General features: G+C 43.3%; 3 protein-coding genes across 4 annotated transcripts in view; 1 reads left to right on the forward strand and 2 right to left on the reverse strand.

The window, feature by feature from the left end:
• Positions 1 to 2,311: 2,311 nt before the first annotated feature.
• On the reverse strand, positions 2,312 to 26,160 carry MOGAT1 (monoacylglycerol O-acyltransferase 1). The gene is made up of 6 exons (XM_048955615.1): positions 25,968 to 26,160; positions 15,959 to 16,137; positions 15,588 to 15,789; positions 11,928 to 12,102; positions 8,286 to 8,485; positions 2,312 to 5,632 (listed from the first exon to the last, which is right to left on the reverse strand). Exons 1-6 carry the CDS (start codon positions 26,059 to 26,061, stop codon positions 5,478 to 5,480), a joined length of 1,005 nt encoding a protein of 334 aa, XP_048811572.1. The 5' UTR covers positions 26,062 to 26,160; the 3' UTR covers positions 2,312 to 5,477.
• A 55-nt stretch (positions 26,161 to 26,215) lies between these two features.
• FARSB (phenylalanyl-tRNA synthetase subunit beta) lies at positions 26,216 to 58,912 on the forward strand. The gene is made up of 17 exons (XM_048955612.1): positions 26,216 to 26,757; positions 27,102 to 27,157; positions 28,297 to 28,451; positions 29,023 to 29,095; positions 29,558 to 29,673; positions 29,930 to 30,080; positions 31,611 to 31,719; positions 32,968 to 33,038; positions 34,299 to 34,360; positions 34,447 to 34,498; positions 35,905 to 35,966; positions 36,399 to 36,606; positions 37,029 to 37,109; positions 39,271 to 39,363; positions 41,204 to 41,321; positions 46,269 to 46,421; positions 58,637 to 58,912. Exons 1-17 carry the CDS (start codon positions 26,700 to 26,702, stop codon positions 58,786 to 58,788), a joined length of 1,770 nt encoding a protein of 589 aa, XP_048811569.1. The 5' UTR covers positions 26,216 to 26,699; the 3' UTR covers positions 58,789 to 58,912.
• A 1,720-nt stretch (positions 58,913 to 60,632) lies between these two features.
• The window catches only part of SGPP2 (sphingosine-1-phosphate phosphatase 2), a 22,791-nt gene continuing 11,901 nt past the window's right edge, over positions 60,633 to 71,522 (reverse strand). For both annotated transcript variants that reach the window (XM_048955613.1, XM_048955614.1), the window contains exons 3-5: positions 67,985 to 68,164; positions 66,247 to 66,336; positions 60,633 to 62,375 (exon numbers count right to left, since the gene is read on the reverse strand). In XM_048955613.1, the coding sequence (XP_048811570.1) occupies positions 61,836 to 62,375; positions 66,247 to 66,336; positions 67,985 to 68,164 (810 nt within the window). In that variant the 3' untranslated portion in view covers positions 60,633 to 61,835. The remainder of the gene's footprint in view (positions 62,376 to 66,246; positions 66,337 to 67,984; positions 68,165 to 71,522) is intronic.

Genomic DNA, 71,522 nt, shown 5'->3' on the forward strand with positions numbered 1-71,522 from the left:
TTTACGTAGCACCTGCTTATTCCTCAAAAGATGCAAACACAACGTGCCCGGGTACACAATTTCATGAACTAATGCCATGTCATGCCTCAGGATTTCCAATAAAGCTTTTCCTGCTCTGGAGGGGGAGTTATCCTGGCTCCAGGTGGTTATGGATGGGAACAACGTTCTTCACATGACACCACCGTAACAGCACCCACTTCCCCAACCCAAGTATTACAGGATAGATAAGCAAATATTTTCCACCTAAGCAGATCTGTATGGTCAGACGACAGCCTCTTCCATCACTGGTTCACGGCTGATAAAACTTCGTTTCACGGAGTCGAGAACAGCAGCACTTAACGCTACACCACAGGGCTTTTACCACTGGCTGTGAGTCCGGGCACAGGACAGCAAACTGCCTCAAAGCACTCCCGGCTCTCGCAGGCGCTCGAGGCGAGCCCTTCCCTCTCGTTAACCCGACCTGTGCAGGACGCTGCCGTCAGTCACCCCGCACGCAGCCCAGCGGAGCCCGGCCCCGCGCCGCCCCGCGCCGCCTCTCCCGCAGCTGCCCCTCTGCGGCACTATGGCGCCCCCTGGCGGCCGCAGGCGCAGCGCTCAGCCCCAGCCCCGCTGCTTCTTGAAAAGAGAAAGGAGCAGCGGCACGCGGAGGAGGCTGCGGAAAAGCTGTGCGGACGGCGGAGGCTCCTGCCTCTCTCCTCCGCCCCTCCCGCATGAGCCTGTCCCTGCAGGTGCCGTAAAAACTCCTTAGGAACCAACAGCCCCTCACACAGCTGGGAGAGAGTGCAGGCCCTGCCGGACAGAGCGACCACACAGAGGTAGTGAGAACTCCTTAATGACCAGCATGCTTTCTTGATCCCATCCCTTCCTCTTGCACAGCCAAAGGTCTCTTCACAAGCTTTCTCTATTTGTGATGCTTACTGTTATAGCATGGAAAGCAGCCATAAGGCATATGATTCAGTTCCTCACCTTTTTTACTTATATTTTGAGGTGGGTGTACTTCTCCAGCACACCAATACTTTAAGTGAACTTCCCCTTTTTATCTGATCCTCCTTTTCTGCAGCTGTAGAACCGATAAAGCCCCTGCAGTGCGGGCAGTGCTCAGCAGCATCAACGCAGAACTGATGCAACAGCTGGAAACAGCAGCTGACGGGCTGCCTGCAGCCTCCCATCTGCCAGAGCGCCACAGAGCCACCTGCTTTGGGACAAAGTGACATCACTTACCTGCTGCAAGCAGCTGCCATCAGGATTTGTGTTTCTGAAGCAATCCAAGGTGTATGAAGATTCAGTTGTTCTCCATGCCTCAGTTTTTCCCATTTCTTGCTTTCAGGTATCACTCAGTTCTTTTTATTAGCTTCAACAAAACTGAGATGTTGAGGATAAACCATAATCAACTTCCTACTGAGACACACGCAGAGGCATAATGAGACTGCTTCAAAGCAAGCCAAGGCTACCACATTTTATCCATTTTAATGCTCAGGGATAATGACTTCGTGGAGGGCTGTTAGGGTAGTATGGTTAGGTCGTAGTTGGACTTGATGATCTTTAAGATCTTTTCCAACCTAAGCGATTGTATGATTCTATGCCTCTATGCATACAGAGATGCAAGGTGGGATCCTTCCATAAACCACTAAAGCAGTAATAAAACACCATCAGCCCTTCCCCAGGCTTAGGAAATCATACTTACCAGGACAGTTACTGCCATAAACACTGCCAGAGTTCTTTATATGAAAGCTATGCTGCATCACCACTTTAAGGTGGCTGGTTCTTCTTTTCCTGATAGAAGAACACAATACCTTTTTACACAGTACTTACTTACCCCAAGCAGCCACTTAGTTCCTGTTTCCAGAGTTAAGCAGACTGTAGGGTTCATTCTTCGTTCTGGGGTGCAGATACTTAGAGCTTAACTCCTCAAGTTTGACCTAGAATTCAAGCTCACACTTAAGCTCAAGTTGAATTCAGCTCAGAAGCTCTGACATCACTCACTTCAGGGGTCACCCACCTCGATGCCTTCTGCCCCCTGCATCCCCTTGACTGTCTGTTCCTGGCTGCAAACAGCTGCTGCTCAGCCTTCCCAGCACCAACCGCTCCTTCCACAGAGCCTTCTGGAGCACCCAGCAGACCGCAGCAAGTAATCCTTCACTGCCCTGCTCTGAACACAACTACAGCCACCACCTTACAGCTGCTCTCATGCACCCTCATGAGTTCAGCCAGGCCCTTGAGGTTCAGTGGATGGATTACAAACCCCTTAGTGAGAAATATTTGAACTCCAGTCCACACAAAAGCTCTTTGGTACAAACCTTTATTATCTCACACCACCTTGCCACATCTATCACTGAAACTGGTGGTCATGTTTTTCTGGTGCCGTCAAAAGCTACAACGTGTAGAATACGTTCCATAGTTCACAGAGTAAAAATTCTTAAGGACCGATATGTGAAGGCTTTCTGTAAATGGAATTTGGAAGAGACATTCACTGACAAACAACAGGCAGGCACTGCTGGCTGGAGAACACTGGAGAGGCACTACTGCACGGTATAAACACGGAGCATCCGCCTCTGCAATAGATGGCCAGCTGCCCTGGGAGTAGCTGTCTCATTACAGGCACAAAGGGAAACATTGCAATGCAGGTCTGGACATCCCAGCAAAAGTTTGAGCACCACATAAGTCTTCATATCAAGGTTTGTAAAGACCATCACAGGCAATATGCAGCATTTGTCAAGCAACAATGTGTACTGGTTTGAAGACTATCTTACTTTTTCCTTCAATCTTCCTGTGCTATAAGGCAAAGAAAACACGAGAAGTCACAGTAACACAGCCCCTACTTGTTCTAACTATGCTGGTTATCAGAGACCACAAGTCATTTTCTCATAGAATTGACTGTAGGGTACCCTCTAGACCAGATATTGCCCCAAAACCTGGGTCTTTATATTCCCTAGCAGAAATTCACTGGCTGAGTGCTGGTCACCTCTGACTATTCCTTATGATTTGGGGCTAATTTGATCAATAACAATCTGAACATTTCCCATCCTCAACCCAGTGCTTATGCTTTCAAATTTTCATCCAGAGCTTCGATATCATTAGGTACTAGGAGAAGAGCAGGCTGAAAATGAGAGGAAATGTCTTATTAGAGCAGATGATCTATTAGAGAACAGTCTGACACAGACTCCAAATTCTTCCTGCATGACTATGTCAGCACTCCTCATCAGGGCAGGCAGCAAAAAAACAAATCTGAAGGAAATTTCACTTAGCTGGTATGCAAAAGTAGGTCAGCGACAGTGCAGTGCTCATTGCTTGCTACAGCCTTCAGGATGCTAGAGGCTTCTTCCCGGCTCTCAAAGCTGCCATGTTTGATTTCCCCAGTCACATGCCCTTCCAAGAGCTGGAACAGTCCTGAGCTTAAGCTCATGTTAAACATTCACACTCATAGTGCTTCGTCTTGTCAAGCTGTGCTTGTAAACTCCATTTCTGTGGGATGATAAGTCCACACCCATGGTTTTGTATGCACAGTCATTCAGAGATCTTAACCTGGGGAGAGATGGACCGAGCAGGAGGAAGTTACATGCCTACACCACAGTGATCATCAGGCAGCAAAAGGGTTGTGTAGACGTGTGCAAGAGCACGTGGCACCAAGAAAGCTGAGTACATAGAGATGGGCTGTGGACACAACAGCAGCCTGCCAGGAAAAGAGGGAGCTTCTTCAGGCAGCACAGCTTGCAGCTCTCATCCTGGCTCCCAGAAGGGCATCCACAATCCTAGCAGGATTTGCTGGCTGAGCACTGGTCACCTCTGAGTGACGGGCACACCAGAAGGCACAGCTCTCCTAAGGACACCAGTCTGCTGGAGGCCTTCCACACCATGTTAGCCCAACAGAAATCTGCTTCATCTAGCAAGTATCTGCACAGCTTTGGTTCATTAAGAACCCACTCCTCAGGAGTCAAAGTATTTCACCCTTCCCCTAAAGACCTTTTTGCTAAGATCTCTTCTTTCCAAGGCTTTAACTCTCCCCAAAATCCCCACTGCATTTCTCCTGAGGAGACTCCAATGTGCTCAGCATCTCCCGGGCAGCCAGCACTGCTACCTGCACCCTGTGCTGGGCTTCCCTGGCTGCAGACAGCCCATGCAGCCCAACGTGCCCGTGTGTGTCCTGTCAAAGCACCTAACCCACACAAAGCTCAGGCACCAAAGCTGCCCAGGGCAAACCAAACATTTGTCAATAAAAGCAGGTCCGCTAAGTCCACACACAGATGGAAAGCATTTACAAATAGAAGAATTTCATTAAAAAGTTTAATAAAATACTGTAATTCTCTTCACACATCATCATCTCAGTGACCCAGGCACTTTAACTGAAAAGGAGTTTGGCTAAGATTTTTTTTCCCCTTCAATGCACATCCACATTTCAGAAAAACCTCTCAAATCTAGGCAGCTGTTTGTACACAAAGCATCCTCTCAACCCACCGCACCTCAGAGCCGTGCTCCCACTGCCCTGGGGCAATTACAGCTCTATCACCCAGAAACAGCTCCCCACGTACCTCCCCACATCTGTCAGTGGGGAAGAAAGAGGCATAAATCAAGTACTCTTTTCTTGGTGAAGTGTCAGAACTAGACTTGAACAAATGCCACTTTTCCTTCCTTCCGTGGCAGTGCTTGGCATACAGCTTCTGATTTGCACAAGACGTGGAATTCACACGATTCCCACACTACTTTCATTGCATACTTCTCCTGTCCTGCCATCTCCTGTGAGATCAGAACCAGTGAACAAAGCTGCTTCATCTCACAAACCGATGATCCAAAGTACAGCTTGCCTAAAAAGGCCACCTTATTCAGTGCTTCCCACCACCAGCATATACACACAATAACTCAACACTCTGTCCTTCCTTCCAGCAGAGTTTGGCCTGCTCCATCAGTCGGACAAACCGCTTTTGCTGACTGTCCTATTCAAGGCAGAAAACTCTTAATTATTCATGAATTCACACATAAATGGCTTGTAGTAGCCATCTACTGAAAACATACAAATTCTTCCATGGAAGAGCAGCAGACTCTCGATGTTCAGAGGAAAACTTGCTTTCATATTTGAGTGTTGGTAGGACTCCCAGCTTCCAACGACAGACCTCAGGGCTATTTACTTTTCCTGCTCTTGATGTCATGCTGGGACAACGTCCTCTGCTCAAGCTATGGTAAAGTTCTTGGCAGTAAGAACATCAGTGTTGAGTCTCTCACTGGCATTTTTAGTACCGATGAACCCCAAATGGCAACTTGAAACAGCACTTGCTTCAAGGCTCACACCCTAAGGATGGTTGGTTGTGTTTTTTTCCATAAGATAAAGATCAATAAACTATTTAATCCCTTCTTAAAATTGTTCCTTACACAAGGCTAATTACAGATTGCAAAATACAGATTGCAAGAAAAACCTCTTTCAGCATATATATGTATATATATATTTTTTTTTTTCCATGAGATTTGGAATTATAAATTGTAATTTACTACTCAAAGATAAGAGTTTTGTGCTCAGGGATTCCGTATTTTCTTTTGTGTTCTTCAAATAATTTTCTGAGTTCCTGCAGATACAGTGCATGTAGCTGTTCAACCTCTTCATTGGTGGGATTTGGGTTCCTTTTTACAACGATGGGGCTTCCCACTGTAAAACAAACACAAGAGCAGGATTAGCTTCATTGACATCTCTTTTCAAGAGAAACCACTCTCCCTCCTGTAATAATGACTGTCCCAGCTCACAGCAGAGCCACAACACAGTTGTCTTGCTCTTGGGCCTCATCCTGCCTCTCACAAACCTAATCCCTGGCTCTTTTTCTCCCCAGTGTTGCTCAAAGTCAGATAAAAAGAATTAAAACTCTGCATCGTTTCAGTTTGGCATGAGAGGAGCAAATGAGGAGCTCAGCTCTAACTCAGAGCAGCTGATGCCTAACGTACATCCCGGGGGCTGCACACCGCCTTGCCACTGGGGCAGTGCTCCACAGAGACAGCTTAAAACATCACTGAAAAATGTCTATCTTCCCACTGTCTTCTGTTCTGAATACTACAGGTACCCAATGTGAGGGGCGTGCCTCAGCAATGAGTTCCATCGCACAAACACACAACGCTGAAGGGAAACAGGAGTGAAGGAAAGACAAGGCTGAAGGAAAGACAGACATCCTCCAATCTACACAAAATGGGTATCACTGCACCTGTGCCAGAAATCTCGTTGGTTACCTCAGCCCAGCGAGTGGCAGCACTTACAAACCCCAGAGCCTGTGAGGTGGCTGTGAGCCACACGCTGCCCACAGGTATCATTCCAGACTGAACACCCTCCACATGTGAGGCACTGCATGAAACCTGCCACTGTGTTTTTTCAGCTGGGGCAAGATCTGGAAGGAGCATGAAGTAATCCCAGAGGGCTGTCTCCTCCACAAAATACTGCAGTTTAAACGCAGTTAGCTAACAGAAGCTTCCCATGATCTCAGTGTTGTGCTGTTCAATCACTACAGTTTTAGAAGGCTGCTCTTCTTTCATTGGAAATGAATAGAGGAATAGAGCATAATAGACCTGATAAAGATTACAGAGGATCTAATCAACTCTCTGCTAGAAAAACAGAGAGATAAGAGCACCCCCAGCAGTTTTCAGAAATGCACCTGAAAATCCCTTTCAACACATATTGCTGATTCAAATTGGATTGTGTTGACTACAGGGAAGTGCAGCCAGAGCCTCAGAGGATCTGACTCTGTGTGCTCCTCCTGCAGCTTTGGCTGCCAATTGCTCAGATTTAAGATGGCCAGGGGTGAGAAGCCAGCCCTGGGCTCAGCAATACCTTGAGCAAGGGAAATCACTATCCATCAAACACAGGACAGGAAGCACAGTGTCTGAGCCAGCTCCAGGAGGAAGAGGCTCACTGCTACCTGCCGGTGTTCTCTACATGGCTGCCAGTGGGGTGAAGCTCAGTGCAGCCCTGCAGCTGTCAGGAGGTGAGCTGACACTTCCAAGCCTGCGTGGAGGCGTAGCGTGAGCTGCCCAGAATGCAGCTTTAAAACAGAAACAGCAAAAGCAAAGGCTTTCAGGAGATGACACAGGATCTGCTGCAAGACTCTGGTCTTGCTGATCTGTAGCATTATGGTGCTTCAGCCACAGGCCGCCTCTGCCCTGGCAGGAGCTATTACAATAATGAAGATTTGCTTTTAAGTAAAAAAACGTTGTAAAATTCAGAACAGGTAGAAATACTGCCCAATGAAGAACTGCAGAAAATGCATAATTTTCATTCCAGTGCTTTGAAAACTTCATGGCTTTAAATCAAGTGACATTTTCAGCCTGCTTATCCACATTGTGGGCTTTAAAAAATTAAATGTTTTCCAAATTATTTTATTAGATGCACTGATTAAACATAGAAAGAGCTACTTCTTAAATGTATGGATCTGATTCATACTAAAATCAAATCCTCCTTCCACTAAGGGAAGGCCTTCTTAGACGTCCCTTACGGAAATGCCAAACAAGCTCTGTTTAGTTTTCTGTAGAAACACAATTGATTAGTTCAGAATCGAGCTGAAAAAGATTTATCCATAGTATGTAAGAAACCAACTCTTGCTTTGCACAACCCCTAGCATAACCTTTCTTTTTTTTCTACCATTTAAAAAAGACATTCAGTCCTACACTCCAGTGAGAGGAGATGATAAGGATGGAAGCTTTGGGGAAAAAAGTTCTCTTCCAAACTGCCTGTCAACATGGCATGCATGTTCTTAATTAAATGTGAATGGATCTTCCCATGGGAGGAAGAAAACAACTAAACCAGGCAGTGGGGGAGGAAGGAAACACCCCGGTGAGCTGCAGGGCCAACCAAGCAGCAGCCTGCTGAAGGCGTGCTCTCCCTTCTCTCCCCAGCAAGCACCACATTGGAACCACCCAGCTCCTTCCAACAGCACTGCCACGCTGCAGTGCCTGCACTGCTTCTCTGCAGGTAAAAAATGAAGGTGCTGAGCCTCTTACAAAGTAACATCAGCATCCAGAACGCACAGCAGTTCTGGTATGGGCTGGACAACCCCCTCTGTTTCCTTGAGGACTGCTGAGACAACAAGCCTGGGAACAACTGTGAATAAAGAATGACTTTTGGCCTGGGACAGAAAGGGGGAGAAAGGATTTCCCCCTTTGAAAAATATATGGAGAGGTATATTTTAAATCTCACATGCCTGTCTTAGGTGCACAGTAACCAGATGCTTCAGTTAGATTTATCCATTCACACAGATACCAATAGAACACTTTAGCATTTTTAAACAATTGCAAACGCATTAGAAAAGGCAGAAGGAACTCACCAACAGTATGAATCGGTTGCCTGAAAGGTATTAAGCCAAAACTGTACTGAAATATTCCTCGGGCATGAAACAGCGGCAGAGCAAAGCCCATGATCTTTTGCAACCTCTCCTGTACAGTTCTGAGCAGTGAACCTCTGGGGTTTGCAACTTGCTTGTAGAGCTCGTTTTCACCAAAGGAAAACACTGGGACCAAATGAGCTCTGTAAAGCAAAGAACAGTGAGAACCCCACACCAGCCTGCACTCGCACTGTGGTTCATACCAGCAGCATGGAAACTTTCCCAATAATCAGCACAGAACTTCTGCAGCTCCAGAACTCATCAGTAGCAGCATTCAGCTCTTGTGATACACAGCTGCTTTTTGGCTGCGTACAGGTTTTGTTTCCAAAAAAGAAGTCATTCACATACAAGTAGCATTGAGCATTTGGGCAGTATTTAGCTGTTTGCTACCCATTATAACCTTTGATTAATCACAGTAATAAAAATGGATAATTGTATGTACTGTAATTATGATCTTATCCACCGCTACTCCAGAAAGTCCACTCTTGTTCCAGTGTGTTTTCATCTTTGGCAGGCGAAGAAGCCCCACTGCTAACCTCACGGTGCTCCCAGCTGGGCGATGCCAGAAGCAGATCTGAGCCCCTCTGGCTGCTGGCTGGAATAATGCATGCACTTGAGTTCAGCGTAGAAAACATGACAAAAAACAGACATCCGTACAAACAAAAGTCTGATGCCAAACTCCCTCACTGTCCAACTCCCAGACTTCTTGGAAGGCCATTCTTCAGCTATGACTTTATCAGGGGTCAGATCATACCCACAGAAATTCTACTAACTCACTCTGGCTCCTTCACAGCTGAATGAATTTTCATTCAGTTCATGAACTGCATTGGAAGGAAAGGCACCGAGCAGTTCCTGGATGAACTGCCCTGGGCACTTGCCTCCAAGAGGCAAAGGTACCTCCATACTTTCAGTCTCAACAGCAGCATAAGCAAGATTAGAGCTTAGTTTGATGATGAAATCGCATTCTACACAGCTTAAGCTTTTAAAAAATGACCAGGGTGATCCTATGCAACCTCTGAAGGATGTTTTATTTGCTTTACCTAAGTCTTAATTTCACCCATTCCACTCAGCTTGCACTGTCTGTTGAAAACACAGTAAAATAGCAGCGTTGCTATAATACTGCCACAGTGATTTCCCACAGAGCTCTGAACTCCCAAAGTCCTCAGTGGTACTGAGGGCAGAGCTGGCTGTAAAGAACTGTGGACAACCAAAACTTCCTGTATGGACAAAACACTGCTTTGGGAGCTTCTGAAGCCTGAGAGTTCCCAAATACTGTAACTCTCACTCCCTATTCCAACTGGTGTCTGCTCAAAGGTTAGTTTCTCCAATGCAGTGCATCACCCAGCTGCTTGTAAAGCAAGTATTAGCACAGTACGTACCAGGCTTTCCATGTAAATACTCCATTTTTTTACTACAACACTGAGACAAACAGGAAAATCTTGTGGAGCAATAGCAACCTAAGACTGAGATTTGTTCTAATCTGCATGGTGAAGGCTGTTGCAAGACACTATGTAGGAGGCTGTGACAGAGAAATAAGTAATTTCTGATTGTGAAACTAAGGATAAGTTGAGTTGACTGATTCATCATTTGTTTCACATTTTTAGGATTTCTTCACTTCATATCAGATACCTGTATTACTTCGGACCACAGTGTCATTTCCAGCAGCATAGACAACTTCATCTTACATACCCAGAGCACGTTTGACAAGTTCCCAGCTGAGGAACCAGTGCTTCTCTATACCAGCAGCACAAGAGCCAGGCCAGGGAGCATAAAACTCCTGGGCCCTGCATCACCCTTCCTCATCCTGTATGATGCTGCACCCCTCCCTTGCCTTTCCACTTCCACTTGAGTTGGAAGCTCATTTCAGATTTTAGTAACTGTTAGAAACAAATGTTACAAGGGATATGTAACATATGGATATGTTTTGGATGGTATCTATATGCATATGTTACAAAAGGATAAGTAACTACTGGATGCAGAGCCTTTGGCACAAGATCTCAGGACTTCAAAAGCTCAACGTCCTGTCATCACAGAGTCCATCCGCACAGAAGTTGTATCAGGATTCCCACACTTCTCCTAGCAGCTGCTTCCCTTGAACATGCTCAGACTTTGACTAACTTGTAGCCCAGCAGTTAGGATGGTCATGTGTGAGGTGTGGGAAAGCCATTCAGGCAGAGACAGAGCGTTATTGCCCTCTCAGAGCGCTCTAGACACTAATCCTCTTCCTTAAAGAGGATAACAATTATGTGAAACACCAAACTTCATAAGGCAAAAAGTGGCCCTTGCTGTGTTTTGTAAGTGCCCTGACCTTGTCATCACATGTGAGGATGCTCTTGAAATCACAAGCATGAAAGGCACAGGAGTATCTAGTTTCTCAATCCAAATCAGCTTAGATGAGAGATAAATACCAGCCTCTGTGAACTGACAGATCAGATGTATCTGGACATGCTCAAAAAAGCACTTAAATATTCTTCTAAAATTTGTGGTAAAAAGTAAAAACTACTGATGGTGTTTTGGACCCCATTGGAATTATCAGTCATTGAGCAGGGATTAGTGCCTAAACAAGTCCTCACTCCAAATCCCAATTTACACACAGAAGCGTTGTATCTGGGTACGAATTACATTAAATTACCTTACCAGAGAACAGATCCTTTATGAGAATTCTAGTGACATTTACACATAAAAAACTCCTGTAACTATTCTGTGTCAGAATATTTCTAGGAAAAAAAAAAAAAAAAAAAAAAAAATTGACCTCAGCATCCTATGTGAAAACAGATGCTCTCTCAGAGCCCACCTTTCTTCCAGTTAATGGCTTAAGAAGAGTGCTACAGATCTGTCGAGGATTAATATTGGTTTCTCATTGCTTTGCATGTCATATATAACTCTGAGTGTCTGACAGCTTAGCAGAACAAAAAGCTCCACTTTTCCTAGTACACAAGATTCTGCACCTGTCCAGCATTAATACAACCTGTACTGTGTACAACATGCTAAAGGTATTAACACCAGCTCTGTTCAGTCATACATTCATGGATGTTTGATAGTAAAAAACAAGCTAGCTTCTCTTGAGATTCACTTCAAATATTCCCAGAAACTTACTTTTGTAAACAACAATCTTTCAAAGAAATTATTCAGAATGGAGGTGAAAAGAAATCTTCCTGGACTATGCTTTACAGTGATTTAATGAAACAGGGCCTAGCGCTCTTATTTACTTATTGGCTTCAAACGATAAGAAAACTCTGTTGTAATATAACTTCAATATACAGAAGAGAAAACAGAATGGCTGCAGTCAGCAATAAAATCTGAGGTTTACTAACACTGTTTCACAATTCTTAATTTTTGCTACTGCAATATAAAGCAACTGAAACAGATCACCAAGATATGCTAATAAGTCCACCTACTGCTCACCAATTATGAAAGGCAAAAGGATTTTTCAACACTCACAGACTGGATGGAGGTGCACAGACTGGCTCTTATGTCAGATATCTGCATGTACATAAACAGTTCTTTCAAATTCTAATTGCGGGCTTACTGTACATAGTATGTATTTAAGACTCTGCATTCAAAGTGCACTTGGTGGATACATACCCATGTTTCAAGGCCATTTTAATGAAGCCCTTTCTCTTGAGAATGTTCAAAGTCAAACTCCCAGGATGTGCATTCAGAGATTCCTCTGCTCCTCCAATCACAATGATGGATGCATGGCCGCCTCCCGCGTTATTCAGCACGTATGAGACGCTCTCCTTGGAGGCAGAAACCATTCCTTCAGGAGCAAACATTTTGAGAGTGATTCACTATAGCTTCATGTGCAAGTTCTGTGGAATTCATGAAGTTTTTAAATAGTGTCTAAATGATGTTTCTCAGCATTTACAGCACGTGACAAGAGTTTAAAGGTTTGGGTTCAACCTCCTCACTCTACAAAAGATTTGGTCCTAGACCTAAGTCCTTTAATTTCACACTTAGGACTTACATGATTTGCCTGCCACAGAAATCTGAGATCTTCAGGGAAGAGTATGCCCTTCTGCCTGCTCAACACAACTCACATTCCATGTCAGCTGAATTGCAGCAGATAAAGCCACAAAGCACAGAGTGCTTAACAGAATGATTGGTGAACTTGTTAACTTAAACACAGATCTGTGGTGCCAAGCTGATTCCCTTCTCTTCAGAGCTCTTAGCAGCAGCTTCACTGAAGGCAGTGGCACAGCAGCGTTAGAAGAAGCAGGAAAGGCTCAGCTGTTTCAGCTTATGATGACTACATCAGCTTATTCCCTAGTAACCAGGACCTGCCACTCAAATTTATTGAGGCTAATCCCTTCTTGCTAGAGTAGTAGTACTTTCCTGGTGCTGCTGCCATACTGATACTTCTACTCAGAGGCGCACTGACACATGAGCCCGTAGCATTGACTCAGACCTTGCTCTGAACTTGGTACACTGAGATATCCCCTTTCTAACAGAAATATCCAACCCCTCTGGAGTTCCTTTGTACCATAAATTCTTACTGAAAAGGCTCATAGTGGTACCACTCACCCAGAAGCCATGTTTAGCCATATTGTGTTGAATTAATATACTCAGTTTCTAGAATAAACAGTACTAGATAAAAATCTATGCTTTCTTTTTTTTTTGTCCACTTTGTGTTTTTTGGTTGCTTGCTGTTTGTTTAATTTGTTTTTGAGGTGCTGTTTTGGGTTTGTTGTTTTGTTTGTTTTGGTCTGGTTGTTTTCCGTGCTGTTTTTACAGGGCTTCCATCAAAGCCTGCTCTTTTGAATGCTGAGTGAAGGCTTCTTCTTTCTATCTCCCACTGAGACCTAACAACACAAATTATGAAATCTCACAACAAAAAACAACAATTGTGATCTAACTTTCAGAGTTGGCTACCAAGAGAAATAGCTTGCTACTGGAGCAAATTAAGAGCACTCTGTAAAAACAGCTATTTGCCACGTACAACTTTACAGTCACTGCTACTCTGAAAAAGACAGCTGGCCTGAGCCCTGAAAGTCATTAGGGAGATGCTCTTTCACCAATCAACATGCATTTTCTCAAAGAGGAAGCAATGTCTTTCCCTGGGACAAACTCCTCTCCCTTTTGAAGTGAAGGCAGGGCACTGCTCCCACCACACAGCAGTTCAGCTCAGAGAAAAAAAGGCTGGGAAAGAAAATAGTATGTTACAAGTATGGCTTTTAGTAACATGAAGATTTTGTAAGTGTTTCATAATTTGACTGATAACCTGTATTATACTGAAGGGTCCCCTTTGGTTTATCAGCTACAGACCAGTGAAGAAGAAGCTAAGATGCTGACCATAATGTAAAAACATGCTACTCAAGATATTTCTCATCCAGCAGGTAAATATTTATTTCTGTAGGTCAAGATGGCAACAACACATAAACTGACTTTCAGGCTAGGCAAAGTTTAAATTTGTCATCTTTCATCACTATCAGTCTGTCAAGTTTGCAAGCCTGAAAAAAATCCTCTAAAATATATCTATATATTTTTTTGCATGGCGAGGCATCCAGTGGTAAGCTGAAGTAGATGTAGATTTGCAATTCCAGGATCAGTCTGAACATCCTAGGCATGTTTCCCATATGGAGCAAATGAATAGCTTGTCTGAAATCAGTACCTATGTTACAGTCAGGTCTAAGAGCTAGTTCTATCTCCCAAACCTCCTCTTGCCCACTGCACTGTACTTTCTCAAATGCTGCAGTTCAATGAATTTAAGTGAAATAGCTCCTCTATTAAACCACTGGGGGAAACACTGCTCAGTGACAGAACTGTAGTCCTGATTTCATTACACCTTTTTCTATTTACCAATCTCTATTGCATGCTATTTTTGTCTTTTATTATTGCACTACTAATGACCAGTATGACTCCCTTATGACAAATGCGATACAGAACAGTGAAAAAAAACCTGTCTGTATTTACAGTTTATATCTCTGTTAAAATCACACAGATTTGAAGTGTGGGACCTTAGTCAGAAGTAGGTAATTGACTTTTGACTAAATCTGTTTGTACTGAGTAGGACTTTAAGCTTTACAGGTGAGAGATTATCCTCAATGTTTTTCAAGCATCATTGCACAATGACTGAATTACATTATACCTTCATATGCTGTTCTCCTCTTGTAAATAAATGCTGCTTAGCACCGCTGTCTCTCAGTTAGAGGAGAGACCAGCAATTTTTTTTTCATTAAACAAAAATGGCTCAGTGATATGAGTGGCAAAAGAAAAAACCAGAGTCCTACAGTCATGAAACCCCCCAGTGAATCGATTAGGAGCTCTGTAGGAACCTTTTAGTCATACAAACTCCCAGCTTCCCAACCAGCAAAGTTTCCTTGGTGTCAAGGTTGTTTCTGTGCAAGAAGCACAGTCTCAGGCTAAAGTCTGAACCAGAAGTTCAAAAAGCTCCTTTAATTCAATTCCCCACTTTGAGAACCACTTACTAAATCATTCATTCTCACAACACATTTAGGATAAGGCGAAGGAACAGTGATTGCTCAAAAGCCACCAAACAAGTGCCAGAGTTCAGCAAGGGTGGGAGGGCTGAGCTAGGGCAGGTTCTGAGGTTTGGAACAGCAGGGTGGGGAAGGGAAAGCGAAGCTCTCAAAACACCTCTGACCAAAGGCTACAGAGAGAGCGTGGGCTGCTGGAGGCTCCTTTCCCCTTGCCTGGCAGGCAGGCGACAGACAGATGACATGCCCATTCAGTCCCTGGCTGCATTAGCTCCAGCTCCCCTTCCTACCTTCTTGCCACATCTAGAAAACAAAAATCAGTTTTGCAGTGACACTCTCATGATCAGCAATTACTTGACCTATAACTGCTTATTTGTTCTAGCTATGATAATGTTTTAAAAGGTAGAGATATAGTGTTTGACCTTAAGATTTCAGATTTAATAACTAGCATTAACACCCAACAGTTCTCTTAGAAGAGCAATTACTTTGAACCTGTTCCTGCTGTAAAGCTCTTATTTTTTTTGCAATGTATCAGCTACATTGCATCTGCTCAGACTTCCACTAGGATCGATTTTAAATAAATAATGACATAATCAGACAATTTAGCAAAATTAACAAACTTCCCAAAAATTTCAAAATTATTTTGCAACCAGAATTCAGTTCATCATACAACAGCTCCAGATAAGCACCAGCTCTGATTATTCTGAAGTGAAATTGCTTACAGCTTACAGGTACAGGACCATATTGTACATTTGAAACAGAAGGTGCAAAAATGCAGCGAGAGCTAAGACAGTCTGCTTTTACCTACCAGCACTCATTACATATTCTCTGAAGAAGGGACAGCCAAACCAGATGGGCATAATATGAAGATATGGAGTAAGTCCGGGAAATAAATTTTTGAAACTTGGACCAGTGCAAAAGTTTCCAAAGGCTCCAGCTACCAGCACCCCATGAGGGTGAAAGCCAAGTAAGTAGTTGTGCTTTGGATCCAAATCTGAAGTTTTTATTAGCTGAAAAAGAGACAGTGGAAGACACTTTAATCCTTGTATCACAGCTATTCTGAAAAACAACAAAAGCACGGAGACTGCATATTGACATACTGACATTAGTCCATGCCAACAGCCATTCAAGCTGTCTGTTTTAAAACATTTACAATTCGGTGAGAAACCTTTTACCCACCTGAATGGGGAAGTATTCCCTGAAGTAATTCCAAACAGTCCAGTTCCTGACCCACTGCGACCGCCTGCCCCCAGCGCATGGCGTCCCCCAGTCGAGGTACAGCCACAGCAGGTACAGAACACCAAGGAACCAGAAGTTGCCCAGAATCAAGAGCACGAATAATCCACAGCAAAACTGCCCTGCAGGAGATGAAGGAAAATAAAACAAAAATCACGTCACTATTACTAATCACTGCAGGACTGGTTGGTTGGTTTTTTTTCTGTTTGTTTGTAGACCTTGAATTCCCACTGTTATTGTGGGTGCTACTCAGAATATACACACACTGAAGTTAGCTTGTTCATACTGCGTGAATAAAATAAAAAAAGATGCAATATTCCAGTGAACCAGAAGTTGGCAGAAGAGGTGCAAAATGGAAAAGGGCTGCAGCAAGACCTCGTATTAATGGCAATGGTGTTGGGCAATTCTTTTCTCTTTCTGCTTCTTCATTTCTCTACCTATATAGTGTGGATGGTACTTCTCCCTATGAAAGGTGCCCTGCTGCTGACCAAGGAGAAGCACTAGACAAAACCAGAACAGCAAAGGTTCCATTTCAGCCTCTGAACATGTCACTGCAAAGAGAAACTCAGCATTTCTATGGGGGCCCAGTAGCAGTTTTACACCCTGCTACTTTCAGACCAAGGTAAATAAGAACTGTGGCATCCTACAACATAAATACACACAAAATACCTTATACACAATTCAAAAAACTTAAAAAAGGGAAAAAAAGATTAAACAGATGATGTTATTGTGGGGCTCAAACCTGAAATTCAGGAAAACTCCCTATGGAAATATTACCTTTGTAGGACATGCAGAATTCTGTGCTCTTTCAGCAAAGCAAACAGATGTGGGCAGCCAGCAAAAGCCAGGGCAGCAGCATGTGCTGCTGTCTGCCTGCAGTACACCTTACATCAGCTGCTTACTCTGGCTTCTTGCAAGCAAAATGCAACAGTTGCATGGATAAGAGTAATTCAGCAGATGCTAAATTCCAGGTGGCCCAGGCTTTGGTGCTGTCTGTTCATATGACAGCAAGAAAATCAGGACCTTGTTCTCGCTGGAAGACTTAATAGGCAGAGCTGCATCAAACAGGCATTATTCAGTGGTGCCTTAGAAAGCAGCCTTTTAAGAAGCATGTTGTATATCTCACAGCTGACAGTCTTTCATGAAGGCAATACCCTGTTGCTTCCCAAAAGAAGCTGTACCAGTGAAACACCCTGGGCTAGGTAAAGAGAGCAGAATAAAAACACTGAAGAAGTGCAGCAGCCAATAATTTGACTAACACAGTGAAAACACTGGCAGCACTTATAACTGTAAAATAAGCAAACGAATCAACTGTAAAAAAAACCACTTGTTTCAGTTAAGATGAGCTTCATTAAAGATTTTCCCTAGCAGAGTTTACCTGGGAGCTGAAAGCTAACAGCAGATTCCCTACATCAGGGAAGCGCAGGTTTCGAGGTGTTGAAATCAGAGCCTAATTTGGCATGTAGGCAGTCCTGCATTTCCTCCAACCTGAATACTTATTTTTTCTTGAATTTCTCCCAACTCACTCCTTATTGCCCCCCCTTTCACACCTCTCTGTGCCTTCAGTGTAGAAATGGATATGTTGTTAGGGGGTAACTGAGTACTACTGCAGAATGCAAAAACAGGCAAAGCTGCTGGTTAGATTGTGCAGGAAAGAGATGAATATTCTTTGAAGAAGAAATTGTGAAATAATAGGAATTTCCATAAATGATAACCTGGACAGGATACAAAGGGTCACAGGCTATATTTGAGTAAGTTCTTTAATTGCCATCAATTAATGAATTTCAAGTTCTCATGAGGAAGCTGGTATTTATATTCTGTAGCCTTCCTTTCAGAAGCACTTTTGGCTCAGTGCAGAATCACGTGGCTTTTAAGTACCAGTTACCTAGCCAAACAGTTGAAAGGGGCCTTGGATCAAAGCAAAGCATCCTTGCTGTGAAAGCTAATTAAATCAGCAGTGTGAAGTACTAGATAGCACTATTTAATACCATGCAGACATACAGTGGAGACCAGCAAGCTCACTACTTTGCTTTAGCCAGAACAGAACTGGAGCCAAGGTTACTGCAGAAAGTACAGGGAGTTGAGTACCCTGCCTACACTTCCTAGAGCTCAGCATCTCATAGCACAAAGCCCATTTATTATAGCATTCACAAGGAAACATGCAAAGCAAATTCCTTCTACCATGCCTCCTTATTATTTCAGTGCATTAACTCACGGCAAGATGAGTTAAACACTGATGACTCAAAACCAATGAGCCTGTAAACACAAAACCTGTATTTTCACCTTTGGAAAAGTCAGTGAGCACATTTAAACTCACAAATTCCAGGGAAAAGGTAAATGACATGGAATTTGTCACTTGCTGTATTGTTGCCCCCTCCAATGTACTTTCAGCATACACTGTAAGTAATTTTTGAATGAATTTGAACTAAAGCTTTGAAAATATTTCAGTGGTGTTTTGAAGCAGTGGGTGGAAAAAGGAGAACAACATGGATTAGAAGACAAATCAATACTACGAGATTCCCAACATCTGGTTTGCCAGCCAAACCTGGGCTAGTGACTTCAAGTTTCTTTTCCTCTGTTTTTCAAATTATAACATGGGGATACCATCCTGCTGCATGATGAAAAAATCTATACACAGTGTTAGTTGGTAGTACCAGCAGCCATCTTGCCCAATGATGCTTGAACACCTGATGTTTCACTTGTTAAATACACCCTGAGATTGCAGCAGCAAGCACCAAATCCATAAAACGGTTAAATAGCATAGAGATAGGAAGTAGGAAACCAACATACTGGGTTGGTAAACACAGGTGATCCCACCTGGAAGCTCCAAATCCATCTGCAATCACTAAAGAGCTGAAAACATTTGAGTAGTATCTGCTGTGAGGGCCCCCAAATCTAAGATCAGCAACAGGAAGAAAAGCCTCCCATCGCTCCCAGAGCAACAACAGCTCATGTCCAGCCAGTGTAGGCTCTCCAGAGCACTGCACTAATCAGTACCATCAGCTTGCCTTCCAAACAGGGCCACTCACATCAAGCTCTCTGGGCTGCAGGAAGGCTCAGACAGCCCAAATTCTGCCACGGGTCCCGCTGTAACTGCAGCACTTAGCAGCAAAGCTAAGGAGGCTGTCAGAGTTGGGCAATTTGAACCTCACCCCCTCAGTGGATGCAGTAACAGGGACATCTCTATGCCACTGGGATTATGGCGAATAAATACGCTAGTAGAGATGTGATTTTTAATACTTATAATCTGCTGGGCTTGGAGTATGCATGCCTACCAATAGATAACACAAGTCTGCACAGAAAGCAAGCTAAAAATTTCATTTCTTACTTCTGTGGCCAGAGGAAAAATAAAGATAGCATCTTCTTTAACAACTGCATTGACATACCTACCACAGAACAGGCCTTTCCTTACCCTTACTCTTCAGAGCAGCAACACTTCTGAGCTATGTGTGAGGAACAGAACACTGGGGGGAATGCAGAAGGAGAACGGTACAGCAATCTTTTAGTCTCTAACAAACACTTTCTTCTTCTCTATTATCACTCAAGATAACACTCATAAGTTGATATTGTCATTGCAAACAATTTCTCCCTGCTTACTGGATGCTTTTGCTAGGGAAAAGAAAAAAAACAACTAAAAAACAACTTAGCTTCTGGAAGCACTTTCTAAGTTACCTTTAACTAGTAAAGAAAGGGATAGAAAGCACGGGAACTTGCTGCCACTTTCTACGCGTGGCAGATAGGGACTCCCAAACAAAACTTATATCCGCAACAAAAAGAAGGTGGCAGCTAATTTAAACTAACTGCACTGGAATGCAGTTGAAATCCACTTAGGTTTTGTAGCCATCTTCAGGACAGAGATGATGAGGAGGTCAGCACTGTTGAATAGATCACTGACCCTTCTTGGTGTATTGGTCACAGTCCAGAGCCACAGCCACAGCGTATTTGAGCATTCCTACCCAGGGAGTTGTATTTCAACATTACCCTGATAACAAATACAAATCCTCAGATGCCAAGGTTTGGAAGGTTGGTTTAAAAGCTTGTTTATTCTGCAATTTGGTTCTATTTTCAAGCAAGCGTATCTTCCATTGGCAAATACTGATAAACTAGAGATACAGAGCATTAGGCACTATTAGCTGCTAGACAGAGCGGTCTGGATACAGTAAATCCCCGAGTTACTAATTACCAAATCCTGAGACAGCATGCCAAAGAACATGTAAGTCCACAAACTTCCTACACCTTTATTCCTCCTTAGGCAATCAGTGTTAGTTAAGCTCACATATAGGTTGCCACACTAGATGGCCACTGGCCTGACACAGCACAGCCTTTTTCTGTTCTTACATACACACAGACACGGCTAAATTCCCTCCCTAAGATGTAGGTAACAGAGCTAGCATTCCTAGAAATACTAGTCAGTCAGGCATCAGCAAATACCCTGTTATTCTGTGATCATACATCAGTCCCTGCCCGAGGGTCAGCAATACACATCCGGGATAGATGAGTACAGAGAGGGGCATGAAAACAAGCACGCTATCAGCCAGCTAGCCAGGAAGGCTCACAGCTTTCAGAACAACTTGTCTGTTAAAGAGAGAGAAGAGCAAAGCTTTGAAGAAGAATGAGATAGTGGTTTTGCTAGCCAGCCAGCTGATGAATCAGTTCAACATAGGGTAACACAGGGTAACAGAACATCAAGAAATGTTTGGGGAAAAGGTTATTTTGTTTTCTGTATGAGCACATCACAGCACGCACCTGCTTTCTCACTGCTGAAGCCACTTGTTATTCCAGTAGCAATATCTCACTCTGTGGCAACTGTTTCATCACTTTTATTATTTTGGGGAAGCCAGAACCAGAACTCAAACCGTCTCTGGCCAAATTCAGCTGAGGGTGTTTCACCCTACACATGCACAGAAGTTCAATTGCTAGAAGACAAGGTGCACATCAGTATACACAGATTCTTTTGGCATATTATTTTGTGGCTTCATGCATATTGTAGTTTTTATTATGTATTATTTAGTATTATTATTTCGCAAATAAACACAGGAGTGCACATGTAACACTCTCTTCCCGGCTCCCCAGTAAAGGCAAGCCAAGTCCCACCACTGCTGGGCCTAGAAAGTAAACCATAAAAGAGGTAGCATGTGTGCCTCGGCTCAAAACTAAATACCTTGTCCAAGGATTGAACACATTTTATCTCCCTGCTTCACTGCTTACTGTTACTTGATTTATGCATATCAGAGAGGAAGATGACACTGCACTCACAAAGTAGCACATGAACCAAATATAACAAAATTGAATTATTTTGCCTTGAAACAAACACTTGGATCCATCATCTCCTACTGATATGAGCTGAAGCTCATTCACAGATAAGCAGTATTGTGGCACACAGCTCACCTCTGTAACTCATTTAGGGACTCAGTTATTATGTGAGGAACAGAAAATCCACACTAGTTCTTAGTGGGAGAAGATCAGACATACAGCTAACTGTAGCAGAATGCATTCAGTTAAAATTCTTAAGAAAAAGACTGCCAAGCTTAAAAACAAAGATCACAGAATCATAGAATACCCTGACTGGGAAAGGATCCTCAAGGATCCTCAAGTCCAACTCCACGGCTCCACTCAAGACCACCCAAACCCAATGCCTGAAAGCAGTGTCCCAATGCTCCTTGAACTCTGGCAGCTCGGGGCTGTGCCCAGTGCCCTGGGATCTGCTCTGTGCCCACTGCCCTGTGCTGCAGAACCTCTCCCTGACCCCAGCTGCCCCTCCCAACACAGCTCCATGCCGTTCCCTCAGGCCTGTTGCTGTCACACAGCACAGCTCAGTGCTGTCCCTCCGCTCGTTATGAGGAGCAGCAGCCACTATGAGGGCTGCCCTCAGCTCCTCTGCTCAGGGATGATCAAACCCAGGGCCCTCAGCTGCTCCTCACACCTCTTGCCCTCCAGACACTTCTCCATCTTTGCAGTCCTTCTTTGGATGCTCTCTGATACTTTTATGCCCTTATACTGCAATGCCCAAACCTGCCCCCAGCACCCATGGTGTGGCCACACAGTGCAGAGCAGAGTGGGACAACCCCTTCCCTCGCCCGGCCTGATGCACCCCAGGGTACAGATGGCTTTTTGGACTGCCACAGTACACTGCTGGCCTACATTCAACTTGCTGTCAACCAGAAACCCCAGATCCCTTTCTGCAGGACTGCTCATCCAGGACTGCACAATCCCAGGTGCAAAATCCAGCACTTGCTCTTGCTAAATTTCATGTGGTTGGCAATTACCCAGCAATCTGATTTGTCAAGATCTTTCTGCAAGGCCCTCCACCCTCAAGGGAGTCAACAGCTCCTTCCAGTTAGCATCGTCTGCAAACTTACTGTAACTTCAAGCCCTGTATCCAAGCGGTTGATGGAAACATTAAATAGAATAGGCCCTAACATGGAGCCCTGTGGAAGCCCACACCAGTAACACCCCTTGTGTTCATTGCCTGTCACAATTTATTTTGAGAATGGGATGCAACATGGGAGCAATGCAAGCTCTCTGCTCTTGCCCCTAGTCAGCCCAACAGCACTAGCAAGCTTGCAGATCTCATTTCTGCAGGTGATGTTCTGCTTGGGATTTGGCTGGAAAACAGCACAGGCAGCCCAGAAGCAGCCATCAGCACGCAGAACCATGCACTGCATAAGCCTGGAGTCACACCTGCCCTGAGACTGCCAGCCCTCGGCCAGGCCAATGAACAGTAATTACAGGCATAGAACTACATTCACCAAAATCATATCTATTTTTTTTTTTCCTTCCCAAAAATAGATAAATGATTTGACATTAAGCTTCAGCCTGAAACTTTTCTGGATATGACAACAGCAGACTTTGATGCTTTGGTTTCCTAGACTCCAAGGTGACACTTTTCTTTTAAAAGCAACAAGCCCATTTAGAACACTTTTCTCTTTCATGGAACTTGACCTAAACTACTGCAGCCTGCTGCACTTAGAGTGCATGAGAAAGTAGCACAGAGCAGGAAACTGTTAGACTAGCTCCTAGATACAGCTCATAGTATTTCAGAGCTCATTTTTGCTTCTGGAGTCATGGATAACCAACAGAATAACCAGGGTTACAATAAAAACTTGGGTTTTTTTCTGTTTGAGGGCAAATTTTGGCAGCTTACATTACAGAACAGGAAAGTACAGGAACTTACACTCTGCATTTTAAGGAGGTTCCTTTTGTTTAATGAACTGCTGTGTACATCTATACAGCTTTTTCGAGGCAGAGGCATGTTTACTCTGCCTATGCTCTAAAGCAGAAGAATACACTTGCAGTACAGACCTAGCCCAGGCTGGTAAGCAAAGCAAAGAAGCAGAACTTACCTGTCCTTTGCTGACTGATTAGCTCTTTCTACAAGTGGTGATAAGCAATTGCAAACTGAAGATTCACAGTGTGAGGTAACTATTGCACACATGTACTTCAGCCCAAACTGCCCACAGCCTTTAATCTTAGCAAAGGGGCATTTTCAACCATGATATGAAAACCATGCAGCAATGCAACAGTGGAATCCTGGAGAGCCAGAAGCAAAGACCATCACAAAGCACTTTTTACAAAACATGTAGGTACTCTTTAAGAGTCCTAGTGAGGAAGACAGAAATCAGTGCTGTATTTCCAGAGTCTTATATCCAGGCCACACCACGGATTCAGTGTTACAACAGACTCAAGTTCCCCTTACAGCACCAAATCACATTTTCATGTCCTGTTTCCCAGATTTAAATGATGTCTTCACCTGGTTCAACTTCTGTCTTTCCAGGCACTAATCTTTAAAGTTCTCCAACTTTGTCTTTTCATTCTACTGAGCCATTTTGTTCAGCTTAGGCTGAATATGCACATCCTAAATGAACAACAGTTGGAAAAAAAGCCAACACCCTATTTATTCACCGTATAATATCTATAATAGAAGCTATTAGTTTCCATCTCATGTTACCTGAAGGTTTTTATGCGAGAAAGATTGAATTTACAGGAAAGCCTTGCCTGGTATAAACTAGTTGGAGCCACACTAAAAAAAAAGCCAAATAACAAACCAAAAAACTCCCATGATAATAATATCCACTCAAAGACCAGCCCCACAACCTTCCCTGTGATCAATTCACACAGTATTCCACTCATGCCTGAGTATTCTCTGCATGACCAGAAAGCATCACTTTTGAATTCAAGAATTTAAGAACTCTTTCCACACCTGGTAGCTCAGTGAGTGCAAAAAGGATAAAGGACAGCTAAACACAACCACTATCCAGAATGTTAAGAACAAATCTATTGCTTTGGTTCTTATTTAGGATTCAATCAAATGACCTTTTTCTGGATCTTAGTGAAATTTTTTAACCCTCCCATTCTGACTGACACGTGACTGAAATGGTGCACCTATAAGATGACAGGGTCACTTCAGAAAGCTTGAACAATAAGTGAAAGTGCAGGCAGATTATTATCAGCATCACTTCAGCCTCTTTTTGAGCATTAATAAACTGTTTCAAGGCCAGGCTAGATGTGTCTCTGAGCAGCCTGGTCTGGTGGTTGGTAGCCCTGAACATAACAGGGGGGGTTGAAACTAAATGATCATGGTGGTCCTTCTCAACCCAGGCCATTCTATGATATGATATAATAGTTAACTCATTATATTCAACATAAGCAACTATAAGACCCCTTCCTTGCCAGCTTCCCTTCACACTTGTTCCCAGGTAGTGCCAGCTGCAGAAGACAGCTGCTTGTTTCTTCTACTTAACCTAGCAAGAGGGGATTTCTGCTGCTCATTCACTCCAACCAAGCACGAAATGACAGGATTTTCTGTATTCCTCAAGGAAGTAGCAGCACTGCCACCACATATGATGGGACAAGAAATTGTTTTCTCTCACTGCTACTTGGTGTCCACTGTTCTATTTAAACTGGAATAATGAGAGATGCTAAAATTTAATTCAGTAATACAGACTCAAAAGCACAGACTATTAGCAATGTAGCCACAGACATAAACAGACGGACATTATATGTCCAACCACATATAATTTAGAGGTAAAATAAACTAGACAAATGCTAAGGGTAAGTCTGTGAAGATGTTCCATATCCTCCATGCTTCCCTCATGTACATAAGTGATTTGGGCACAGTCAAATAACCCTACAACAGCCTGAAACACATCACACCTACATCTGAATGACAGTATATTTCAAAGATGTACAAGAAGCTCACACATTCCCTTTCTCCATCCAAATCCTGAAGCACAGATGATGGCAAAGCATTCCAGGGTTACACGCAATCGGTCGCACCATACTTTGGGTCAGGTCTGCCCCATGAGTACTCACACAGAGCCCTGCTAATCTACACGAGCTGGGGATCTGGTCACAGAGGATTACAGATCAACTTACCTGATGAAGTGACTCATTTTATCAAATTGCAGATAACTACCCATCAGATTTGCTTGCTGCGATTAGATTTTCAGTGATAAGAGCCTACCTATTAGGAAAGCTCTCTACAAAACAATTGGAAGAACAAGTTCACTAGGTAAAATTGTCAGTAAACAAATATATTCTTCATTAGTTTTACTGAAGTGGTTGTGTTACTGGCTGGCAGTTCACTCAAGCCGTCAATCTTTATTAATCACCTACTTAAATGAGAAGTTCATTGAATTACAGCACATTAAGCTATTTGACAGCAGCATCAGTAAAGTCTTTAGGTGATATTCCCTACCAACTTGGCGTTAGCTGTCAGAAACCTGGCAGGCAGCTCAATGAGGATGCCATCCCTAGCATTTTAAGAACCTGTTCTTAAAAGAATCCATAGAAAGGAAGGGACCAGGCAGAAGAAAAGCCAAGCGGAGCCGTCAGAGAAGAGAAGCGCCCATCGCAGAGGTACCCAGCCCGCACACAGGTGGCCGCGGGCAAGAAAACCCCGGTTCGGCCCTTCTCGTTTCGGGAAGGACAGGAAAGAAGACGGGGCTGTTACCCAGCAGGAGGAAGGAGAAGATCCACTGCAGCACCGCGACGGTCTGGATCCTCCTCTTCAGGGGGACGTTGACGGGAGCGAAGCGGACCTTCATGCTGAGCCGCGCGGGCGCCGAGCGGGAGCAGGGGAGGCACGCAGCGCCCGGCCCGCACCTGCCGCCTCCTGCCTGCGCCCCGCCCGCCGCCAGCGCTGCCCACGGCCGGCACGGCTCCGGCGGGCGGGGCCGAGCGGCGGGGCGGAGCTCGGGGCCGGGCGGCGCGTCCCGCGGGGCCTCTGGGCGCTCCAGGCTCGGCGATCGCCGCAGCCTCATCTTCCCGCGCGGAAAGCCCACGCCCGCGCCTCATCCGCACGCACGGCCCCGGCGCCCGTCGGTCTGCGCCGGGCCCCGCGGCAGTTCCGCCCCGCGAGTCGCGTGCGGTAGGGGTGGAGATGAGCAGCTCCGCGCTCGCGAGGCAGACCGAGAACGCCGAGCTGCCGCGGCGCTCGCTTTTAACTCCATTTTTAATCGAAGCGGCGCAGACGCGGCACGCGCCCCCCTTAAAGAATGACCAAACCCTGTCGGCCCACGGCACCCGCCACCCCCGGCTCAGCGGCGGAAGAGGCGCGGGGCCCTGAGCCCCGCTGCGGCTGCCCGCCGCTCCGCCTGTTCTCTCGGTCAGGCGTTGTCAGGGGCGCCCTGTGCGGCGGGGGCCTCGCGGTGCGTAGCGCAGGCGCGCCGTGCCGGGCGCAGCCATGCCGACTGTCAGCGTGAAGCGAGACCTGCTCTTCGAGGCGCTGGGCAGGAGCTACAGTGAGTGCGGCGGGCTCGGGCCGCGGCGGGGCTGCGCTGCCAGTGCGGACGGCTCGGGCGTTCGACTGTGCTGCGTCGGCAGAGCCGGCGTGCCGCTACCGCCGTCCCGCCGCAGCCGCAGTGAACGCGGCGCGGCCGGAAGCGCGCCGGCCGCTGAGGAACGTGCTGCTCGCGTGCGAACGTGAACAAAATGCTCTGTGCTTCTTGTTGTCCTTTCTCAAAATGACCGTTTGAAAATGCCCAAAACAAACACAAAGTTTAATCGAATCTCAGTTGTGCTTATAATGAAAAATTCACTTTTTTTTTTTTTTTTTTTTTTTTTTTTTTTTTTTTTTCCTTCACAGCCGATGAAGAATTTAACGACCTTTGCTTTGAGTTCGGTTTGGAGCTTGATGAAGTTGTGAGTAGCGCTGTGGTCTGTTGCTCCGTGGGTAGATGCAGCAGCACAGCCTTTGTGTCTGTACAGATCCGTGGCACACGGCTGGCAGGGAGTTCCTCAGGGCAGCATGGAGCCCGTGCCTTCTGGAGGGCACCATATGTATCCAGAGCGTGGGGCTGTTCTCAAAAAGGGACACGGGCAGGGCTTCAGCATGCCCTTCTACACTTGCAGTCCTCCAGCAGTACAGAAGCAGGCTTGTCAATCTGAAGCATCCTCATATCTCTCTGCACAGTACTGTCCAGAGAACATAACATACCCTGTGTTCTTGTTACAACATACCACTGTCATCAGCTGTGACACACACAGGTGGTTTGAATCCAAAAAGAACATAAAAAAAATTACCATCTTAGGAACAAGAGACCCTGAGGTGGCACACTGCTATGGTTTATGGGGTTTGGCTCTGTCCCTCCCGTTCTTAAGGCTCTGGCCAATTTAGATAGCAGCATAAGGATGGCCATAGGCCATCTATTAGATACACTTTGAGAGATACTTTTGGCCATATTTTGTACACATTTTTGTGTGCAGCGCCACAAGTTCATGTTTGTCCCGGACATTCAGTAACCTGAGTTGCAATTCATGTATTTTTTTTAATCCAGGCTCTATAGTTGCGAAAGTTTGCTGACTCAACAGTCTGTATCCACATAAGTCTTGAGAAGTACAGCACATTTTGTCCTTGCTTATTAATTGTTCTTTCAATTAGGCTTATCAAAAGATATCCAAGCATCATATGTTGTTCTGAATTTCACAATAGACCTGATGCTACAAATCTTTGCTGATCTGTAGCAGGAAATAAGGTCTAGTGTTCTCTGCTGGGATCTGCCTGCCTGGAGACTTGTGTTTCTATCTCTGTTTTCAAAATTCAAATTCTGATAGTGAAGTTTTCTCTTGATATACTGGATTACAATCTTTATATCTGAGAAAAATGTTGATTTTTACAGTACTTTTGGTATTTGGCATGCTTATTTGCTATACAAATCCAAATTATGTTTTTAAATCTCTTACTATTGTTCCCTATTATCTCACTGTCATAGTGCTGTGAATGTTAAGATATTTCAGATTAAAAAAAAAAAAACAAACAGCCATATTTTGCTTGATTTCAGACATCCGAAAAAGACATTATAAGTAAGGAGAAAGGTGAAGGAAAGGCAGAGGGTGCATCTGAGACTGTTCTCTATAAAATCGATGTTCCTGCCAACCGCTATGATCTTCTTTGCCTCGAAGGGCTGGTCCGAGGACTGCAGGTCTTTAAAGAAAGGTAACAGAGTGAGGCAGCTGTGTGTGTGGTAATTTCTTTAAATGAGAGTCCATTTCTGGTGAACAGCTTTGACACATGATTGGGTTTTGAGGACAGTCTGATGTGTAAATCAGGTATATTTGTTAGTGTCCGTATGTTTCGTGATTGTTCCTCTGCAGAGGAGGACCTGTTAAATACTCTTATAAAACTAGAACAGTGTTCCATTTTGAATCTGTTCTAGAAGTTTTTCAACTGCTATTCCATTTGAGACTTATCCTCTGTGAAGAACTCCTGCAGTAGTACTTCTCTGTGCTCCTGTTACAAATACCAACATAAATAATTTCATTTCTGTTATGACTTTATCTTCCTGAGAGCTTTCTTTCTATTTTAGTTACGTGTTTACCATTCAATAGAAAATTTGAGGTTTACACATCATAAATATAATCTACATACCTGAATTCCAATGTCCAAAACAAGGACAGTTGCCAAGAAAATATTCTACATGCAGTCACTCTTGCACTTCTAGAAAGCTTTCTGAATTTTGCACATATTCTGTCCGTTAGTTACATATTTATTACTATCTTTATTCTAGGATAAATCTCCCTAGGTATGAAAAGATAATACCAGCTAAAGGTGAAGGTCAGAAGCTGATTATCACTGAAGAGGTAAAAGTGTTTACTGCCCCACTGTATATTTATTGAAAGTTTCTGAACCACAAAGATGTATCAGTAGCAATTTTATGACTGCAGCGAGACCAGAAATCTTACTTGCAGAACAAGATCTAAAGAAACTTTAATGCCTCTACTCAGTATGATTTATTTTTAGGGACTACAAAGGAAAGGAACAACAAGCAAATTATTCTGGGTGAACCTAATTGCAGATCAGCTCAAAGCTTCAGACATTTGTATTGCATTTACTTTCTGGACTGTGCCAGACTTTAAGTTTTTTGTTTGATTTTGTTTCCCCTTGAATTCTACCACATTTCCAGAATTTTTCCTTTTGATTGCTACTCCACTGAAAAGAAAAACAGAAAGGGAAAAAAAAAAAAAAAAAAAAAAAAAAAAAAAAATCAGTTCTTGTGTCTTTTGTATTCAAAATTTATAATCTGTTGCTGTTGCAAATTGCAGACTGTCAAAATCCGTCCTCATGCTGTAGCTGCAGTCCTTCGTAACATAACTTTCACCAAAGAACGTTACGACAGTTTCATTGACCTCCAAGAGAAGCTGCACCAAAATATTTGCAGGTTAGTGCTTAAATTTCAAATACCACGTAGTACATGAGCATGATTTGATTTTATATTAAGATTTCACTGCCCTGTTGTGGAAATGCATTATATATTAGGTTCATACTAAAGAAAATACATCATAGCCACTCCTTCTTGCTCCTTCTCATTTCTTTGTCCATTTCTATCTGCTCTCAGATACAGAGTATCATAAGTTGCTGTCTCAAAGGAACTCCAAAAGTTACTAGTGAAATCATTATTTTGTCTTTCTTTCTAGGAGAAGAGCATTAGTAGCAATAGGTACCCATGACTTGGACGCCATTTCTGGTCCATTCACTTATACAGCTAAAGCACCTTCTGAAATTAAATTCAAGCCCTTGAACCAATCACAGGAGTACACAGCTTCACAAATTATGGATCTGTATAGGGTAAGTGGGATTTTTCAGCGTTACTGTGCTAAGTAAAGGAAAAATGTTTCCAAAATTAACATCTAATAGCCTTGCATGTAAGGGTTGCTCTTACAAGTAGAGCACAGCCAAGCCATCTTCTGTAGCTTCAGCCAGTGCACGTGATAAGTGCATGGTAATACTTAATTTGTGTTGCTCATGAAAGATACATCACAGTGCTCAGAGCCTAAATGTAACTCTTAAAATAGCAGTCTTGATGTTAAACTCCACTGATTCATCAACACAAAGGTTACTTTTCATAATATTATAAAAGGGTTACGTTCTTGCCTACACTGGTAAGATACTCTTTGTACAAAGCTGAAAAGAAAGTAGGTGTAAATAATACCAAACTTTAAAATGTTGTTTCAATTGGGCCAGCTTGATGGCTATGTTGAATTACTTACCCAGCTACATATTAGGCAACTATAGCTGTGTGAAAGACGCACTTAAAGTTTGGCATCATCTTGCCCAGCATTCTCTTGAGATCAGGAAAACATTAAGAAAAGATCCTAGATTTTAGGATCTTTTATAATTTAGGTCTAATTTTATAATAATTACTGTATTTGGAAATACACTTATTTCCAAATTAGTTAGTATTTGAAAATGATACTATTACAATTAAAATATACAATACTATTAGGGCATGCATACAGAGTAAAAAGAAATTTACAACAGTATCTGACTAAAGGCTAGTGAAAACTAGGAGAAAAAGAGGTCAGAGAGAATAAAAGTGAACTATGTTTTTGGTAGAATACACATCCATATCATTGGAACAGATGCAAGCTTTGAATCAAGCATAAGTGTGTCAGGGTTTAGCACTCTACAATTGAAAGTACCTAAATGAAATTTTTTATCGCTTCTAAGGAGAATGCTGATAAACTAAGGATGGGTACCCATGGATTTGGCAAGGGAAGGACTGTTGCAATGAGCAAAGACTTAGTTTAGGTAGCATGCCTTAAGCATCTTTGAGACAATCCTTAAAGAAATAGTTTCTAATGTTTCTGAAGGAAAAATTTCAGCTCTCTCATTTAAAAGTTTTCCCACTTCTGAGAGTGAGCAGCTTTTGCTAGAGGTACTGTAATGCTGTAAAGGGATGATAATAGCAGGGTGGCAGAGACCTTGGCTATAGCAAATGAGAACAAGCCCAGGTGAAGGACAGGAGCTGCTTACCTTTGGAAGGCCTCAGGTAGGCAGAGATCTCTGGCAAGAGATACTTTCACCTCCACTGCCAACCCTTAAATAAGATCTGGAAAAGGGTGCATCCTGGCTGCACCCCTTCTGGTCACTCATGAACATTGCACACACCTGAGCTCCCCTGGGTTGGCCCTGCCTTCCCACCAGGTGCTCAATCACTGCTTCAGGCCATGTCAGCATTTCCACTACAGGTATCTAGCTGTAAGCCCAATCATACCTTCTTTAAAAATTCCATTTAATACCTCACCTGAGGACTGTGGTAGGATGGAAATTCAAAAGTGAGCTAATGTTAAGTGTGGTATTACTCTGTTTCCCCAGACTGACAGCCATCTCCGACACTATTTACACCTGATTGAAAACAAGCCACGTTATCCTGTCATTTTTGATAGCAATGGTGTTGTTCTGTCCATGCCACCAATCATCAATGGTAAGTTTATTTCTGACTCGTTTATGCTGTTGCTCCTATTTTGTGAGTCAGGATGTCCAATAGAAACATTGTTACATAATGTGGGTTATTCTGTTCTGTTACAAATGTTTCACTTATTTCTGTCAGTTTAAACACAGATTTTTTTGCTCCTTCAGGAACAGATAATTAAATGTAAATATGGCCATTGTTTTTGTTTTTTTTTTTTGGTTGGCTACAAGCACTTAAGAGAAAGATTTTATGGGTGTTGAAGCGAGTCCAGAAGATCTGAGTCTTTTTCAGTTGTAAAGAGATACAGCACAGCATGCTGGGAGGGGAGTACAGCATCCTTCACTCTTGAGAGCTCAGGTGCTCCTGACTACATTCACACAGCATGGTTATTGGCAATGAAATTCATTCAGTGTACACACTGGCCATCAGTGTTAGCAAGTGATACAAGGCAGATTTCTGCTCAACCACAATAGATAGTTTACCATATACTAACAGAACCCCATTTTTGTAAGGAATCTACTTCTGAGGGACTTCACATCTACTTTGCAAGGAAGACACTTTAGGTGATGCTCCTAAGTGTATTTTCTATGTTGTTCCACACAAGGAACAGTTTTGAGTACATCAGTGATGTGCTACAGTGTATGCCTTGTGATTGCAAGTGCAGGCAAAAAGCAAATCCATGCTTAAGAGGAACCTGTCCTATGCTGGACTACTTACATAGACAAAACCTCTAGTTTCTCAGGTGACAGTGTCAAGAGGTCTTGTTTATTAATGAAAGTAGTTATGGATTTTCATCAGTCTAAATCATTTCTTAAGAAACATTCATTGCTATCTGCTTTCTCATGCATGTCACATCAAATGCCAATCTGCTACTAAAGCTGGGGAAGGGGAGATGCAGAACCACTGTGCCACCAGCAGATGGCTGCGATTCTGCTAGTTTGCTTTCTCTACTGCCAGTAGAGACTCCCTGTCGATTTATGTTTTCTAGTGTTCAAGGGTAGCCAGGTCAGCAAGACCGGTGTGCCTTTCCTGGTTAGAATGTGTTGTATTTTTGCTCTTTTTGATTTATAAGTTTCAAAATAAAAAGCCCTGCTACTCTGGTAAGAATGGTGTGATTGTTGATGCAGCAGACATAGTAGCTTTTAAGCTGGGGAAGATGGTGATGATGGTCATTTTGAAATACAAAATCAGTCAATATCATTGACACTGCAGGAAAAGTAACAACGTTTCTTAACATGCTATTGTCTTCACATGTTTTAGGAGATCATTCAAAAATAAGCCTAAAAACCAGAAATGTATTTATTGAATGTACAGGCACAGACATGACAAAGGTAAATTAATCTTTTCTGCTTTTGATATGCTGTAACGTCATTGTTATCCCAAAGGGACAACAATGCTCTAGTACAAAGACCTACAGTAGATGAGTGTTTGTTTTATGGAGCAGACTGTCCATTTCAAAAGGGCAGGACAAGCTGTGGGGCTGTGTGGACTTCCCTCAGTACAGTTTTAGTTGTGCTTTACAGGTGGTGGTGTGTTTTCTGCAGGTTTTGTTTTTACTGTATCTTCATGTTGACACCAAGCTTTCAGCTTACGTATATTAAAAAAAAGTAAACTAGGTTTATTTTTGTTTTTGAACGCTTTCCAAAGTCTTTAAGATTTGGAAAAAGAATGGAATTAATTAAGACTGCTCATTTTGCCAAAATATTTGTCGTGAAGAATAATTAAAATCTGGGCTGTGGAAAGGGAGAAAGCAATTTTTCTTCTTAGTTATCTTTTTCAAGCAGGGATGCTGTGCAAATAACTGTCAACTGGAAGTCTTTCTATATGCAAATTCTGCAACTCAGCACCAAAGCATGAAAGCCTAGCAGGTATAATTGCCTGTTCTGGAATGTAGGTTGTGCATTCATTGATAGTTTCCCTAAAATGTGTACGTTGACGCTCAAGAACAAAAGTTCTTTTAATTTATCCTACTACACAATGGTTCATTAATGACAGAAATTTGCATGTTGTGATATGGCTTCTAAGGAAACTCAAAAATAACTGCTTGCTACTGCTTACTTTGATAGTAAATACAAAAATAGTGTTGGTTTCTTTTCACAAAGGAAATTATCATGCGAGGCATCTTAAAGCAAGTCTTGTAGATGAAGAGTTTGATTAAAATCTCATGATTGTGTTCTGTTATGCTAACTTCAAATACTTCAGGCATAGAACAAAAGATGCCAATGTAGCCTCATTTGCAACAATATGTTTTTAAACAGTGCACAACCTGTTGGCTTCAATGAAGTAATAAGATTAAAGGTTTGGAAGACGCAGTTCCAACCAGTATCTTCAGAACAGTTTAGCAAAAATGTGTAAATGCTTTAGAGCCTTGAAAACCAAAGATCTCCAGTTATCAGGGTTTTGAGTACCATCTTTGCAGCAGAAGCAAAGCATCTCTTAAAATGCAGCCTGGTATTTTAGATGCGAAATTTTTAAGTAGAATAGAATGAAGAGAATATAACGAATTTTTCCCCTCTTTGTTATGATATTTTGTCTGCTTTAGCCCAAAGTGGAGGACAGATTTCAATGTGGTTATCATCTTTATTTTGTAGGCAAAAATTGTTCTTGATATCATAGTTGCGATGTTTAGTGAATACTGTGAGAAGCAATTCACGTGAGTATAAATTTGGAGTCAGAAAGACATTGCACTTCTGCCACATTTTAGAAGTGTTTTTAGTTCTGTTTTTATATCTCTTACAGTGTTGAAGCAGTAGAAGTAATTTATCCTAATGGGAAGATTCACATCTATCCGGTAAGGGAGTCTCGTTGTCACTGGGGAAAGGAGTTTATTTACACAAAGTGTAAGAATGACATTGTCTTCTTTTTCTGCAGAGGTGAAGAGTAAGTCAGGGCCTTCTTTAACCCCACAAGGAAAATAACATAGAGTCTCAGTTTCTCCTTATCTCGAAAATTCACTCTGAAGCACTGCTAATTTATGATAAGGCTGAGAACAGTCTCATTTATTCTGGTGCTCAAGAAAGAAGGCTAGGGTTTAAAGTTATGAGTGGTGATGTGGATTAGAGTTTTGATACAGACATTCTCAGAAACAGTAAAGATGGCTATCAAAAGTCTGTGTCTAAAGCCTACCTGTTCCAAGTCAGGAAATGTGAATGCAGAAGGAGGCTTAAATCACTGGACAACTGAAATCAGCCTCAGCGTAACAGACTTATCACATCTGGAATCTTTAATGCCATTGAATAAAATAGCCTTTTAATCCTGGATTTTTCAGTCCTTCATTTTATAGATTCCAGCTATTTAAGTCAACGTGCTGCACGATAAATATTTAAGTGCAGATTTGCCTGCATTCAGAGTGCGAGGCATACCTTTGTGCAGCAATGAAGGCTTACTTTTTTAAGTTAAAATAAAGCAATTCTTCCTGTTTCTTGAACATGACTGAGAACAAATAGGTCTGATTAGGTTCATAAAATGGTCTCAAGTGAGTACAAATTAATTAGGGAGAAACCCTTTTTTTTTTCTTACACTTTTTCTATCTTCAGAGGCAAGACCTAGAAGCTAGAAGAGACATCCAACAAAACAAAAGTATCTGCATTAACCAGTACAGTTTCCCTGCATAAAACAGCGCAAATAAATTGCTGCAGTTTTGGATGCTAAGGGTTTTTAGAGATTTGGTCTTTTAATCAAATTTAGAAGCACTAAATGTATACATACAAAACAACTTTCTTAGATGCATTACATACTTCCTAGGTAAAATAACAAGATATTTCTGTGCCAATACAGAGGGAACAAGTTTTTTTTTTTCCTTTTCTTTGTAAAGTCATATGATCTATACGAGACTGTGCTGCCTTTTGCATGACCATTATTGCTTTAGGGCTTTGACTTAAGATGAACTGGTAACTAGAAACTATCAGAAACTCAGTTACTTGCATGTATCTGAAGTTATCGGAAGTTTCAATAACAAGGATTTCATGCTGCATTCTGACTTCTAGTTTAAATGAGAACAGCTTTTGCATTATGTACAATAATGTTATTTGCAAGAACAGTTTTATCTTAAAATGTTGAGATTGACCTAATGTTCCATACTTGTCATTTGTGGACATTATTTCGGTATCGTAATTAGAAGAAGTTAAATGGTGTCAAAACTGAACCTTAGAAATGGCCAGTGTTGTGTATGCTGAAAAGCTTTGCCTTTCTTTCTAGGAACTGGCTTACCGAAAGGAAAAGGTGAAGCCTGAACTCATTAACAAGAAATTAGGAATCAGGTGTGTTACTGCAAATAACAACTTCTTAATTTTTTTTTTCCACTCAAGCATTAATCACAAAAAAGATACCTGAAAATGTTGGTTATTGCATTGTTTGAGAGATGTTTACAGTGTGATTTTTAATTTAGCAGAAATTCAGAGGTTAACTTGGGCAAGACAGTCAGTTTTGTAGGACGACCTCTCTTTTCAGTAAATGTAAGTCATTCTCTTTGGCCTCACACACTGTTGTAAAATAAAAATGACAGTTTGAGTCAGAATCTGAGCTGGATCTGATGGCATACTCAGTTTCTGTACAGTCTATAAAGCACTTCAGAGATTATCCAGGAATTGAGGCAACATAGCAGAAACACTGATTACTTTAAAAAAAACCAAACTAAAAAAACCAACAGTATAGTCTAAGACCTGTAAATTACTACTCTTGCTTTGTTTCAGTGAAACTCCATCAAGCCTTGCAAAGCTGCTGACTAGGATGTGTTTGAGCTCACACATCACAGGGAACGGGAACAATATAGAGATTGAAATCCCTCCTACCAGAGCGGACGTTATCCATGCGTGTGATATCGTAGAAGATGCAGCAATAGCTTATGGTTATAACAACATTCAGATGGTTATTCCGAAAACGTACACCATAGCTAATCAAGTAAGATTGCCCTTCAAATAAGCGCTCTGTTGTCAGTGAACGACCAGTGCATGCCAGAAGGGCTTTGGGGAAAACAGAACCTAGGAATTAAATATTTTGACATGCTTTGCCTTGAGAAGTATTTACCATGGATGGGATACAAAACAGATGCCCCGCTGATTTGAATAAGTCCAAGACCAGTGGTTGCTGGTACTTGAAAAAAGACAGGGTTTAAGCAGGGAGCCCATATTAAATCTCTAATTGGGAGATTCATTTCCTCAGGCAAACCTAAAGGCAACCGGCTGATGCTTTCAAAAATATTTTAAGCACACAGAGTACCTCCCAAGTGAGTTCTCTGTAACATAACAGGCAGAATCACCCCGGGAAAGAGTAGAAAAGCATTTTTAGATTGAAGTTGAAAAGTGTGTTTTGTTTCATTTTAGCTTCCTCTCAATAAGCTCACAGAACTTCTGAGACTGGACTTGGCAGCTGCTGGATTCACTGAAGCACTCACTTTTGCTCTGGTATATTATATTGTTTTCATTTTTTTTAAGTTGCACGTTGAAACAACAGTGACTATTTCCCTGTATGAATGTACCCATATTATCTGTTACTGTTTTGGCATGTAATTATTTGCTAATGCTTTGGAATTGTAGTGTAATATTTTATGAGTTTCTAGGTCAGATAAATTCAATGAGTCACTGCTAATGTGGCATGCAATTCTAAGTACAGAGGCAAAAATAGTGCTGAAGTACTGTTTTTGTTTAACTTGATAGTATGAAATTGTAAGACAGCAAGTCTTTAGAAACTTCCATCAGCAGATTCAAAATTCATCATAGTTTGATAGTCTGAAAGATATCATCAAAATGTAGTGATTTCTGGTGGATACTGCTGCACTTCAGAGATCACACTGTTTCTATTTGCCTCTTCCCAATATTGTCACCTGCTCACGATTGCATTAGGTACCTGGTCAATATGTAATTCAAAGAGTTTATTTTAAGAATCCCTGTAAGGCTTACAGTGCAGACCAAGGGATCACTGATGAGGTCTTGATAATATACCCAAAGGCTTTAAGATACAGTGACACAGCCTCGCAAAATGCTTGCATGGATTAGTTCAGGTACTGCAACCAAAGTTGGTAGTCCAAAGAGATCAAATAAAATTAGCACCTACACATTTTATAGAGCTTCATCTGCAAGCAGTGGAGTTAACTCTAAAGCCTGCAAAATATATTGCAGTTTTAATATTTTGTTGTTTGTTAGATGTTACTCATTTAAGAAAGAAGGATAATATCTAGTATTACCTCCTGTGGTGCTGGTATCTGACAAAGATATTCAGACTACCTGCAGTAGTGCCATGTTGGGAAAATGCTGTGTATGACAAGTTCAAACTTTTGTAGGCTCTTGCTTGTACACTAAGTTATACATATTTTTTTCCAGCACTGAACAGTAAGGATGCTTTAAAAACATTGACTGTGTTGTATCAGTACAAAGGGAACCTTTTTAACTTCCACAGCAGAATTTTGAACAAACAGTGTTTCATTTTATCACATTAAGTACCTGGTGACTGGGTCACCAACACTTCATTCAAGCATCAGTGAGGCCTGTGACAAATAGCAGTTATGCTCCAGCATTCTGTAGCCCAGCGCTGTGTGCCAAGTACTGCTTACATATTTATGCATGTCATCCTGTTCTTGCTTTGAACCCTACATTGTTGCCCACAGAGTAGCAGTGCTTTCTGGGAGTGCCTCTGATTTAGCCCAGATGCACTTAGTTACATCATAGTAACGTGCTGTTTAGATACACACGTGAAAACTTGAACACAATTTTCTCCTCCTAAAGTCAGCGTTCATTCAATTTATTTATTTTTTTATTTTAATTTGGTAATCTGCTTTTTCAGATGGTACCATCTGCTCACTTTCCTCACGTTTGGTCTGTCAACACACTCAGGCACCGCCAGTGCAAAGGGAACACTTGGGAGACTGCAGTCCTATCAAATCCCCACATCCTAGCTTGCTATTGGTTTCTTAGTACATTAATGAAGCAATAAATTCTGGAAATCTGCAGTGTGGCTCTTAGCATTTGTTGCTGTATGTGTACAGACATAATCTGAGCCTGATAATGTGCACCTATACTGCTTCCTTAGAAGTACAGCTTGAGAGTAACAGCTTTAGAAAGATCACACGTTTAAAAAAAAGTGAGAAATGAGAATCTTACACAGTTGTGAAAGTTGAAGGCTTTGCCATATCCTGTTTTGGCTTTTTTTAGGTAGTACTTTACTTTCCTTAAGTAGCCCCCAAGGCCTTGTTTTCTTTTGAAGCTTGAATGCCATTCCTTTGACAATTTTTTTTTTAAACTATTTTCAGAATCAGATTTTAACTGCAAGTCAGAAGGCAGAACCTGAGCCTCTGCTTTAAACAGACAGCCATCTCTGACAGAAGCTTAAATAAACACTTTAAAACTGCCTTTATTTTGCTTAGTAATTAACTTTTGTAGATAAACCAGTTTGCCTACAATGTCTTAAAGCTCAGGTCTAATTTGTATCAAAAGAGGGTGTTGTACGAGGGCATCAGAGCTACTGCTGTGCTGTATTGTTCATTCTTGTTACCTGGTTCACCATTGGTTCACTGTCTCATTGAACTACTTGACTTTTTTTCCTTTTCTTTTTGCTGTCTCTTCCTCCCAGTGTTCTACAGAAGACATTGCAGACAAACTTGGCATGGATATCTCTGCTACAAATGCAGTGCACATAGCAAACCCCAAAACTGCAGAATTTCAGGTGAGGTAACTTAATTCAGGTCAGATTTGTCATACAGTCTCTGTACAAAGAGGAAAGAAAGAAGCTAATAGGAAATAACATTTATAAACTATAAAGCTACTTTTCAGAGCAGTAAAGAGAGTGTATGTTTACATGCTACATTTGCTAACAGTCATATTCTGTTACTCCTTGACTGAGAAAGACCTTATTCAGTGTGAAATGCTATTACCTTTTCAAGGAAGCAAAGTACCATATTTAATGTGATGGCATCTGGCAAAAGTGAGCTGTCTTATTGCAGAAAATTCCACCTAGGTTTTTGAACAGCTCCTGCATTTAGAAAAGCTGGTTAGTAAAAATGGAGATATTAGGCTGGGCAATTTTTGAACTTCAAGCTCTCAATAAAAAAGATGTTTTTAAAAATATTGTTATAGCTCTTTTTTTTACTGAAAATTGATATTATATTTTACTTCTAGAGATTATAAATTTCTTTTTTGTTTGCAGGTTGTTTTTTTTTTTTAAATGCTTTCTTTAGCTTATAGGCAAGGTGACTTTACATTATGAGATCTGTAAAATAAATTGAAAGCAATTGAGTCATATTCATGTGTCTAATCTAAGAGATTCAAAGGGAAACACTTCATAGGAAGGCTCAGGAAAATTTCAGTAGTCTGGGATCTTAATTATGTGAAACCCCCCAACCACTCCCCCCCAACCCACACACAAAGATTCACATAAGTCTCATTTCTCTGAGCATCTAAAATGCTGAAGTCTTTTCTCTGTTAGTACAAACATTCTGCTTATCTGATAGTCTGGAACATAATTTGGGGGTAACTTCATGTATTTTCTGTTCACTACCACAACTAAATAGTTACATAAGACACTGTTGTATGATATTTTGACTATTATTCCCTGTTTGTATGTATTATTTGGCATGGTAATTACAACTGACCAATATAGAATGTACCACAAACATAAAAGATACTGAGCATAAACAAGATCAGAAAAGCGTCAGCCCCACTAGCCCGGTATAATTTCAGTTTCCTGTTCTTCAGAGAACACAGGCCTTGCTGTGACAAAAGCAAAATGATGCCAAGGGCTGCTCTGAGTGTACACCTTCAAGCCTTTATTGGGTAGTTAAAAAGAGAGGAACAAATAGGAATGCTGCATGATGAGAAGTTATTATGGCTGAGTACATGATAACTTCTCACCAGCAGTCAAGAAGTATTCAGTCACTTCCATCTTTTTCACAGCAGTTTGACTAAATAAGACTGCCAATCTGAAAAAACAAAGTGTCCTTTTCTCTCCATTCAGGTAGTTCCACAGAAAATAAGGAATGTAACTTTAAAATAATAACATGCCTCCTGCCTGTACCTGCACTTTGCATATGTTGTTTACATATTTCAGGTCTTCCACAGCTGCAAGATGGATATGTATATCTCACTTCTTTTCTGCCTGTATCATTGTTTAATATTAGGATGTATCAAGATAATATTTCAAATAGTATTTAATATTTCCAAAATAAAACTTTACATTTACCTTTTGCATAAGCAGGATTAAACTGTAAGGGTTTCTTTTGGTTTTCATTCTTTGTGTATGGCTTTTCCTCCCTGGACTGCAGTCTGGCATCTGTGAGATGTTGTCTGTTCCTAAGCTTGTATATACTCTTACAGACACGTGCAAAAATATATTGTTTCAGGTTTAATAATTCTAAAACAAAGACATTCAAACATAATAGGTCAGCACAGTATTGGCATCTCACTACTGTTGAATTCTTGTTTGAAATGAGCAAACCAAAACTTAGAAAGGTGTACTGTTGGCTATTTTGGAAGGTCATTCACCTGCAGCATCCACGTTTGTCCTGCAGGTGGCACGCACAACCCTCCTTCCTGGTCTGCTGAAAACCATAGCTGCTAACCGGAAGATGCCCTTGCCTTTGAAACTCTTTGAGATTTCGGACATTGTGGTCAAAGATCTTACTAAAGGTAAGAGAAGTCTCCTCAGCGTTTGTAATTTCAAAAGTTGCTAAAAATTTTCCTCTTTGAAAGGATCGTAGATCCAGATTAATTTCAGAAATTATTTGAGTAACCAGTTAAGGCTGCAGCTGTGCAGGGAGAAAATAGGTGTTTCCATTAGAATGAGAAATATGAAAATAGACCCAACTTTTTAAAGAAGCAAGTGGAATGACCTCAAGAACTGCAGTGCAGTCAGCATGATGGGGACCCCAGGTATGTTCAAGATGAATACGTCTGCACCACTGACTGGTGCAGCAACTGAAGGATAGGAGCTGAGCTTGATTTGCCATTATCGCTTACAGTTCAAGTCTTGATAGCTGTCCTGCATCTTCACTAGCAGTGCTGTTTACACTGTTTATCAGTCATAGGGTACACACAGTGCAGCTGCCAGAGGATTTAGCATCCAAATTTCAAGAGCTGCTCCAGCTGTTAGTCCTGAGCATGACTCAAGGATAATTGTGAATATGTGGAATAGGTGCAAGGCAATTTTGCAGCAAAAAAAACCCATAAGCAGCTCATATTGATTCACTCATTTTGACTTGCTCTTACTTCAGTACTCTTTTGCATTTGTATTGGAGGCATAGTTCATGAGAAATTCCCTACTAGTAATTTTTCCAAGTGGTACAAACCTTGGAGACTAGTCAGTACTGGAAGCACACTGCTATTACGGTGCTGAAGCCTGTTTCAATGGCTGCAGTCTTCAAGATGTGCAGCACTGCCAACTAAGAAGCAGTACATCTGTAGTCAGTGAAGGGCAAGCTATACTTGGAGACTGATTCTAATCTGGAGAGCTGTAACTCAGGAAAAACTTGGGAATCAGTGCAATTTGATATCTTAAAATGAATCCCTTCTTCATCACCTTTGAACAGTGTTAGTTGTATTTGTTTCCCAAAAGTGTTCAGGAATACTGACAACCAATACAAAGAATTAGACTTGTAGCACATATACGATAAAGAACAGAGAAAGTCTATGTATAAATAAGCAAAAAGCCCAACAGGCTAAGATTTGCCCAATCAGCTACGAAAAGATTTTGCTTATCTTTTGTTTTCATCCAACTATGCTAAGAAAGCATGGCTGCCTTTGAATTGCTCTGCATCATTAATTACATGAAGCAGCAACAGCAGCAGTTCACTCTTCAAAAACTTCAGTGAAAGCCTGCTTGTGTGATGTGGTATTTGTGCACTGATTTCACTGTACAGTATCAAAATTTCAGATTAACTTGTTTATCTGGAAAATGTATAAAAGATTTAAGAAATATATCAATTCATTTCTTCTTATAGGTTATATTAGTGGGAAAAAAAACTTACAGCTGCAAATTCTGGGAGTATGTGCTTACATGACAAGTTATAACTCAGGATTAAGTTTTGCTTCTTGGTGGAAAAGGCTGGCATGACTTTGAGTTCAGCAACAGAATTGGTTTTGTTGTTTCCTTATCTGGTTTCAGACTTTAATGGTTGTGTTTAAGGTATTTGGAATCTGCAAAACAAAGGTTTATGTAAGGCATAAGAGAAATGTCAAGAGAATTGCTTTGGTGATGAATTTAACAGCAGATTACTGTTTTAGAGGAGAAAACGCAGCTGTGCCAAGCTAAATAAGCAGTTTTAGGAAAGCATGTTGATTTACTTAGTTATTTTCAATTCAAACACAAACAGTTTGGTGGTGCAGCTCATTCCTTGCTGAGCAAGGAGTTGTTACAGCACAAAAACTTGGTACAGATAGCAGAATAGCATTAGCATTCTTCAGAACCAAGAGTGGGCTGTTTATCTTGAAAGAAGGAGCGTAGTTACCTGACTATAAAATTTGCAAGCTCGATTGCTTTTATTCTGTGCACGTTAATTGTAGCTTTTGAAAGTATCATTTATTCAGGTAGCTGTTTCACAGCTTTAGAGGCTGATTCTGTAGTGTACTTCATGTAGTTGGGAGTTATTGCAGCAAATGAAAGAGCAACACTGTTTAGGCAGAAGCTTTGTGGCCCTGGCTCTTGGGCAGCTCTCTCACAGGTTGAGCGCCTGCAGACTGTGACCAATATCTGAAACTGTTTTTAGTGATGTGTTGAGAATAACTGCTGTCTTTCTCAAACTCGCTTCTGAAATTAAGCTTGCATCATAAATGGTTTGAAAAGGAAGGAGAGAAAGAAATAACGGCTAACTGTAAACACTGCAAAATGTGGGATTGCCCTCTCACATATGGAATGAGATTTCCTGCAGAAGACTTATGTCATCAGACTGACTAATTTAATTTTATTATTTCATGATTTTGGCATGCAGAATTTCCAATTAATAATGTAAGAAGCATGAGTCAAAAGAGTACTGACGTTAACTATATTCGAAACGGCATCTTGCAGTCATTCATGTGTGAACAAACCTAGCTTTTAAACACACTGGTTTTTAATAAAATACCTGCTGACACAGAATTTAATCTTACCAAGGTGAACAGAACGTATTTCTCTTCAGACATATCTGGCAGAAAGGCTTGACATATTAAATTGGCATAACGTGCGCCAGATTTGATGTTGCTAAACAGAACCAAACATGAGCAGAAATGTTTCTTCTCAAGACAAGAGAAATGTGCTGATTTTGAGTATGTTACACAGCATTTGTAGTGTTGTAACTCTAGATAATCATCTCTAGTAAAGCAGTAATGCAAGTTCAGCATGTAAGCCATCACCTTGCACCACTATACCTAACCTAGAGTGCCTTTCTCCCTCCTACCACAAGAAGAGAAATAAATCCATCAAAAACATCACCTCTGACTGGTGATCTTGTAGAACCAAGCAAGCTCATGGCAGCATACATGGCTGATGCCATATTTCAGAGCAGTTTTCCTGTCTCAATCTGTAAGTGTTAATTACGTGCAGAAATTACACAAAAATCCAGGTTCAAATGAGCAGGTGCCCCCTTGCAGATGAACATATTTTCCTGAAACATCCCTGATTTGGAAGAGGGCAGTGTACAGCACAGCTCTGCCTTCCTCTGTGCTCTTTTGGCTCACGTACTCCAGACCAGCTGCCCATCCTTTGGGTTGTTTTTCAGTAGGATCTCCAGGAAGTGCTTTGAAGTCTCAGAAATATATATATGTAATTTAAGTTGACATACTTGGCAAGCTGATTTAAAAAATAGAATTGCTTCATGGCATGACACAAGAGATCTCTCAAGTGAGTTATAAAGAACTGAAGCATTTCTAACAGCCGCCAGCTTTTGCACACAGTTCTTAATGCTTCTCCTGCCATCTGTAGTGAATGCAATTCTTGTGCCATAGTGTAACTCTAAAGAAATAAGTTCTGTAGTGCAACTTTTTGGAATGCTTCAAAATACAGCTTGTCCTTTACTGAAGATCTTAACAGTTGGCTTGAAATCAGGAGGTGTAAGATTTATCACATTTCTATCTGATGATTTAGTTAAGAATAGTGTTCTGAAGACCACTGACTTCAAATACAAAGTAAAATTCAGATAGTTGCAGAAATTCTGGTAGCATAGCAAGAAAAAAAATAAATACATCCTACTGAATGCCTAGCACATAAAGCTTGCTTTCCTAGCAACAAATGGAAAAGGGAGAACATTTTCTTTTCTGCTGCACAGTACAACATGAAAACAGATTAGCCACTACTCATGACTGTGTATTACTGTCTAGCATCTTATTTGAGTTGGGAAACAGAGACATAATAATATAACTGAGCGGTCAGAGTGCTTAGAGAACAGAAATCAGATGCTGCATTTACTGATATTTTCTCTGTAACCTTTGCTGTTCTTATAGCATTTTTTTAATTAAGTCTTCAGAACTGAATTCTCCATTGTTTAATACTGCAAATTATCATTATGACACTAAAAGGTTACAGCTGCAGTAAGTTCAGCAGGAGAACTCACAAGACAACCTGTGGCTGTATTGCCAAGCTGCTGCTCTCGGAGTTCTGAATGACTTTTGGCTCAAAAAGGCTGCTCTTTCACATAGGCTCTTGCTCCTCTATTTCATGTTTCTTTAAAATCCTTGTCCCTAGTCACTTGGTAAAAGTTTTCCTGCTTAGTTATTGATAGATTTCTGTTATTAAATGGTCAGTTGGACCAAATAAGCAAGATATAGATTGCTTATGTAGTTGATATTCGCAGTTTAGGAAACACCCAGTGAACGCTCAAGTTTCCGCTTGTGATTAAGCTTACTGTATCTCAAAGATCAGCTATAGTGGATCAGACCTGAGGCTCACTTAGCCTAATGTCCTGCCTGTAACAATAGCTAGACATGTTTGTCAAGGGAAAAGCACAAAATTTAGTAAGCATATGTAATACTCCCCATTCTCCAGTCATTTATACCTCAGAGACTTACTGATTCAAATGTGATGCTTTGGATTCAGCAGCACGTAATAGATTTCTCCCTATGAGCATTCACTGCTTAACTAGGTGATGTCTGAAAACACCTACTCCTTGTGTTGTTTGAAGCTTGGCCCCTGCTGGTTTTTGCATCCACTAATGCTTCTATTGAATGCAGCAGTGAATGATTAATCCCAGTAGAAAAGAGCTATCTCAAGGCCTGAGGTACTGACATCCTCAGCCCTGGTACTTATATGCAGAGCTGCGTGGCAGTGCAGCTCAGACTGCAGGTGCAGCTGCAACTCTCTTTAGCACTTAGCTATATGCTTGGCACTTGTCATTGTCTGACCATTTTCTTTTTATTTAACAACTGTATTTGCTTCACAAGACGTAAGGTACCTTAAATCTACATTTCTGATTGTTTGACATAGTGAGCTAAGGAAATCCCATCATTTCCTCAGATCACAGTAGGTGCAGCAAATACTATTTTGCATACTCATTTCTCCTTTCAGCTACAAGTACCCTCAGTGTAATAGCAGGGAAAAAAATTGCTGCAAAAGGCAAGGCTGGAAGTATGATGAAGCCTGCCAGATAACAACTACTTCCTTCTTTTCAGATGTAGGTGCAAGAAACTACAGGCATTTGTGTGCTATTTATTACAACAAGAGCCCTGGGTTTGAGATTATCCATGGTTTGCTGGATAGAGTCATGCAGCTTCTGGAAGTACCACCAAATGGAGAGAATGGATATACAATCAAGGCGACTGAAGGTAAGGAAGACACAGCATACTGCAGAGCTTGTTTTGGAGCTCAGATGTTCCCCTACAATCTCATGTGAACTTTCTGTTGTTGCTAGCAGTCACAGAATATCATTACACTGTGGTGTGGCAGCATGTATAATTTTGGAAAGGCATTAACTGCATTCACAGATAGCAGATCAGGTTTGGTGTCTTTCTATGATTTATTCTTACTATAAACAATGAGTTGACAACTTTTTAAAGAAATCATAGTAAATTGTAAGCTATGAACTTCACAGGCTGTTTTTGATAAATTAACCTAATTATTAGGTGAGTAGGAATTCACAAAATGAATGAGTATGCTACATACCCACTGCATTCTCTTCAGCTAACAGTAACTGGAAAAGGCAACTTCTTACACTGTTCTTTTACTTTATAGCTTTATCTGTATCATTTATTTATATATGCCTCTTATTTGTATATTCACATGAAGCTATACACTTCATTTATCTTTTATTTGAAGACCTGCTGTCTTTGAGACTGAGCCTTTCAGACTGCTCAGACAAGCAGTTGTATAACAGACCTCTTCATTCTCCATACAGGGTCAGCAGCACATGAATTAAAAATAACATCCTTAAGTGCTCAGCCTCCCTTCTATGTGCATTTGTGTGCAAGAGGTAAAGAAAGCAGACTGACTTGATTGTAGGAGCAGGGATGTCAACTCAAGAGAACAAGCAGCAGCAATTAATCTATTCATTTAACTTAAACAACAGCATAGTGATTACACTGCAGAAAGACTGTAAGACCAAGTGGTGTCCTAGCCCATTTTTGATGCATGCTTCTGTCATACAGTGATGATTTTTTCCCCCCCAAGCTCTGCCTCTCCCTTCCCATTTTTTCTACAATGTACTTGGCTCAGTATTAGTTAGGCAGACATTCAAAGGGTTTGCTAATTAATATTGTTAATATGATTACCGGGTCGACTAGTGGGCTGTTCAAAGTCTTGTAGTTTTTGTTATAATTCTACACACTACAGAACTGGTAACAACAAAACTTATTTGGGGGGATTTAAAAGAAATCAAGGAGCTGAGTACTCGGGTGCCATTGATGCGTCAGTCAAACCTAACTGTTACATTCCTTCTTGTTTTCAAATAGGCCTATGAAGTTTGCTTTAGAAAAGTATTTGCAAATGTTTTGTGTTCTGTACCATAGCGTTTCAGTTAGATATGACTGTCTGAGGAACTGGAATAAGAAGATGAACAAATAATCCTAACAGCGAAGAAGTTATTTCTAGATTCTAGTGTTGTTGTTCTTGATGCTGTGGATTTGCAATACCTTTTAAAAAATCCCTGCATCTCCATGGCATAGAGTGCAGGACAGGTGATGCCTTGCCCTATGCAATACAGTACAAGCAACTTGTAACTCTTTGCTATAGAGCAGAAAAAGGAAGTGCCTACTGCTTTGTTTTGGCAGCAATTCAGAAACTCCTGGGATGACATGTAGATCCCTTGCAGTTCTACTGACATTGGAATTTAACCTCAATAACAATGCAGGTGGCTGATACTCATAGTGCCAAGTGAATGCAGTGTCACTGCACCAACTTACTGAAAAGATACTGACTGCAGAAGTAACTCAGTCAAAGTGGCCTAGAGAGGTTTGTTTGATTTTGTTTTTAACTTGCACTGCAATCTGTGCATTACGCACGCATGAAAGAAAATGTCAGCAGATGATGGAGTAAGGTCAATTGCTGAGCAAAAGAAAGATATCCTATAACATCTTATGAGACTGCAGCATCCTGAAATAATTCAGAAAGAGCAATGCTGGTTACTTCAGAGGTTTTAACTCAGGACATTAATGTGGCACGGCTGTTTCGATGCATCTTTATGGAGCGTGTTTCTTATTGACTGTGCCAAGTTAAAATTTGTATACTGAGAAATGGATTTATCCTACGAGACCGATACTACTTTTGTATGCAGTCTTAAGTAGAACTTGAGACTAGTATTGAAGGTAGCACTTTGTACTTGGTGTAACTGCTTAAAACAGCTCCAATAATTGTTGGAAAACCAACACTGGGAAAAACCTTGTTTTGTACGAGCAACACAAAATAAATAGAGGAGATGTACTGGGCACATATTTTGCTCCTTTCCAAATTCACTTTGGAAAATGAAACACCCCCACTATATTCATTGGCCCATATGTTCAAATCATAAGTATTTAAGCTCCTTCTGTTCTACCAACACCTAAGTGCCCTGTGATTTGACCCAAAGGTCAGAGCCTTTCTGCCTTCATAGCAACACCTGTGAAAAAGTGCAGATGCTAGAAAATATGGGTGAAATTGTGATGTTCCCCTGGCCTTTGCACTACAGTTTGGTGTAATCTGAGCTAGGTAATAAGTGGAGAAAAGATGTTTAAAGCAGCCTTAAGGAAGGGAGGGTTCTAAGTGGCTGAATTCAATTTCAGTGTATGTACATTTGGCACTCAGAGCTTTTCAGTTTCTTAGAGTTACTGAGGAAACTTTTTTCCTTTATTGCTACATACAGAAGATTATGAAGTATTAAAGGCAGAATGCTGAAATGCTACCCACTGTTTTAAAACACATGGGACTGACTTTCTGAATTCCATAATCACTGACCTAGAAAATACTTTGGTTTTTGTTTTAGAACAGCCTAGGCATCCATAATTGAACAGTCTGAGTATAATTACTGCTTCCTTCCTCACGTTTTCCTGTGCTCCATAATACAGCCTCCTTGCATAAGCTATCTCAAAATTCTATATCATAAGATGTATGGATCAATCTTTTTAAGTGATAAATATGAGTGGAAAGAGCCAATGAATTTAATGGATTAGTTTTTTCATTTCAATTGGTTTCACTTTCTTTGAAATGAAAACTAACATGGTTCTGATAAATACACTGGAAGTTATTCTTAATTTCAAGCTTTTATCTCTGCAGAAACAGGCAAGTTTTCTGCAACATTTTGGTAATCCCATGTCCTAGATGACTATTTTCTTCCAGAAGTCAGGACCACGATCAGAAAAGGTGTTCCTCATGGGACTTAGGTTCACAGTAAAGTTTTACTTAAGCTAGAAAAGCAGTTTGTGGATATTAAATACTGATGGTAGATTGTCTTGCACAATACTCAAAGCTATGGCATAAGGTACAAGGTATAATTACTCTGTTGCCCTATAAGAAAGTGACAGTGATTGTAAATATGAAGGAAAAAAGCCCTATTTTTGCAGTACCTCCTGAGAGTCTCCCATACCTTGCACATATAAATGAATTGAGCATAACCTGTTTGAAAACAGAGAGTAATGCCCGTGCATCATGAAAATGAAGCAACTTGATATGTTCACAGAGAATACGAATGCTGCTTGCTTACGTGAAAGCAAACAGTTTCTGGATAGCGTGGGCTTACAGCACCAGCTCCTTTATTTGTTCTTGTGAATTGCAGCTCAAGCTTTGGACTTTTTGTTTATTTATCTTTTTAGATAAATTTGCATGCCATTCATTGTGTTGGGGTAGTCAGCAGCTTAATAAGGCTGGGAAGTCAGCCAGTTTGTGTTCACCATAAATGTCTGCTTAATAAATGCATACTTGAATGCCTACTAAGTCTTGCTTCCTTTAGTAATTGACAGTTGTCTTTTAAAAAAATTGCTCCCCTTTATTTTTACAGCCCTTAATTAAATGAAAGGTGCGGTAAAGTGTAGAAAATTTTAATTCCACAGTAAATCACAGTAATAACTTCTCAGTTAATGAGGTTTAGCTGTGAAATTAGAGGTGTAATAGTTATCTCCATAGCTAAGAACATCAGTTTGCTTTTAAAGTAATAATTATGCAACAGATCAGAGTCTAAATCTCCATTTAAAGTTAATCTCAATTCACAAGACAAAAGGAGGAAAGTCTGGGACTAATTCCAAGTTGCACATGTAGCACTGAGCCCCTGCATCTCTCTGGTGGTCAGTTTGAACTGGGAGATTGAACCACGCACAGAAGTTTAGTGCTGAACTTGGCATTATGAATGCCTGTTCTGACTTTATTAACTGGAGCTCAGATGCACTCAGTAGCAGTCCTGGCTTTTCAGTTTGCTGTCCTGGCAGCTATTGCATCATTCACGAGTGTCAGTAATTACGTATTTACTCATAGATAAATGAAGGAAGCGTGCACATCTTACTGTGAAGCCTCAAGCACCATTTGCAACACATTAGAAAATATTAGCCAGTTTTTCATCCATTTAATGGCCGTTCAAACACAGATACCTTGTAGTTGCTATTGCATCCTTGTTATTGTATTTATCTACCAAATTTTAGTTTGAAAGAGTAGAATCACATTTTTGTGACAGCATCCATTCTCCATAAACCTGCATCACCTGCTAATTGTCTGTATCCACATCCTCTGAATTTCAGATTTGCCAATTACCAAATCATGTTTTTCTCAAGATCAGTATCAGATCACTGGTTTCTGGTTTTGCAGACCATTCACCTGGAAATACCAGCAGCACATGAATATTTTTTTCTCATACTACAGAAGTGCCAGCATTGCTGTCAGGCAGAGGAGAACTGTGTTACTGTGACATATCGTGGGGCAGTGAGAGGTTTGGCAGTCCCCCCAGTGTTTAGTCTTTATTATTCTGCTGTACAGGCCTTTTAGAGTTGCATTCTGCTGCTCTCCACCCCCATCAGCAAGGGCAACTATATTTTTTTTATAATCATTTATCTTAACGAGCATAAGATTAAAATCTTCCTTGCATCAAGAGTTTTAAAGCCTGGCACAGCTTACACTATATGATACAAAATTAGGTCATTTTTATATTCTCTCCTTAGATTTTGAAATACAGAATGATTGCTTTGTCACAGACTGCATTTTCAATGTAGCTGTTGCAAAGCCCTCTCTATAAAAGATGATTCATCCAATCTAGTAAGTAGAAATAGCAAATTGCATCTCTCCTTTTGCAGCAAGCAGGGGCAGCGCCAGTGATGTCAGCGGCGGCTGCAGTGCTGCTTCCCTGCTGTGTGGTGCCCTGCTGTGACACAGGCAGGCTGTGTGCTCAGCTGATCACATTTTTGCTACAACATTAATGCTGTGATTAGTGATCTTGTTAAGCTTGCAGTCTTAATAATCACTAAATACATTAGATTCTGTTTTTAAAGTAATTCTGGCTTTATTTATTCCCATCGTCACAGGCTTGCATTTGTTGTTTGGTTGGTTTTTCTTGTGAGGGTGAGGCTTCTTTTTCCTTGTTTCATTTGTTTTTGAAGCAGACAGCTTATTTTAAGATCTAGTTATGGCCTTTCCCCACATAGGCATCTGCTTTAATAAAGATAGAGAGTAATGCTGCTGGCTGACTGCAGTGTAACTGATGTTGAGGGGTGCATCAGCCCAAAGCACAGTTGATAACAATGCCACATCAAGTGTGCAAGTCATCAGTTGTGAGCAGGGCTGTACATGGATGTTGGATGTGCTACCACATCTTCAGACTGCTGTGAGGCTGTAGCTAAGCAGGTGTCTGACTTTTGTGATACAGAAGCAGAGAGACAGCACTTCATTTAACATCATGTACATCAAATTTAACATCACGTACATGTCTCACAATTATGTATGCAATACAGTTTTAAACAGAAGGCTGTAAGGTTTTCATCTCAAATTTCTACATCAGTGTGAATGCAGAATCTTAAGATTTGCCTGTGTTAGAGGAATTGACTTGACCAAGACTTGAGAAGCCTTGGTTGCTGGCCCTGACAGTTTCACTGGGTGCTGAGATTCGTAGCTTAAACTACCATGGAATAGTACTTAATTAAGTCATTTAGGGCCCGGTAGCCATGAAAGTATATCATAGAATCACCAAGGTTGAAAACAACCTCCAAGATCATCTTGTCAACCATCCACCTATCACCAATACTTCCCCACTAAACCACGTTCCTTAGTACATCTCCTGAGTGTTTCTTGAACACCTCCAGAGACAGTGACTCAACCACCTCCCTGTCTATCTCAGCAAGTGGCATCAGGTCACTGGGAGGGGAGGATGGCTTGATCAAGGGTGTGAAATGCATACATATCATGCAAACTAGATGTGACATGCTAAAGCAGAATTGCAGGCTGACAGTGCTGGCTCTTGTTCAAGCCAGAAGCTGAGACCTACTGGCTTACTGCACAACGTGGAGTAGACAATACCCCTATCATGAAGAGTATGGTTTATTGTTTCATTTTTATTTCTGAGGAATACTGATGTAAAAGGTGAATCATTCTTTTACGTATATGAAAAGGGACAAAAAGATCCCGGAACGGAGAAGTAAGCTGTGATGCAATAGCTAAGGTGTGGGACTTCTAGACAGGGCAGACCCACATTTCAGATAAATCCGGATTTCAGGACTGGCCTAAAAACAAAGCTTGGCTATGTGATGATTCACCTAAAGTCTAGCTAAAGGCTAATGTAGAATTGTTGTTTTCTCAGAGCTACCTCACAAATGCATATTTATTGAGCTTGATACACAAGTACACATTTCAAGAAAAAAAAGATACAAATTTGATAGAATTATTGCTAGGTTTTCTACTCAGGGCAAATTTTTCCTGTACAGATCATTGAAGCAGTCACGCTGGTACTTCAGCATCGCATTTCCAAAATCCCATTACCTAGATTGGTGACCCAGGGTGTCTGGATGTCCTTAGCCTCAGCCTCCACCCAAATACTGCCTTCCTCTGGGAAAGTCAGGAACACAGTGATGTTACCCACATAATCTTAAATTCTTTTGACAATATTGTAGTCCTGAGAACAATGCAGGAGGTTAAAAAGGAACTCTAAACCTGGTACATTCTTGGATCATATCTGGACATCCAGTAACACCCTCTGTTACTGCTCTTGTTTTTCCACAGCAAAAGTGGAAAAATAAAGCTAGCCTGAACCCTCTACCAGTCTGTGTTGAAGGCAAAGGAGAGGAGGGGAGTGCTAGCTGTACCAGTCCCCAGGTTAGCGCTGCATCCATTTCTTAATGGCGACTGTAACAGTTGAGCCTGGGTCTAAGCGCTGTTATGATTTCTCCACACTCTTTACAGTAAGAAGTTTGTTGCAGGCTTTACAGAAGTAATTAACATTCAGCAAACTACCATAGGAATGTTTACAACAGAAGATATTTTGTTTGTGCTTTTAACTTCAGGCAAATAGAGGACATCATTTCAAATATACGTATTACAAGTTCATATTAGTTGAAAGATGTGATGTTGAGGTAGCTGCAGTTTGGGAGGTCTTTGCATAAGATTTTGAGAGCCCAACTGTACTGTATACATGCACGAGAAAAGGCGATTGCCTTTAACAATGCTGATGCATGCTGTGACTTTGTACTTAAGTGCATCTGCTGGAAAAGGGAATTAGTAAGAAATGTGAAAAACCTGATCCTAAAAAAGGAAAAGCCACCACTGCCCTCCAAACTAAATTCCATACAGTGTCGCAAAGGTAACATACTTCAGCAGATGAGCCAGGGTGAGGTAGTCACCCAGCTGCCCTCTCACCACGGGGACAGGGAATTAAGATGAAAGACTTCGGAGGCCACATGAGCTCCTCTCTATTACCTTCTTAAGCTTCAGCTTCCGATGTTCCTTCAAATTATAGGAACAAACGAGTAGGTTTGAAGGCTTAGCACAACTGTAGGCCTCTAATACTGCTTTAATCTATTTCTTTTTGAAAAGGAGGGAGAGTAAAGCACAGAAAAGAAACTGTGCAAGGTGTTTGACAACAAAGAGTGCAGGGAACTCCGAGCATTTTGAGGGTCAATTAGCCAGAAAATGTGCTAAAGACTACATGCTCTATTGGATTACTGGCCAAAGAATTACCCCAAAGCAATCACAGTTGCTTGAATACAGAAAGGCAATTACAGATTTTTGAGGACAACCTGCAGAAGCTGTAATTAAAGGTGTTATTTCTACATCACTGAACATTAGAAATTAAATTCTTACTCGCAGCCACGAGAAGTAACTTTTGTCTTTCACTTCTGTGTAATATATCAGCATAAACCATGACTGGCTTCGGCATCTCTTCTTCAGGAATGCATATTGTATTTCACCCCACCCCTTCTGGCAACTACCAATTATAATGTTGACATATTAAAAGGTGGATTTCAATTGTCATACCTTCTGACTTCCTCTGACATTGTGCAAGTCTCCATTAGCTAGGACAATACAATCCCTGGCTGGATTTCAAGGTGAGGTTTGTGAAGAGCTATTTGTGTGTGGAGCAGACAGGATTATATCAGAAGAGCGATAGATTTGCCATCACTGAAGTGAACGATGTAGTAAATTGCAGTTTTTAAATGAACGTTGGCTCTCGGGGCACTTGATAGCACAGGCAATAAGACATACAGGAGCAGGCATTGGGTGTGATCACAACAGCCACAAAGGCAGCCACCTCCTGGCATGCTCAGTGTTGCCTTTGGATGTTCTGCAGCAACTCCCTGACCAGCCAAAGCCTATCTCAGGAAGGCCATGCTCCTCACAACCTTACAGTTCTTGACACTGTATGCAGCTAGAACAACGCACACTTAGCATTGACTCCTGCTTCATTGACACTTAAGAGTGAGCTCCAGCTTATGGTCTGGCATATTCCAAACAAAGCACTCATGCCTTTTTTGCTGACTCCTCATACATGGAAAGCAGCATAAGCTCATATCTTTCACACAACCTTGGCTCTTTTAGGCTTTATACCTTACTTTGAGAACTAACACAAAGGCCCAGCCCACAACACATAAGCTTGCTCAGAGTCTGAGGCACTATTAACATTTCCTCCAGACCACAAGGAAAATACAAAGCAAGAAGCATACCTGTTATTTTGGAGCACCTGTGGGCTGCTGTTTCTGTGGGCCCTGCTGCAGTTCTATCCGTCCTCTTAAGGAGCTGCCTCCTTCTCACTTCTCTTCTAGTGCTGGTTGGCACTTCACTCAAATCACACCTCTAACTTCACTATACCTTTTCCCCTGCTTCTACTTGTGTATGTTTCTTCTTAATCTTCCTTTATGGGCTCCCTCTTCAACACCTGTTCTTTGTGATCTGAAATTGGCTCTTAATTGTAGCAGCCTGGCAGAGCTGTGTGTGTGTGCCAGCACAGGGTCAGGTATGAGCCCACCTCTCTCACCTGCTGCCTGTTGGGCTGCAGGGGAGCTGCTTACAAAGGGAACCCTCAGGCCCCCATCTGCTGGATGCAGCCCAGAGGCTGTTCTGGCAAGCAGGAATATACTGAGGCATTCCACAGTGCAGCCAATTATCACAATAATAGTTTCATTATTAACCAGTGTTCGTAAACTGTCTGTAAAACTATTCCTCAGCTCATGTTTCTCTGGTGCAGGAGCCAAGTGTTAGCCAGACAGATGGGAACCTAAAGCTTTTAACAGGTTTTTCTATTTGTATTTGTTGATTGTCTGACCTCTTCCAGTCAGGAGTAATGGTGTCTGCAAAGCACCACATGCACTGTGGGTTATCCCATGAGCAGTGAACCCTCCTAGGCTGGCAGAGAAGAGGTGGTTTGAAGGTTCTGTTGCACAAACTTTGAGGAGTAAATTTTTTCCTGTTGATATTAATGAGATTTTTACTCCTTTTCTGCAAGGAATATCAAATCAAATAGCATTGTGGTCATTGACCAGTGCTGGCTGGAACATGTGAAGCTGCAGACATGGGGAGAAGGAGAGCATCGCCTCTGTTCTGTGGTTGGAAGTCTTAGTGGTGTCTCTTTGCTTATGTTACGTGTTCTGAAGTTGTGCTGTAAGCTTATGGTAAGAAGGAACACATTTTGCCATTGTTCAGCTTATAGCTGATTCAGCACTTGGCTTTGTGATGTAGTCATTAAACATAAAGCTTCTGATACAACGCAGTGAATTGCCACTGGCTTCCAACGTGCATTACAAATGCTCAGGCAGCAGATGCCCCATCCCATCTGTGCTCTGCTAATGTAAGGCTGACTGCTGCTCATGCCCTTTCTTGGGCCCGAAACACAAAATTGTTTCACGCTATGGGAAGCAGCACAGATCTTGGGCATGGCAGCAGCTCGGTGCTCTCCTGACCCCATTGACCACGAGGTTACGCCCAGAGTAGAACTGGCCTCTGGGAAACCTGTGGCCCAGTGGCAGCTCACTGGGTGCTACAGGTGAAAGTGTAACAAGGAATTTGTTTTTTAATGGCTGTAAGGATGCAGGGATGACAGCTGGGTTTGCAGCGTTTGATTCAGTGCAGTGTTGTGTTAGACCCTATTCAGATGCTTAACGTTTAAAACCAGTTGAGTCGCATGATGTAACTGGGATGGATGTGTGAGGAAAAAGTAACTCTCCCAAGGCTGCACCGAGCTCAACTCAGACTCAGTTTTTTAATTAACCCTACTGTCAATGTTTTTGTTAATTTGTTTGCTTTTTTCTCCCTAATTTTGCAGTGGCATGCCAGCATTATGACCATGTGTTCAGTTCTTGCTGTTGTACCAGGGTAAGCTCACACAGGCGTTTCTGAAAGAACGTCACTGTGCTGCTCACATCCTTGGCACAATACCGGCTTTATTCACAGAGAGGAAAGCCTTTACCACTAACTGCAAGGGTACTTTATTTTTAGGCTGTGTTTTCACCCACAGTCTGCAGAGCGATCTGTACACACGGCGTTTGTTTCTTTTCTAAATGTGTTCCATCAAGTTTTATTTTAACACTGGCGTTGCAGCGTGGCAGTGGGAAGTGTCTGTTTGGGAAGAGTCACGTGTGGGTGAGAGTCAGGGTCAGATAATGGCACTTTGTGCCCAGTGCAGGCAGCAGGGCTGTGCTCAGGGATAAGATTGAAATGGATCACCTAAAATACACTGGGTCAGAATACTTCTATTAAAAACCCTTACTTCATGTTACCATGATACAAATAAAGCTGAGATGCCTGGGACTTTTGTGTTCCCCTACTGGTCTGCCTGAATGTGGGAGAACTGCAGCCATCCTCTTGGGTCTCCCCAAAGGTCAACAGTGGGCAATGAGGCGCTGGAACTGCTGCCCAGAGCAGCTGTGGGTGCTCCATCCCTCACAGTGCACAAAGCTAGGCTGGATGGTCAGCCTAGGGGCAGCTAGCCCATGACAGGGCTTGGAACTGGGTGGGATTTAAGGTCCCATCCAACCCCAGCCATTCTATGAGTGTACGAAATGTTCCTGAAGTTTGAGTTTAATTTTGGCCCTTTTTAAAATTTGGCACTGCAGGGATGCACCCCAGCTGCAGCATCACAGCTTCCTCGTTCCCATCCACTGTCTATTCTCATAGAAGATGCTTTGTTGGATTTTAGGATACTGAGAAAAAGATGCAGAGTAAGGTAGAGGGCATTGGATGTGCTGCTGTCTGGTGCTGACTGATTTCCTAGTGGAAGTACAGAAGCGAGGCCGACCCTCTCTGCAGGATGCTGCTGTAGGAGCACAGTGCAGAGGCTTTGTGTAGGAGGAACTGCAGGGTCCAGCACTGTGTTTCATCCCCTCCTCCCTCCCTGAGCTCCCTGCACTGCCTGCAGTGCTGCTGGCAGTGAGCCCTGAGCTGTGCTCCTACAACCAGCCCTCACTTTCTTCTCAGGGTTACAGTAACTGAAGGAAGGAATAAACAGCAATAAAATACACTAGCTTCATGTTTCAGCTTAAAAGGCAGAAGTCATCCCTTCAGGTTTGATGCAGATGCTGTTGAAGCATCCCAGCACTCCGATCACGCTGGAAATGACCACAGAAGGAGTTGGGAAAGGTTCTTCCCATGTGACGAGTTTCCCAGCTCCAAATGTGCATTCCATCATTCTTCCCTAGGGAAAGCCATGTGTTACCTCCTCATCCTGCAGATGAGGAACGCAGCTCGTGCCCAGTTATGTGAGGTGTACTCAGGCATGACGTGCTGCCGACCCGTAGGTGCCAGTGAGCTCCATTTCCTTAAACAGAGTCAGGTGGGAAACATTCTGGTGTTCAGTAGTACCCAAAGCCCAGAAGGCCCATCTCGCTGTCCCTCTGAATTCAGTTATCTGTGCGTATTCCCGTTAAAGAAATAACACAGTCAAAATAACTGAGTGCAAAAGTTGCCCACGCTTTGGGCTTCACGTTTTATTTTTAACTCAAAGTGTTTCCTCATTTGCTATCAGTCATGGCAGCTGCTAATGCAGAAAGTGAGAGCCTATTCTTAGCATCTCAGCACACAGAGCTGCCTAATAGTGAGTGCTTTGTTCCCCATGGTAAATGCCTATTGACTTCCTTGGCCCAGAGAAATATTGATTTTTCTCTCGCTTTCTTCACAGGCTCCGCTTTCTTCCCTGGGCGCTGCGCTGAGATCTTTGCCAGAGGTCAGAGCGTGGGGAAGCTGGGAGTGCTGCACCCCGACGTCATCACCAAGTTCGAGCTCACCATGCCCTGCTCTGCCCTGGAGATCAACATTGAGCCCTTCGTGTGACGGCAGGGCCTTACCCACAGATGCCCACTCCCATGCTCTGCACCCTCTGCTCCTCTTCCTCTGTAGGCAACATCTGCTTCTGCTTTTACGTTTCAATAAACCACAAAAACAGAGTCTGGCTCCGTGGGTAGATGTGTTCCTTACGGTGTAGGATGGAGCTGCAGTGAGACTGCCGTCAGTATTTGGAGAGGGGTGAAAAAGCCAAGCTGGGTAACAGCCCAGCGTTCTACAAGAGAAATGTAATGGCAGAGCACGTGATTTGTTTTCAAAATCAGAAATGTTCCACAGGCGCAGCTTCATACTGTAACTGATTATGGCTGCGTAACAGGAATCTCATTCTTTTCTTATTGCATGAAATAAGATAATTGATTAGAGCAAATGCTGAGTGAATGTGAGCAGAACGAAGGAGTTGAGCTTTTCTTCTGTACGGTTGTCATGTGCTCATCAGTGGCTGGGGGAGGAAAACAAACTTATTTCATGAAAACCAGAGATACTTTGTAAGCAAGATGTGTGTAATATCTGCTGTCCCACTCCAGACATCACTGCCGATCCTTTATCATTCTAAATTCAGAAGGCGTGGGTGGAATTACATTTTTCCATGGTTGATGTAAGCCAAGTGGGTTTTGAAGCACCAAAGTAAATTGGGGAAATGCATTTAGGAGCATATGCCCGTGGTCGTCTGCAGGAAGAGCTGAAAATATCAAAGCTTTGGTCAGACTGAGGTCAGTGTCTGTCTGCCTGGGGCAGCGCTCACTGCACAGCCTTCCGGTGGGTGGCTGAGCCCCAGCAGCACAGCTAGGACACAGCACTGGCCCTGGGTGCAGACAGGCACAGCATGCTGTGACCACAGCATTCAGCCCAGTGCTCCTGGCTCATCACCCACCCATGAAGCTGGCAGTTGTTCATTTGCATTGGTACAACCATTGCAATGTCGCATGCCAGTAGCAGCAGCCTGATTTTTTGTGGCTCATCACCTCTGGGGAGCCAGGCAGCCTCTGGTCCAGGAGCAGCCCTGTGAGCAACGCACTGCCGTCATCCACCTGGAAACACCACAGTTTCCCCAGAGCAGCATGCATGGGGGCAGAATCCTGCGTGGAGAATCCTGCGGCCGCACTGCCGTGCCCCCAGGGCCCATCTTGCTTGCGTGCGGGGAGCAGCATGGGGAGCCATGCCCAGCCCCCCCAGGCTGCTCAGTGTGGGAAGCAGCCTGAAACACAGATGGAAGGCATTAGAAAGCCCTGTTTATTGGTGTGTCATGCATGGGGATTAGGACGGCAATACGGCAGATTTGCATTTCAGCAGACTGCAGGCATGTGTGCATGCACTAAACGTATTTCTCCACGCATGATTTTCTCTCTCTTTGGGTGTCCCAATTCTCCTGTGAATTTATGCTCTCTGAGTGTGAAGGCAGTGCTGGGGTCACAGTCTCTCACTGCTGCTTCAGGATTTGGTCTTTCGTGAAGCAGAAATGTGGAGTTTTGCTCAGAGCAGGCACTAGCAGGGCGAGAGCTGCAACTGCAAACATTTCCTGCTCCTCCCTTCCAGCTGGGAGCCCCTCCCAGCCCAGCAGCCACTTGCAGGTAGTGAAAAAGTGCATAATATGAACACAGTAGCAAACCAAATCTTGCAAAATATTTATATTTTAAAATTTGAACCAAGTACAGTTTGCATGTATCACATGAATCCCATACGGGTGAATACTATAAAAGATAAAAATATCTGTGCACATACTTTATAAATCCAAGCATCTCTGTACAACTTACACAAGTTCCCATATCACCAAGTAGCTGCAATTCAGAACAGGAGTGTTACAGATAGGTGCCCCCCCCCCCAGGCTGTGCCTCTCAGCTCCCCAGGTCCCACCTGCAGTGATGCCGTGTCCCCTGCCTGTGTCCAGCAGCACCAGAATGGGGCCAAATGGGGACCTAGCAGCTTTGGTGGCCTCAGCCCCACGCCCACCACGGCAGTGTGGGAGGAAATCCATCCAAACTCTTTGCGTGCACATGTGAAGACAGATGTGTCCACACACTCTAATTTAAAACAGTTTAACCGCAGCCTGGGCAAACCTACAAATCGCTAACATTTCTGCCTGCCTTCCTTCTGCAGCTTACGGACCGTGTCTGACATCACATGGTTCTTTCAAGTGCCCCAGCTGCTCAGCCAGAGCCACCAGCTTGGCACTGAGGCTTGGCTGTGCGTGTACAGGCAGCCAACAGATGGCAAAGCACCTGCCTTACATCCGAGTCAACCTTGCAGCCATGAGCATGAAGGTGCACAGCTAAAGCTCGTGCTGTACAACTAAAGCTCGTGTGCACAGGCAGGGAAGGCACACAGGCCCACCCCAAGCTCTGTGGCGCAGCACTGTGCTGTCCCGGCCCAGCAGACCACACTCACTGCTGTATTTGTCATACGGCTCATTGGTCCTAGAGCAACTACACACTGTTAAATAAGCAGCTTGAGCAGCACAGCGATGGCATGCTTATGAACATTGCTAATGTTATTGTACAACTTTGTACAGTACTGCAATGTGCGGAAGACAGTGATGTGGCAGCTCAGCATCACCCCTCAGCCCAGGGCACTGCAGGGGCTGTCTGCACCCGGTCCCTGCATGGACACAGCTGGGCTCCAGCAGCACCACCACAAGCCTCACTGCTGCCACCATTCTGCTCCACCGTACAGGGAAACAATCTTTTGGGTCAGGATTAGAGAGAGATTGGTCAGAAATCACTCTGTGGGATTGGATTTTTCTTTTCTTGCGTGTGCCCATGGCACTGCTGACTTGCAGGGACGTGGCTTCATGCTGTGCTCACATGCTATGCTCAGCCACCTTGGCCATGTGTCACTACTTTATGGGATCCAGTATCAGTGGGGTCTATGATGTTTAACTCAAAGTTATTTGGGTACAGTGAGTCCTCCCCAGTTTTCAGAACTGAGTGTTTTGCCAGTGCAGAAAGGCAACAACCCTTTTTGATCAAGTTGATCACAACAACTTGAACAACTTCCCTCTGAAATGGTGGTGCCATGTGCTACTTGCCAAGGAACCAGGCTCAAATCAGCCCCAACAGCTCGTGCAGCAGTGGCACGATGACAGTAGCAGTGAAGCCCACTGATGAGTATGTTACAAATTTATATGGCACTTCTACTTCCAGCCTCCTCCGGGCATCCAGGTCAGCAATGGGGAACATGTAGCAGTAGCATAGCACACGCAGGACCACATTCTTCATCAGCTGCCGTGTCAGTAGGATAACGAGGAGCCCTACAAAGAACCTGGCCAGCATGAGCACCACCGTGATACCGGTGACAAGAGGAAATCCCATGTTGCTGTCCACATAGGCAGGTGCCACATACTGGTTGTTCAGCCAGAACCCCACAGTCGCTCCGGCTCCAGCCCCAAGGATGGTGGTGGTGTCCCCACGGGTGGGGCTGTAGTAGTCCAGCTTGGGGTAGTTGTAGCACAGCAGGAGGGGCACAGCGATGGACAGCAGCGGGCAGAAGGGGCTGGTCAGCAGCACATGGTCGATGCTGTCCCACACGGGGTACAGGAACACCAGCAGCACTGCGGAGATCAGCGCCCCGCCAATCACATCCTGCAAAGAGATGGCTGTGAAAGGCTTTGCAAAACAGAACTCCTCACTGCCTGTAAGGCATCGACATCCTCTACCAGGGCCCACCGGTTTCTCTTCCCCAGGCTGAACAGCCCCTGGGCTCTCAGCCCTGCCCTGTACAGGAGATGCTCCACACCTCAGTCATCTTTGCAGCCCTCTGCTGGACTCTCTCTAGGAGATCCCTGTCTTCTTAAACCAAGGAGCCCAGAACTGGGCACAGAACTCCAGTGTGGCCTCACCAGGGCAGAGCAGATCACCTCCCTTGCCCTGCTGGCCATGCCCTCTGTAATGCACCCCAGGTCACCATTGGCCTTCTTGGCCACCAATGCACGCTGCTGGCTCATAGCCAACATGTTATTTACCAGGACACCCACATCCTCCTCTGCATTGCTCCTTTCCAGCAGATCAGCCCCAACTCAGTACTCAGTATGCAGTTATTTCTCCCTAGGTGTAGTACTCTGAATATCTGCCCTTGCTGAAGCTCCTCAGGTTCCTCTCCTCCCAACTCTCCAGCCTCTCCAGGTCTCAGTGAATGACAGCACTGCCTTCTGCTATGTAAGCCACTCCTTCCAGCTTTGTCTCATCAGCAAATTTGCTGAGGATGCATTCTATCCCTTCATCCAGGTCAGTGATGATATCGAACGTGACCAGAAGATTTCCCCCCCCCCATGCTTTATGGTCACTGTCCAGACATGACTTCAACAGAAGAGACAGACACACAGCTTCATCCCAGGGATGACATCAAGCGAAAATGCCTTGGCACAAACCCTTCCCATAATCCTACAAGTAATTTCATAACATCCATTGGATCATCACTTGCCCATTTTGCATGGAGAGGTGCCTTCCTTTGCTGCAGATGGCCACCAGGAACACAAAGCACAGGGCACCCCCAGGCAGGAGTAGGGTAGCATGGAATTTACAGCCTGAGCCTCTGAAATCTGGCTGCATTTAGGCACCCGAGGCAAGCCCATGGTTAAAACCTCATTTATTAACAGAGAGAAATCAGATGTTTTGAGAAATTGACTGTTGTTAAGAACAGTGTTGAGGAAGCAGACAAAAGCTTCCCCAAAACAGTGGCTTTCTGTATGAAAGCAGTGTAAGAAGCATCAGTGTGCTGCTCCAGATACTGCTCAAGATGCAGCAGAATTTGTACTGCAACCATGAAATTCACTGCAAATGCTGTAGTTAATCACATACAGCAACATCCTGCTCTCAAGATGGTATATTTTTCAGCAAGTCATGACAGTCGACTACTTCTATGCTTGGTCACAGTCTAACATGAATTATTTATAAGAACTTAATTTCTAGTTATGCCAGAAGGAGGGGACTTGTTCACAACAAATATTTATTAGCTTTCTGGTAAATGCATTACTAGAGGACAGCCGAACTTCAGCTGTTTACAGCTCCCAGGCAACAGCTCTACGGCACGCTTGGCTTTAAGCAAGAAAATAGACATGGGAGCACAGCCTGCACATGGACACCCCGTACTCAGGGGCCTGGGTACAGTTCTTCAAATCATGCTATGCTGTCCCCTCACTGTACATGTGTTAGTGCAGGGGTCCACATGCATGGTCTACAAATATACACATACTGGGGAGCAAGGCCAGAAGCATTTTACAGATAGGGCTGTGCAATCAAAAAGCTAGCAGAGCACTGCTTTATACAGTCTTCCCACAGGACATGGGCTTAGCACATCTCCTCTTGGAGAAACCCTTCCAACCCAAGCCATTCTGTGACTTTTGAAAGAAAAAGTGCTTTTCTGGCATCTCCATGCTGTGTGTTAAGGAGACCCCAGCTTCACCCTGTGGCAGGATGCTGGCAGGAAATGCAGCCCCTGCCCATCTGGCTGTGTAAGCAGCTCAGCCTCTCCTCTAATTGTGACCTGCAATTACAAAAGAATTCTCAAATTAGGACAGGTGTAAATTCTGCCCAAGATGGTGATGCTTGGAGCCTTCCCCTTCCTGCCCCTCTCCACTCAGGCTGCACACAGAATGGACCTCATGCCTGCAGATCTGAGTTGGAAAGTCACTGTTTTGCTTTGCTGCCTAAAGACAATGTCCTTCACTGCCAGCCTGGACGGTCCCACCACTGGGCTCCTTCTCTGTTCATTGCATTTTTCTCTTAGGAGTACAAACACATATGGTCTGGCTTTTGGAAGGCAATGCCCTGCTCTATGCCTGCCATTAAAATGAACCTGAAGACATGCTGGAACTGCAATCACCTGCACAGGCACCCAGGACATCAAACCTGCACCCAAACATGGTGGCATTCCAAAATACTCCCCCAAAGATTCAGAGCCTTTCTGTGTGCAGTCCCACATCCAGCTGGAATTTGCACTCAGAAGAGCCAGCACTCATCAGCCCCAGCACCATGTGATTCTGACAGGAACACAACACCAAGACAGAAAAACGTCCACATTTTTGTAATCCAGGTAATCCCCATTTGCACCTCCTCGGGCCCCATACCTGCAGGCATGCACCCTGCATCTCCTCTGCTTCTCCACCAACACGGAATGTCCTCATGCTAGGACAGCAGAGAGAGGTTTTGTACCTAAGCCATCTCTAAACAACTGCGCTGCTTCCATCCCTTCCCATGGCTGAACTCTCCTAACAGCTGAGGTTAGTGGGTGCTTACTACTCCCTTCTCTCAAACCACCACACTTCTGCTATCAGCAGGCAGCCACACGCCCTCTTCCATGATGCCCACATGGAGATGTGGATGCACAGAGGGGCTGCACTCGTGCAACCTGCCAGCTCCCCATGCCACCACGGTGTGCAAAGGAGTCCCCAGGAGCGACGCGTGGCCTCAGGGGTAGCATTTCTCCTAGTGACGTGAGGGAGCTTTTTTTATTTACTTATTTTAAAGCCCTTTTTAATAGGGTCAAAGGCACAAAAGACTTTTTCTTCTTTACCCTAAAAATCCATCTAAATTTAGAGGCGTCTTTCATTATAATGGAACAGCAAGGGAAATATGCCAGGAATTTTTACTGATTGACTTAAGGTCACTGGTGAAGAAAGGATGTCTCCAGATGAGATTTAAGATATTGTTTTGATCCACCAGGCCTGGCGGGAAGGTCAGGCTATATTTTATAGACAACCTTCATCGCACAAGGGCCCTCTTTCTTACACTCATCAATTCCCCTTATTACAGCACCATTATCAGTCACAAAAAAATGCACTATTTCTTCACATGCACCCACCAAGACTCGCATCTCCAGCTGGTGGGAGATGCTGTATTCACACGGCAGAACAGGGTCACACTGACAGCCTCACATGACAGAGCAGTGATGTTCCCCATTAGCAAGTAGCATCAGCTCTCAGAGCAGCGCTGACACCCACAGAGCACGGCCATCAGCTCACCCTGCAGCACCGTGCTATTTCTGCACAGCAAGTCTGCCCCTCTCAGTCCCATAGGCTCAGTTCCTTCCCAGCCCGGCCTTGCAGCTGCCCGTAGTGCCATTTCAAAGCCCATCCCGAGGAGCTGTGCCCCCCAGGCTGCCCTGCCCACCGCCCCACCGCTCCCAGTCGCTTCCTGCTGATGCAGGGCCTTGCACAACAGCCTGGCACGGAGCCACGTGTTGCTCAAGTGCATTCCTACAATTAACATTTCAAAATACAGAGCGACAACTCGCATCCCACACCATCCTCGCCTGGCTCTCAAACCCACACACGGCAGTGGGTTCCCCAGCTGTGTTCATCATTCCCTTCAGGTTCCAACAGCGGTAGCCCAAGGGTTCCCTCACGGCGGCCTCGGAAAGCACAGCCTCACCACGGGCACGGCACATGTACCACTGCGGTCACACAGAGGGCATGGCCAGGCCCACCCTAAGGAAGGAAGGAACGTGCAGCCTCACCAGCACCGTGTGCATCCCCGTGTACAGCCTGCTGAGGCACACCAGCGTGGAGAACACGAACGCTGCCATCAGGCCGAGCTCAAACGGGTACTGCAAAAGCAAAACAAACACAGTGTTACAGCATCGTGCATGTGAATGTGGTGCAGCAGCAGGAGCTGGTACCAGACTGCAGCCACCACACAGCTGTTAGGGAAGCTGGGGGCTCCTCTGTGGCAGGTGAGGCTCAGCCATCTGCTGAGGAAGGTGGTTTTACATAGCCCTCTCTCTGAGGTACCTACTAGCATGGAGGGGGGCGTTGAAATAAATCAATGTTTTTAAAAAAACAAATTGCATTTGGTAATGTATAATAACTGGTAAACCTGGCAGTGGCAGGGGGATGGAACTAGACAATCTTTAAGGTTCATTCCAACCCAAGACATTCTATGTCTATGGGGCTACTAATAAACTTAACACATTAGACCTTATTCCACTCTTTCAAATCCCATCTTAGGGCTCAATTGAAAAGAAGCCCCGTGGGTTCATTTCACTCCCTTTCTTTCCCCCCACTCCCTCTCCAGCAGGCAGTCGTGGAGCTGGGCCAGCCCAGTTACTGATGATGAGCTCTGTGAAGTACTGGTAGATTCCTTTATTCATAACAGAGGCCAATTAAACCACGTAATTATTTTATAGCAGCTTTATTGTCCCATGGAAGTCTCTGACAGGTGGAGAACAGCCTGGGAAGATCTGAGTGTCTCACCCCCAGTGATTAGCTTAGGAGGAGGAGAAAGTGCTGCTGATCAAGGCTTTTGGGGCTGGTGCACCAAAATGGGTGGCAGCGTGACTCCTCACAGCAGTTGTCCCCACATGGTTTTACTACAACACAATAAAGCAGGGGGACAGTGCTGCTTTTACAGCAGAGACCCAGCCTGCTGCAGGACATGTCTGTATCCTTGCTGCTCATCCATCGCTCTGAGCAACAGCAATGCTCAGCAGAGCCCAGAGAGCTGGGGCCCTTTCTAACAAAGAAAACCTTTCTAACAGGTGGTGGGATGGTGCAAGGTGTCTCAGGGACAACCCCAACTAGGCCAAGAGTCCTCTGGACTTATGAGGTAAGTTTAACTTTGAAATTCACTTGAAGAGGATGAGAAACATGCTTAAGTATGCTGCAGCCAGGACGTTGTTATTGCTGAACACAGGAAATGCTTGTTAGGATTTATAAACCAGAATCAAGATCACCATGGAGCAATAGGTTTCCAGGAAACAAACCTTTTTAGGTAGGCAGAAGGCTGAAGGTTTGGGGAAAATAATTATTATGGGATCTCCCTAAGCAGCCTAAAGCAGCAATGCAGCAAAACTGGTGCTGCTTCTGCAGTGAACAGGCTTTTGAGCTGTGCTACATGTTATTTAGCCTAACAAGTGATAGCCAGGGGATTTCCAAGGACGCTTCTCCTATCTCAGACAAAATGAAATGACACACAGTTCCCTTCACGTCACCAAGAAAGCGACAGCCTCCAAGCAACACTTGCGCTAAAGGGTTTGTGCTAAAGGAGCAAAATTTCCAACAAAATTCTTATTCCCATTATCAGCTGGCTGTGAATAACAGGGAAAAGCACACATAATTGGAAATGAATACAGAGAGCTCCTCTGGAAGAAGCAACAGTTTTGGGCTTGCTGTGTCTTCTGCAGCTTGCTAGAAGCAGACCCGCTCACTTTTTATTAAAAAAAGAAACAGCTTTTTGTTTGTTTTTTTAACCCTTACCTTGTACTGGTTCATGGTCGTGATGAAAAAGGAGAAGGAAATGGCAGTAGCTGCCATGGCGTGGGTGGAAGGCATCCCATACTCTGCATCTGTCCGCATCTCCAGCTTCACAACAGGTGGTGAGAGGGGCCGCGGCCACTTGAGGATGTCCTTGGAGACCTGCCCTATGTACATCACAATCTGGGGAGAGGAAATGCCACAGGCTGTCAGCAAGCAAAGCCAATTCCCACCCTGCCACCCCAGAACCACAGCTCCAAGCTTTTCTGCTGCTAAATCTACCACCGAAGAGCAGAACTTGTGCCCTGAATTATTAAAGGATTTTCCATTATCCTGGTCAGTGGAGGCAGCAGTGGTTTTACTGCACAGCAAGGTAACTGGATCAGAACTGGAACTAAATGCAGGTTTTGCTGATGAGACACAGCAGTACAGGATGGTGCAAGATGGATGGCTGCCTCCCACCCCACACCATGGAGCAGAAGTCTCTCCCTTGAAACCCCACTGCTGCAAAACAAGCACTGCACTTCATTGTGTCGTGAAAGCAGGACAGCTCGTTGTTCTGCTTCTCCCACTTCCAGTAGGAAAGCAGAGTTCTTAAAACAACACCCTTCCTGCTAGAACACCAACAGGCCCATCTGTGGCCATATCCACTACAGCCATGCTGCATCACTCTCTCCCAAAGGCCATTTAAAAAATGCTTTCAAGTTGAAAGGACATTGGGATTCAGGGTTCACAAAACAGAACAAAAGCCCAAATGCCCAGTTCCTTCATCCTCCTGACTGCAGTGGAGCACACCCTGCAGAGCCCCATGCTGCCAGGCAGCCCCAGCTGCTCTGCCTCTGCTCCTCATCATGTGAGCCACACACCACTACATCACAAGGGGCACATCTGGCTGCTGCTGGGCAGTGACACACAGGGCACAGTGCCATACCCTGTGCCATCCTAAGCAGAAGGAAACAACCTCTTAAAGAAACCACTGGATGGATTTAGTTCATGCCACTCATTTCCAAATGGATGTGGGCACACCTTTGGAAGCCAGTTAAATGCCAAGGGTTCCTAAACAGAAGGAGAAATGTTGAGGCTACCATGCGTGATCTCAGAGGTGAGGTAGGACAAGTCAGTGTATCAGTAGCCCTCTGTAATAACAACTTTCACTTGGACAAGTATTATTAGCACCAATATGTAAGAGAATTACAGAAAGGGAAATGAGTCATCTTCCAAATGAAGGCTGTGTTGGGACTGCCCTGATGGACACAAACATCCTGAGTGCTGGAGGTGGTATGGGTAAGCAGGAACACCAGGCATCATCACGTTTTTTCCTTCCATTCCAAATTAGTTTCTCATCCTTACAGTTTTTTTAAATGCACACTGCATGGCCCCTTACAGCACTGAGAGGTGAGCCAAACCCATAGGACATCCATGGAAACTCAGCATACGCTCAGCACTGCTCTCTGCAGCACCAGATCTTGGTGCACAGGTTTTTATAAGCGTTGTCCTGGCTCAGTGAGCAAAGCAGCACACGTGGGTACGGCAGGACAACCCTGCCAGTCAGTTTCCTCTAGAAAAAACAAGTGCCGTGCAGCACAGCACAGAGCAGCACAGAGCTCCTGCACTACCCACAATTAGTGGATCCCTGTATTCCAGGTGTCACACAGACAGAGAGGCTCCCAGCACAGCATCACACTGCAGGGTACATTTGACCCATGCTCTGCTGCAGGTCTCATCTTCCAAGGGCAGCACGCACCTCTCTCAGTTAATGGTACATTCTCTCTTACGTAAGATTTCCTCACCTTATTTCTCTGTCATTTTGGATTTATTCCCTAACAGTTCCAGGAAAGAAGACAAGCAACTTGCAGCAGGTTTTTTCAGCCTAACAGGCGAGTTGCCCCTGTAACAAACGTTGCAAATCACAAGCATTGGAGCACTGGAAACAGGGAGAGATGAGCACTGGCACATGATAAATATAGAACTAAGCTTCCACTACAACACTTGACTTGAATTACTTATTTGCACAGCATCAAAAACCTTTCAATGGCCCCAGAACAGATTCATGATGGGTAGAAATCACCCCAGCCCCAGACAACTGACCACCAGCACTGTTATGCATTTCCAGACCTACAGACACATCGTGTTCAGACACAATTTGCTGTCTTGTAGGCAGCAGAAACTTCCACGTAAGCCACTTCTTCATTCTGTACAGTCCTGTTTGCTTCTCCCCCACCTCAGCGAGGTTTCTGCCTACCCAGTGTGGCACACTGCAGCTCTGTGCTGCTCTGTGTACATCTCCAGTGCCAGCTGTTCCACTCGGCCACGCAGACACACAGGACTTTCAGCACCTTTGGGGGAAAGCCGTCTGCAGATCTCTTCAGAGTAATTTTAATTAGCGCATTAATAAGTACCTGTCTTTGCATGGGGAAGTTTGTTTGAACCTGAAGACTTTCCCATTACTAAAGCAACAGCCAAAAACATGATGGGCTGTGTGGGACGTAATTAACTTCAGAGAGCTACAAAGGAACACATGGGAATTCAGCTGAGATGCAAGAAGCATTAGAAAGGAACTTAGCTACAGCCTTCCTCCTTGTTCCCCTCCTGAAGCATCTCGGCGATACCAGGAGCAACACAGAAACACGGCACTGTCCAAAGGCAAGGCTTCAATGCCACTGTTGGTCAGCAGCATTACCATTTACTACCTCAACACCATTAGCAGTCGCTACAGCAGCACAACCACCTCTGTATCCTTCACCTGAGGACTTCCTGCAAGTCTGCCCTGAGTCACACGTGCTCCACCACACACTACAAAGATGCACTCCCTCCCGCCCTTGGTCCCAGGCTCACCAAGCAGGCTCTGACTGCTGTGGCAGCTCCAGGCACATGGCACAGCCCCTCATGGCCAGGCCCAGCCACCATGCAGCCCAGCAGGGAGGCTCTTGCCATGCAGGCAGGGGGCAGTCAGGCTGGTTCTGATCTTTGCACTCTAATATCAGGTATAACCACAGCAAGAAAGAACAGATTTGTTCTAAACCTGTGATTGTACAGCTTCCCCAGCTGCACTCCTGATCTATTAAAAGGTACAGATGAAATTCTAGAGAAGACGTGGGGTCAGAGAGCATCACTGCCTTCTTCCCTGGGACTTGTGCTGCACCAGCCTGACGTTGAACCCACTGCTGTGCTTCAGACATAGCAATTCCATAGCTAGCTCTGCAGCTGTCTATCACCTTCCTAGGATGGAGATATACAGCTTAACAATGAGTTTGCTTTTGGTTTTAATCACGGTCTTGGTATGCCAATGGAAGTGACAGAGCATGTCAGGAGCACCAGAGGGAGGAAAAAAGGTAGGGATGCACTAATAATAAGCTGCCATGTGTGGGAAATTGGCCAAGTAGAAGCAGAGCCTGCATCCTGGAAGTGCCAGTTCTCCTCCAGGCTGTTGAGCGAGCAGTCACCTTGACTCAGTACAGAGGAACTAAGTCAAGCCCCTGGCTGGCACCACTCACAGCCTCTCATCTTTACATCCTGCGCCTAAAGTAAAGGCCCTGCAGTG

The sequence above is a fragment of the Lagopus muta genome, chromosome 9, assembly GCF_023343835.1.
Source record: "Lagopus muta isolate bLagMut1 chromosome 9, bLagMut1 primary, whole genome shotgun sequence".
In the NCBI taxonomy this organism is placed as follows: domain Eukaryota; kingdom Metazoa; phylum Chordata; class Aves; order Galliformes; family Phasianidae; genus Lagopus; species Lagopus muta.

Coding starts and splice junctions, on each gene's coding strand:
- FARSB (XM_048955612.1), top strand. CDS start 26,700: ATGCCGACTGTCAGCGTGAAGCGAGACCTGCTCTTCGAGGCGCTGGGC. Junction 27,158..28,296: donor GTTTGGAGCTTGATGAAGTT/GTGAGTAGCGCT, acceptor GCTTGATTTCAG/ACATCCGAAAAAGACATTAT. Junction 29,674..29,929: donor CTGCACCAAAATATTTGCAG/GTTAGTGCTTAA, acceptor CTTTCTTTCTAG/GAGAAGAGCATTAGTAGCAA.
- MOGAT1 (XM_048955615.1), bottom strand. CDS start 26,061: ATGAAGGTCCGCTTCGCTCCCGTCAACGTCCCCCTGAAGAGGAGGATC. Junction 16,138..25,967: donor CTTCTCCTTCCTCCTGCTGG/GTAACAGCCCCG, acceptor CATCTCCTGCAG/GGCAGTTTTGCTGTGGATTA. Junction 15,790..15,958: donor GGGAATACTTCCCCATTCAG/GTGGGTAAAAGG, acceptor TCTCTTTTTCAG/CTAATAAAAACTTCAGATTT.